The sequence below is a fragment of the Neoarius graeffei genome, chromosome 9 (genome assembly GCF_027579695.1).
Source record: "Neoarius graeffei isolate fNeoGra1 chromosome 9, fNeoGra1.pri, whole genome shotgun sequence".
Taxonomy (NCBI): Eukaryota; Metazoa; Chordata; class Actinopteri; order Siluriformes; family Ariidae; genus Neoarius; species Neoarius graeffei.
This window is the reverse complement of record NC_083577.1, coordinates 51,078,681-51,142,132: the sequence shown is the minus strand read 5'-3', so window position 1 is coordinate 51,142,132 and position 63,452 is coordinate 51,078,681. Positions and strand designations below refer to the sequence as shown.

The 63,452-nt window shown below is 41.8% G+C and overlaps 2 protein-coding genes across 7 annotated transcripts; both read left to right on the top strand.

Moving 5' to 3' along the window:
• The first annotated feature begins 7,688 nt into the window (after window positions 1-7,688).
• si:dkey-3d4.3 (leucine-zipper-like transcriptional regulator 1) lies at window positions 7,689-42,519 on the top strand. 6 transcript variants are annotated; one of them, XR_009655368.1, is made up of 9 exons: window positions 7,798-8,214; window positions 28,322-28,520; window positions 28,623-28,705; window positions 28,862-28,940; window positions 29,176-29,222; window positions 29,758-29,878; window positions 31,731-31,911; window positions 38,497-40,123; window positions 41,868-42,519. XR_009655368.1 is itself a non-coding variant. In XM_060929752.1 (8 exons), the coding sequence occupies exons 2-8, from the start codon at window positions 28,358-28,360 to the stop codon at window positions 39,062-39,064; spliced, it is 1,242 nt and encodes a 413-aa protein (XP_060785735.1). In that variant the 5' UTR covers window positions 7,689-7,771; window positions 28,322-28,357; the 3' UTR covers window positions 39,065-41,096. The 6 variants fall into 6 exon arrangements, 5 of the variants coding, with proteins under 5 accessions (XP_060785735.1, XP_060785734.1, XP_060785736.1 ...); XM_060929752.1 differs by lacking the exons at window positions 7,798-8,214; window positions 41,868-42,519 and adding an exon at window positions 7,689-7,771 and having other exon boundaries at window positions 38,497-41,096; XM_060929751.1 differs by lacking the exon at window positions 41,868-42,519 and having other exon boundaries at window positions 38,497-41,096.
• Window positions 42,520-49,242: 6,723 nt separating this feature from the next.
• On the top strand, window positions 49,243-57,116 carry inhbb (inhibin subunit beta B). The gene is made up of 2 exons (XM_060929756.1): window positions 49,243-50,408; window positions 54,894-57,116. Exons 1-2 carry the CDS (start codon window positions 50,030-50,032, stop codon window positions 55,664-55,666), a joined length of 1,152 nt encoding a protein of 383 aa, XP_060785739.1. The 5' UTR covers window positions 49,243-50,029; the 3' UTR covers window positions 55,667-57,116.
• The last annotated feature ends 6,336 nt before the right edge of the window (window positions 57,117-63,452 follow it).

Below are 63,452 nucleotides of genomic sequence, written 5' to 3'. Positions count from 1 at the left end.
CAATGGCCAAAAGATCATTAAGGTGTCGATAATTGTAACCGCTGCTCAAGTAAATTATTTTCCCTTACATTTAAATGTTATTATTTGACTTGGAGCTCTGCAACTTAAGAATTTCACTCGCCTTTTATACTTTCATACGCCTTTTATTTCTGTGTAAACTGTCAGCTGAAACGTCACAATAAATCTAAACCTAAATTTTATATATATATATATATATATATATATATATATATATATAGTGCCCCCTGCTGGAGACTGTAGCGTATCAGAGAAAATGACACGAGTCCGCCAGTATACCGGTCCTTACTCAAAAATGATAATTCAACTTGAACATTACATGTAGCTTGTAATGTGGTTTAGGTTTCATTCATGACACCCAGTTCTGACGAGCTGCTTGAGTTTTTTTTTTAACTGAGGTTTTCTGAGCACTATTGCTTGTGTATGTTCAAAACAGCTTTATAGAGAGATCTTTTGACCACAGTGACTGTGCAATTTATGTGCATTGCTGTTATAGAAAAGTTGAGATGGTCATCTTTGAAATGTACCTTAGTTTAAAGTAAGAAATAAACAAGAGAACTTGAATTTAATTATACACACTCAAGAGGATGTGGACAATCCATCCATCCATTATTTGTAGCCACTTATCCTGTCCTAGAGGGTCGCAGGCAAGCTGGAGCCTATCCCAGCTGACTATGGGTGAGAGGCGGGGTACACCCTGGACAAGTCGCCAGGACCAATTAGCCTTTGGGGGAAACCGGAGCACCCAGAGGAAACCCACGTGGGCACAGAGAACATGCAAACCCCACACAGAAAGGCCCTCGCCGGCCACTGGGCTTGAACCCAGGACCTTCTTGCTGTGAGGCAACAGTGCTAACCACTACACCACCCTGGATGTGGACAAACATTTGGAAAAATGAAGACAGAAATATCTCTCTACTCCACACCAAAATGAATTTGCCAGGGTTTAGTGCCCTTTTTGTGACAGGGAAGGAGTCGGTTCCCTTTGTGTGACATGCTGAAATGACACCTGTTGCCATAGTAACAATCATAGGAAAATAATAAATGTTGTATCGCCATTCCTGGTCGGTTGTTACTGCTGACAACTTTCTTGTAAGCTAATGTGTATTCCTAACAATTTAATTTATTATGTGCTTTTGGACATTTTGCTTAACTCTGTTTTCATTCTCCCACTATGTCAAAAACTCTTATTATTATTATTATTATTATTATTATTATTACCTCGCCCGGGACGGAGTCCACCAGGGGGCGAGGTATTGTTTTTGGTGGGGTTTCTTTGTTTTTTTTGTTAGCAACATTACGGGAAAATGGCTGGATCAATCTTCATGAACTTTCAGGATAGATGGGTATTGGTCTCAAATAGAACCTCCAACATTTTGAGGGTCATCCGGTCAAGGTCACCAAAAAGGTCAAAATCGTTTTTGTTGTGGTTACTGCCTCATATAGAGGCGCTAGCCACTATGTCTTCGTGCTGTAAGGATGTAAGAGTGTAACAATCGTGCACTGCGCATACACATCTTCTGATTAAAATGGTCGGTGAGTGTATACAATTCTGTTCACCATTTGAAATAAATGGCCTCGAATAAAGACATCATTTTCAGACATGTTTATGCTAATTACAGGGGGAAAGTGTGTTCCACTGAGCTCTATAAGAGATCTTGCATGTGACGTCACAGCCGATCCAGATTGTAACAGACGCCATCTTGTCGGTCAAACGCCATATTTCCACCTTCTACTTCTACTTCTGGTTCTACTTCTGCTTCTACTTCTACCTTTTCTTCTGGAAAACCCTACTATATACAATTCTACTACAACGGCTGTGGCTACAAGCTCTCCCTACCTGTGCACGTTTTTTGTGTGTATTTTTGCGTGTTGTTCATCTGTACCGGACTTCAATATCCACTACAACCGTATGGACTTACTGGACATTGGTTTTCAGCAGAAAATGACGGTTTGTAGCGATTTTCATCGCATGCACAACATTCCGGATGAGATAGCGAGACCAGCGGGGTCTCCATGGATTGTTATCGGGTCTGGCAGGCGAAGGAGGCGGTGTCGGGAGAGGAAGCAAAAGCGAGGCTGCAGGCAGAGCCGGCCTGTTGACTAAGCTCAGAAAACAGCCACTCAAATCTCCACTGCCAAGCCTCTACCTCTCCAACGCCAGATCCATGGTAAACAAGACGGACGATTTGGAATTACAGCTGGAATTACCTTATTCTATTCTATTCTATAATCGGCTGGTCAGTGCTATACTAGATACTACTGATATATCTAGTATCAGTACTAGTAATACTTAAGTGACTTACCCGTCCAATGAAGATTGTTATTTTCTTGTTTACAAGATGCCACATCTGAGGGGGGCTGACAAATCCTGAATTTCTGTAAAGGTAACTGTCCAGAGATTTATAAGCACGCAGTGCTTCACCACTGAACAGCGAGGGAAAGTTAATGAGGTAATTATACACGTCTGGGTATTCCACCTCTGGCAGTTCAATATCCACTGACACGGTCGTGAAAACTACGTCCGGTAAGCGATAAGGGTCACTAATCTGTAGGTCGTTTATTTTAGACATATATCTAATTATCTGTTCATTAGAAAAATGAGCCATGTAGTCCATCGGTTGAAATTGATCCATTTTGTATACGAGTGCAGCAGTATTCAACTGTGTTTTTTACCGACAAGATGGTGGCTGTTTACATTCCAGTCACGTGACTGCAAGATCTCTATATTGTGAGTAGTGAACAAGTGAGTGATTTAGGACACAGAGTTTGTAACCAATCAGCACTTATCCTGCTCAAGTTCGATTACCCATTCTATTTTTTGATAAACTTTGGAACTAATCAGAACTAGAAACGAAATAAGAGAAACCTTGTTATAATGTTGTAATATTGGAAGATAATCAGCAGATAAAAATATAAACAAAATTCACCTCGTGGTTCGCTAAGGTTACTGATTCGATATCAAGTAAGTGGTGTTTATTTTGAAAAAATGTACCTGTTGATTATCATAGCTTTTGTTTGGTTCTTCTGAAAAGTCAAATAAAAAGTTTTGTAAGGTTTTTTTTGGCTATTTGGCAGATATTTAGAGTCTTTACACTACACTTATGAAACAAAATGTTCTCGTTAGTATTAGTGACCTTGAAAGAACAGAGAGCACACTTGTGAGATTGAATCAGTTGTTATAACGCTAAAATAAGTGCTACTGGGCAAGGTTTGTTTTGCCTGGCAACACTTGTTCTTACTGTCATACTTTTAAGTAGTTCTTATAAGAGGCAGCAGATGTTTGTCGATAATAATATTTTGAAGTTGGTCTATTCAATAATATATTGTACATTATTCTGTCCACATTCACTGGATATGAGCAATCGCATGCTCTGATTGGCTACTCTACTACTAGGCTATCAGCTCATATACTGTGAGTAGAGAAAAACAAAATGGCAAAGTGTGTTGCTGAACCAACTGAGGATGAAATAAAAGCTCTACTCAAAAACAAAACCCCAAAAAATACAAAAAAGCAACAAAATATTGAATGAAAGTATTTGATGGTAAGAGCATATCTTTTTTTATTTCTCAAGAATTATTATTATAGCATTTTTCACAAATTGCTACTGTCATTTCGCTGGCTTGTTTACATTCTCAGTGGAAATTATTGTGTCGGATATTTGGTACAAAGGTTTTATTTATTGAATTTGCAAAAAAAAAAAAAAGTTCTGTTTCTCAAAATCCAGTGAATGTGGATAGAATAAAACAGTTATTCCAGGCTATGCGCCTCATCAGCTATCAGCTCATGTACGACTCGATTTCATGGAATAACTGTTAATTATACAACACTTAGCTCCTGCCCACTAATTTGATTGGAGGAGTGGATGAGAGTGCTTATATTAATAAATCAGCACTGGGATGCAGCACTGTTTGTATCACTTTGCTTGTCTGTGTTTGACACATAAAATTCCACTTCTGTCAACAGTCCACTGAAACCATTACTACAGTAGTGTTTGAAACATCATCAGCAGTCATGGCAAAGGATACATTTTTCATGGTTATAACTTCAGACTTAAAATATGGAAGCTTGTCAGATGAAGATGAAAAGGAAGGAGAGAAGCCAATTTCACTGGCATAATGTCCTTTGAATGATGAGTCTTGATCAGCATATAGTTTAAAATCAGCATAGTTTCACAGACTCCCACTCAAGGGTGGAGACTGGGGGAGGTGGGTGACTTGGATCTGATTAGAGGGTGTTATACTGTGTGTGTGTGTGTGTGTGTGTGTGTGTGTGTGTGTATGTACAGTGGTGCTTGAAAGTTTGTGAACCCTTTAGAATTTTCTATATTTCTGCATAAATATGACCTAAAACATCATCAGATTTTCACACAAGTCCTAAAAGTACATCAAGAGAACCCAGTTAAACAAATGAGACAAAATATTATACTTGGTTATTTATGTATTGAGGAAAATGATCCAATATTACATATCTGTGAGTGGCAAAAGTATGTGAACCTCTAGGATTAGCAGTTAATTTGAAGGTGAAATTAGAATCAGGTGTTTTCAATCAATGGGATGACAATCAGGTGTGAGTGGGCACCCTGTTTTATTTAAAGAACAGGGTTCTGTCAAAGTCTGATCTTCACAACACATGTTTGTGGAAGTGTATCATGGCACGAACAAAGGAGATTTCTGAGGACCTCAGAAAAAGCGTTGTTGATGCTCATCAGGCTAGCAAAGGTTACAAAACCATCTCTAAAGAGTTTGGACTCCACCAATCCACAGTCAGACAGATTGTGTACAAATGGAGGAAATTCAAGACCATTGTTACCCTCCCCAGGAGTGGTCCACCAACAAAGATCACTCCAAGAGCAAGGCGTGTAATAGTCGGTGAGGTCACAAAGGACCCCAGGGTAACTTCTAAGCAACTGAAGGCCTCTCTCACATTGGCTAATGTTACTGTTCATGAGCCTACCATCAGGAGAACATTGAACAACAATGGTGTGCATGGCAGGGTTGCAAGGAGAAAGCCACTGCTGTCCAAAAAGAACATTGCTGCTCGTCTGCAGTTTGCTAAAGATCACGTGGACAAGCCAGAAGGCTATTGGAAAAATGTTTTGTGGATGGATGAGACTAAAATAGAATTTTTGGTTTAAATGAGAAGCGTGATGTTTGGAGAAAGGAAAACACTGCATTCCAGCATAAGAACCTTATGCCATCTGTGAAACATGGTGGTGGTAGTATCATGGTTTGGGCCTGTTTTGCTGCATCTGGGCCAGGACGGCTTCCCATCATTGATGGAACAATAAATTCTGAATTATACCAGCAAATTCTAAAGGAAAATGTCAGGACATCTGTCCATGAACTGAATCTCAAGAGAAGGTGGGTCATGCAGCAAGACAGCGACCCTAAGCACACAAGTCGTTCTACCAAAGAATGGTTAAAGAAGAATAAAGTTAATGTTTTGGAATGGCCAAGTCAAAGTCCTGACCTTAATCCAATCGAAATGTTGTGGAAGGACCTGAAGCGAGCAGTTCATGTGAGGAAACCCACCAACATCCCAGAGTTGAAGCTGTTCTGTATGGAGGAATGGACTAAAATTCCTCCAAGCCGGTGTGCAGGACTGATCAACAGTTACTGCAAATGTTTAGTTGCAGTTATTGCTGCACAAGGGGGTCACACCAGATACTGAAAGCAAAGGTTCACATACTTTTGCCACTCACAGATATGTAATATTGGATCATTTTCCACAATAAATAAATGACTAAGTATAATATTTTTGTCTCATTTGTTTAACTGGGTTCTCTTTATCTACTTTTAGGACTTGTGTGAAAATCTGATGATGTTTTAGGTCATATTTATGCAGAAATATAGAAAATTCTAAAGGATTCACAAACTTTCAAGCACCACTGTATATATATATATATATATATATATATATATATATATATATATATATTTTTTTTTTTTTTTTTAAATAAAAAAAATTCATGATGTAGAGAAGTACCAAATGGTCAACTCTGTGTTAGCATCGGCCTTGCAAGGTTCAGGATGATTTTAACCAGTAGATGGTATTTTAAACCATTTTCAAACCATAAAATGCCAATTTTTTTAAATAAAAATGGCAATTTTGTCATTATTAACACCAGCACTGATGTGCTTCATCACAGTACACTCATATCATTTAGTTTACAACTCAAAAAGCACACTGAAGTGTGTAATACCTTTTAAACTGAATTAAATGAAAGATACACCACTGTTCATGAAGTAAAATGTTGGTGTTGTGCAGAAAAAAAGTAAAATATTATTTATTACTGTAGTCATTTTGTAAAACTTTTTATGAAATTATGTACATTTGGGGAGTCATAAATTGCTGTCTTATTGTATCCATGCCATGTACGGTAGGTAGCATAATATCTCTATTAAGCCTGACATCCTGCAACATAGAAGAAGAAGAAACCTTTTTGTCACATGCACACTTCAAGCACAGTGAAATTCATCCTCTGCATTTAACCCATCTGAAGCAGTGAACACACGCATGCACACACTACACTACACTACAGCGCCCAGGGAGCAGTCAGGGGTCAGGTACCTTCCTCAAGGGCACTTCAGCCCAAGGCCACCCCACGTTAACCTAACTGCATGTCTTTGGACTGTGGAGCACCCAGAGGAAACCCACGCAGACACAGGGAGAACATGCAAACTCCACACAGAAAGGCCTTTGCTGGCCGCTGGGTTCGAGCTCGGAACCTTCTTGCTGTGAGGCGACCATGCTAACTACTACACCACCGTGCCACACCTCGATCATCTATGCCAATCTGTCATGCGTTGTTTAGACAGTCCTTTACTGAGCCCTGATTAAAACACTGACGTATTTATTAAATTTAACGGGAAAAATATATTCGATTATAGTAAGTTATCTAGTCACTCCAGAATGAAAATATACACTTTTTACATCATTTTTATCTTTATTATTATTATCCATCCATCCATTATCTGTAGCCACTTATGCTGTCCTACAGGGTCGCAGGCAACCTGGAGCCTATCCCAGCTGACTATGGGTGAGAGGCGAGGTACACCCTGGACAAGTCGCCAGGTTATCGCAGGGCTAACACATAGAGACAAACAACCATTCACACCTACGGTCAATTTAGAGCCACCAATTAACCTAACTTGCATGCCTTTGGACTGTGGGGGAAACCGGAGCACACGTAGGAAACCCACACAGACACGGGGAGAACATGCAAACTCCACACAGAAAGATCCTCATTGGCCACTAGGCTCGAACCCAGGACCTTCTTGCTGTGAAGCAACAGTACTAACCACTACGCCACCCCATAATAAGAAGTGAAATATGCAACGTATGTACCATTATAAACTCGAGACATAGCCCCGCCCCACTAACTCTCATAAATGGAGACGCTCCAGGTAGCTATGGAAATTTTTGTATCTTTTCAGTGAGTCAAATCATTTGACTCAGCTTATCAGCAAGAACCGACTCCCAAACGGCTCATGCCATTTATTTTTTCTTTAAAACGGACAAAGTTTGCGGAACAGTTGAAAAGAGATTTTTTTACTGAATTTGAATTTAAATTCATAACCAGAGTAAAAGAGTCTAGATTTACAGCAGAAGGAAAAGTGAAGACAACAACAACAACAACAACAAACGACTCATATATGCGAGTCGGCTCTGTGTTCAGCTCAAACAGCCGGTTCAGTGAGCCGACTCGCTCGCAAACGACACTTCACAAAACAGGAAAGAGTCAAGACGGTAAGCGAACTGAAGAAAAGTCTGAACTTTGTCCGGGGGGGAAAGAAGTTTAGTTATATATCACTACTTAATAGTACGAACAGCAAGAGAGTACTTCGTTAAAAGGGTTTGCGTTATCATGATAAAACGGAAACTGTGTTTCCCGTGACATACTATTCACCGACAAACACTACATTTGTTTGATGAGTAAATGCTGTGTGCTGGAGTAGCGGTAAAGGGTGGGTGGTTGCCAGCCCTGGGGAATGTCGTTGATGCGACCGATAGCTAACGGTCACACCCGGCTGGCTGGTTAAACTTCACAGGCATGTGTGTTCCGGTTGCTTTCTGTTCACAGTTTGCTGAGCGCAGATCCGATCGGAAGCGGGTCTCGTCCGATTATAGATCAGAGAACGTCCAGCTGCACAGCCAAACCATTTACAGAATTCGTAGGAATTTCAACGGGGGTAACTAGTTTCCTATCATGTGAATGTTGTGCAGTCCCCGCTAACCCCTCCCTTCAAGCTCAGCTCAGAGAAGTTGGTCCGTGAGGATTTGTATGTATTTTTAATCCTGTTTGCCAGTCGTTCTTAACTGTAATCCCTAATTATCAAAGCTATTATGATTTATCAGTGAGATCCAGTATTCATTAGTCTATTTGACTGGTGCTTTCAATTTAGTTGTTGAAGTGAAACCTCAAAAACAAGCAGGTCTTTAAATAACTTCAACCTAATGTGTAATGTCAGTGTAAAGTTTATGACTAGAACACAAATATTGTATTCATCTAAATAATGTTCATGGAATGTAAATCTACAAACAGGTCCTTGGCTGGGCGGCACGGTGGTGTAGTGGTTAGTGCTGTCGCCTCACGGTAAGAAGGTCCGGGTTCGAGCCCTGTGGCTGGCGAGGGCCTTTCTGTGTGGAGTTTGCATGTTCTCCCCGTGTCCGCGTGGGTTTCCTCCGGGTGCTCCGGTTTCCCCCACAGTCCAAAGACATGCAGGTTAGGTTAACTGGTGACTCTAAATTGACCGTAGATGTGAGTGTGAATGGTTGTCTGTGTCAGCCCTGTGGTGACCTGGCGACTTGTCCAGGGTGTACCCCGCCTTTCGCCCGTAGTCAGCTGGGATGGGCTCCAGCTTGTCTGCAACCCTGTAGAACAGGATAAAGCGGCTGGAGATAATGAGATGAGATGTGGTCCTTGGCTGCAAAAGAATCTGAGAACACCTGTGGTATGGGTTGTTTTACAATCAGGGTACACAAGCTAAAAATCACATTTAACACTTCTCTTCAATATCAAAAGGCTTGACTAAATAAACTTGGTTGTTTATTGTAGCCCTGTGATAGCTCTATTTACCATGCAAAAAAAAAAAATTGGTGATAACGTTATTTTTGGTGAATGTATGGCAATATATGTCATATTTAGCAAAATTACTCGTGCCATTTAGAAAAAGTGCTTTTTTGACCACAGGTTACTCCAAAAGGGATGCACTTAAATCATTCTTTATACCATAAAACAAATATTTGGTTCCATATCATTGGAAACATACAGTGGTGCTTGAAAGTTTGTGACCCCTTTAGAATTTTCTATATTTCTGCATAAATATGACCTAAAACGTCATCAGATTTTCACACAAGTCCTAAAAGTAGATAAAGAGAACCCAGTTAGACAAATGAGACAAAAATATGATACTTGATTGTTTATTTATTGAGGAAAATGATCCAATATTACATATATGTGAGTGGCAAAAGTATGTGAACCTCTAGGATTAGCAGTTAATTTGAAGGTGAAATTAGAGTCAGGTGTTTTCAATCAATGGGATGACAATCAGGTATGAGTGGGCACCCTGTTTTATTTCAAGAACAGGGATCTATCAAAGTCTGATCTTCACAACACATGTTTGTGGAAGTGTATGATGGCACGAACAAAGGAGATTTCTGAGGACCTCAGGAAAAGCATTGTTGATGCTCATCAGGCTGGAAAAGGTTACAAAACCATCTCTAAAGAGTTTGGACTCTACCAATCCACAGTCAGACAGATTGTGTACAAATGGAGGACATTCGAGACCACTGTTACCCTCTCCAGGAGTGGTCGACCAACAAAGATCACTCCAAGAGCAAGGCGGGTAATAGCAAGGTCACAAAGGACCCCAGGGTAACTTCTAAGCAACTGAAGGCCTCTCTCACATTGCCTAATGTTCATGAGTCCACCATCAGGAGAACACTGAACAACAATGGTGTGCATGGCAGCGTTGCAAGGAGAAAGCCACTGCTCTCCAAAAAGAACATTGCTGCCCATATGCAGTTTGCTAAAGATCACGTGGACAAGCCAGAAGGCTATTGGAAAAATGTTTTGTGGATGGATGAGACCAAAATAGAACTTTTTGGTTTAAATGACAAGCATTATGTTTGGAGAAAGGAAAACACTGCATTCCAGCATAAGAACCTTATCCCAACTGTGAAACATGGTGATGGCAGTATCATGGTTTGGGCCTGTTTTGCTGCATCTGGGCCAGGAAGGCTTGCCATCATTGATGGAAAAATGAATTCTGAATTATACCAGCAAATTCTAAAGAAAAACGTCAGGACATCTGTCCATGAACTGTATCTCAAGAGAAGGTGTGTCATGCAGCAAGACAACAACCCTAAGCACACAAGTCGTTTTACCAAAGAATGGTTAAAGAAGAATACAGTTAATGTTTTGGAATGGCCAAGTCAATGTCCTGACCTTAATCCAATCGAAATGTTGTGGAAGGACCTGAAGCGAGCAGTTCATGTGAGGAAACCCACCAACATCCCGGAGTTGAAGCTGTTCTGTATGGAGGAATGGGCTAAAATTCCTCCAAGCCGGTGTGCAGGACTGATCAACAGTTACTGGAAACATTTAGTTGCAGTTATTGCTGCACAAGGGGGTCACACCAGATACTGAAAGCAAAGGTTCACATACTTTTGCCACTCACAGATATGTAATATTGGATCATTTTCCTCGATAAATAAATGACCAAGTATAATATTTTTGTCTCATTTGTTTAACTGGCTTCTCTTTATCTACTTTTAGGACTTATGTGAAAATCTGATGATGTTTTAGGTCATATTTATGCAGAAATATACAAAATTCCAAAGGGTTCACAAACTTTCAAGCACCACTGTAGTTAAGTTTTAATGTTGAATGCCAGTAAGTTTTCAGACTATTTTGATCAAATTAGTATGTAATTATGTCAAAAAAATGTCCTCTCCAAGACAGCAAATTTTTCAATATAAAATAACATATCTAAAATGATTATTTTCATCCTAAAATGTGGTCAAAATATTGGGACATAAATATTAGAGACAACTAACACAAAGCTTACAGCCTTATATTTAAAAGCACTATGGAAGTAGTGGATTCTGAATTGTCAAAAAAAATGTCCTCTCCGAGAATCACTTCATTTGTTTCTCCCAGCCCTGCTTAAAGCTACACTTATTATACAAACTATTACACATGCCTATCTGTTCTTTAACTTGTCCTTCACTTAAAAACTGGTACAAGAACCAGTTTGAATCAATCTGAATTTTGGACCCCTGTGACACAAACTTTGTACCCTGATTGTAAAACAACCCGTATAGTTAGCTGACACCATTATACACTATATTGCCAAAAGTATTCGCTCATCTGCCTTGACTCACATATGAGCTTAAGTGACATCCCATTTCTAATCCATAGGGTTCAATATGACGTCGGTCCACCCTTTGCAGCTAAAACAGCTTCAACTCTTCTGGGAAGGCTGTCCACAAGCAGTACATTTACATGCACATAGAGAATCGAATTTCTGCCGTTGCTCGACTGAAATCGAAGTTCAAAATGCCATGTATACACCTTAATTCGGCTGAAATTGAACCTAACTTGATTTCTCGGAATCGAGCTACACGACCTAGATTATGCGATTTCTGCCGAGCTACTTAGTGCATGTATACCCTATCGAGCTAGTAGTCGAGCTACTTACTGCCCCTTCCGGAAGTGATGAGTGACGAGACCACAAGCGGGAAACACAACAGCCTCGGTCGGCATGACAACAGTAGTAGCGAGCAGCAGAAGAGGTCAGGAGGAACAAACGAAGAAGAGAAAATGGCGATGTAGAGCTCTCTGAAGTGTGGGTGGAGCACAGAGGACGGCAGGACAAAGCTTCTGGTACTAATAGGCTTTTTATTGTCAGACTTTTCAGTTTAACAGCCTACTTTTATTCTTGAGAGGCGCACGCGCGCGCTGTGTTCTAGTCCTGGGATGAGCTCTCCCCTCTGCCTCCTTAAATAAGGCGCGGTTACTGGGAAGACACACAAACACAGGTTAATTACCGTCAGGTGTAGTGATTCTGCCACTCACCTTCCCTGGCTCCGCCCTCCTGTCACAGACCGGCGCTTGACCACGCCCCCACTGCCACAGGCAAGCAGAAACGTGCACTTCTGGAGCAATGAGGAGACAGAGTTCATGCTCATTCAGCTTAAGGAGTTGAATATATTAAAATTCATGGACGGGAGAAAAACGCGCAATGGAGAACACGGAACTGTGATAACTTTGTTTACACTCTTGAATAGCTCTTCTTCATGACGACAACCGGAAGTGTACCAACACGATGGGGCGTGTAGCGCCACCTGTGGCTCGGGTGCACAATGCACCTCACACAATAGCCCAATTTCATTGTGTGCATGTACGATTGGATTTCTCTGGCACCCTGCTGGGACCTTCAGCTCGATTACCGACAGCAGCTCGATTTGGATGTGCATGTAAACATAGTCAGTGTTTAGGAGTGTGTTAGTCTCCGCTCTAATTCATCCCAAAGGTGTTCTATCGGGTTGAGGTCAGGACTCTGTGCAGGCCAGTCAAGTTCATCCACACCAGACTCTGTCATCCATGTCTTTATGGACCTTGCTTTGTGCACTGGTGTACAGTCATGTTGGAAGAGGAAGGAGCCAGCCCCAAACTGTAAAAACATTTTGCATGCCTAGGTGCTTGATTTTATACACCTGTGGCCATGGAAGTGACTGGAACACCTGATTCCGATAATTTGGATGGATGAGCAAATACTTTTGGCAATATAGTGTACATAGTGATAATGCACTGACAGGGCTTCCCTTTAGGGGCCGACCAGTATGATTCTTCTGGGCTGATACTGATACCGTTTGTTAGTCATCAAGGACACCAGTAACCAATATTTGGGGCAGATGTTCATTTACTATAAATTTGATGGGGCGGCATGGTCCTGGGTTCGAACGAGGGCCTTTCTGTGTGGAGTTTGCATGTTGTCTGCGGTGCTCCGGTTTCCCCCACAGTCCAAAGACATGCAGGTTAGGTTAATTGTGTTAGGGTTTTGCTGGGATTCGAACCTGGTTCGTTGGTGTGATAATCCAGCAAACCCCCACTAGGCCACCAGGGGGATGACTCAAATGCAGAGGCGTGAGGCGGAAGTAGAAAAAGAATCAAAAGGTTTATTTAAACTATATACACTATATACAGGGCAAAACAAAAGACAAAAAAAAAACAAAAGAGTATAATCCAAAAGAAAAGCAAAGTGCAAAAATTCAAAAGCTAAGAAGATCAAAAAACACAGTACAAAGGAAACTGGAGATAAACATAACAGCACAAAGACTCCGTGACAAGAGGACTGAACTCAGGGGTATAAATAGACAAACTAATTAAGGACACAGGTGAAGATAATTAGGCAATTAACACAAACACAAAACACAGGAACAGTGGCGGCCTCTAGAGGCCAAAATAAACACGACATGAAAAGGAAATAACAGCGGCCTCTAGAGGCCAAAACAGTCCTAGTCCTAACAGGACCCCCCCCTCTAGGAGCGTCTCCTGACGTTCCCAGGGCGATCCGGATGGGCCGAATGGAAGTCCCGACATAGTTCTTTATCAAGGACATCCCGAGCAGGAACCCAGCAGCGCTCCTCAGGACCATAGCCCTCCCAGTCCACCAGATATTGCAACCCGCCGCGGACCCGGCGGGAGTCAAGCAGGCGATTCACAGTGAACACAGTCTGCCCCTGGAAGATGCGGGGGGGTGGGGGGTTCCTAGGGGCAGGGGCATACGTAGACGTCAGTACGGGCCGTAACAGGGAAACATGGAAAGTGGGGTTGATCCTCAGAGTCCGGGGCAACTGGAGCCGGTAGGAGACAGGGTTCACCCTGCGCACCACCTTGAAGGGGCCAATGTAGCGAGGAGCAAGCTTGCGGTTCTCCACCCGCAGTGGAAGGTCCTTAGTGGACAGCCAAACACGCTGCCCAGGGCGGAAAGCGTGTGCAGGTCTTCTATGGCGGTTGGCCTGAGTCTGGTTGGTTCTGGAGGTCTGTATGAGGGTCTTCCTGACCTTGCTCCAGGTCTTGCGACACCGTCTCACATATTGGTTGACCGAGGGCACCCCCGCGTCCTCCTCCTGGTCCGGGAACAGAGGTGGCTGGAACCCGAATTGGCACTGGAATGGCGACAGCTTGGTGGCCGATGACTGCAGGGTGTTGTGGGCGTACTCCGCCCATGGCAGCCAGGTGCTCCACGATGTCGGGTTATCCATAGCCAGGCCTCGCAGGGTGGTTTCCAGGTCCTGGTTGAGCCTCTCCGTCTGACCATTGGACTGTGGGTGAAACCCAGAGGAGAGGCTGGCAGTGGCTCCGATGACCTTGCAGAACCCGTGCCACACTCGGGAGGAGAACTGGGGCCCTCGGTCTGAGACGATGTCCTGTGGAAGACCAAAGACTCGGAAGACATGATTAAACAAAAGTTTCGCAGTTTCAAGAGCAGAGGGGAGTTTGCACAGTGGTATGAAGCGGCAGGCCTTGGAGAATCTGTCAACTAAGACCAAAATGACCGTGTTACCTTGTGACTCAGGGAGACCCGTGATAAAGTCGACTGCCACGTGGGACCAGGGACGCCGGGGAATGGTCAGAGGATGCAGGAGACCCTGGGGACGCTGTCGTGGGTTCTTGATTCTGGTGCAAACCTCACAGGACAGGACAAATGACCTTACTTCCTTCTCCATGTTAGGCCACCAGAAGCGTCTTTTCAGGAAGTCCAGGGTCCTCCGAGCTCCCGGGTGGGCGGTGAGAGGGGAAGAGTGACCCCACTGGAGAACCTTGGCCCGGGCTTGATGTGGGACGTACAAGAGGCCTGGTGGCCCCGTCCCAGGACCGGGGTCCTGGCGTTGGGCTCGTCGGACAGCCTCCTCAATACCCCAGCGGACAGGGGCCACAATCCGGGACACAGGGATAATAGGCCCGACTTCATTCTCCCTGTTAGTGGCAGAGAACAGTCTGGACAGTGCGTCAGGTTTGGTGTTCTTGGAGCCGGGGCGGTATGAGAGGGTGAAGTCAAACCGACTGAAAAACAGGGCCCACCTAGCCTGTCGAGGGTTCAGTCTCTTGGCTTGCTGGAGGTACTCCAGGTTCTTGTGGTCAGTCCAAACCAGGAATGGATGTTGTGCTCCCTCCAGCCAGTGCCTCCACTCCTCAAGGGCCAGTTTGACCGCTAGCAGTTCTCGATCCCCCACATCGTACCGGGACTCAGCAGGACTCAGGCGGTGGGAGAAGTAAGCGCAGGGGTGCAGCTTTCCTTCCGAACGTTGAGAGAGCACCGCGCCGACACCACTGTCCGAGGCGTCCACCTCCACGATGAATGGTTGGGAGGTGTCCGGGAGAACCAGAATGGGTGCCGTGCAGAAGCGGTCCTTGAGGTCTTTGAACGCCTTTTCTGCCTGAGGAGACCAGCCATAAGATCCACCTGTCCCTTTGGTGAGGTCAGACATGGGTGCTGCCACAGAACTGAAGTTCCTGATGAACTTGCGGTAGAAGTTAGCGAATCCTAAGAACCGCTGAACCTCCTTAACGGACTTGGGAGTAGGCCAATCCCGGACGGCCAGGGTCTTGGCAGGGTCCATTTGGAGTTGGCCTGTCCGTACAATAAATCCCAGAAAGGAGACCTCGGGAACATGAAATTCGCATTTCTGGGCCTTGGCGAACAGATTGTTCTGTAGCAGCCTCTGGAGAACCTGGCGGACATGGTGGCGGTGCTCCTGCACGGTCTTGGAAAAGATAAGGATGTCGTCGAGGTAGACAAAAACGTATAGGTTAATCATGTCCCTTAAGACGTCGTTGATTAGGGCCTGAAAAACAGCTGGTGCGTTGGTGAGTCCGAAGGGCATCACCTGGTATTCGTAGTGCCCAGACGGGGTGTTAAAGGCAGTCTTCCACTCGTCTCCCTGTCGGATACGGATGAGGTGGTATGCGTTCCGTAGGTCCAACTTGGTGAAGACGGTGGCGCCTTGGAGCAGGTCGAAAGCTGTGGACATCAGCGGAAGGGGATATCGGTTGCGCACAGTGATCTTATTCAGGCCCCTGTAATCAATACATGGTCGGAGCCCCCCATCCTTCTTGCCGACAAAGAAGAAGCCGGCTCCAGCAGGTGAAGTGGAGGGTCGAATAAACCCAGAGACCAGGGCATCTTTGAGGTATTCCTCCATGGCCTTGCGTTCTGGCTGAGAGAGTGAAAACAGTCTGCCACGAGGAGGGGTAGTCCCAGGGAGCAAGTCGATGGCACAGTCGTAGGCCCGGTGCGGAGGAAGAACGGCGGCCCTGCTCTTGCTGAATACCTCCTTGAGATCCCAGTACTCTGTGGGAACTTGAGATAACTCGGTGAGATCAGGGGGCTCGGCAGGAGACACAGGAGAGCTAGAGAGCAGACAAGAGGCATGGCATGCAGGGCCCCATTCCACAACCTGGCTTGTTACCCAGTCTATGCGAGGGTTGTGGCGAGTAAGCCAAGGAAGGCCTAGAATAACTGGGAACTCAGGTGAAGGAATCAGGTGCAGGGATATTTCTTCCTTGTGACCTTGAGACTGGAGGAAAACTGGAGAAGTAACTTGGGTGACTCTTCCATCACCTAACGCTTGGCCATCGAGGGCAGACACAGACAGTGGGACTTCAAGAGGTGCAGTCGGAATATTGATGCTTTGGGCGAAGTGAATATCCATAAAGTTCCCAGCCGCCCCTGAGTCTATCAAAGCTTGACAAGAGTGGACAGACTCACCCCAGGAGATGGAGACCGGGATGTAGATTCCTTGGCCAGGGAGTCCGGGAGAGAGGGTAGGCCCCGTCACAACCCTCCCTCGGCTGGACGGGGCGGTCCTTTTCCCAAGAGTTCGGGACATGATGCTCGGAAGTGACCAGGCTTGCCACAGTAGATGCAGCACTTGTCCCTCCTTCTGCGCTCCCTCTCAGATGCGGAGAGGCGAGTACGACCCACTTGCATGGGTTCTGGACAGTCACTGAAGGAGGTAGACGGTCTCCAGGTAGAGGTAGGGAGGCTGGGGGGGCTCAAGGCTTGGTGGCGTTCTCTCATCCTGTTGTCCAGACGAATAGCATGTGAGATGAGGGTTTCGAGGTCACTTGGGCATCCAATAGAGGCCAGACCGTCCTTGATGGGGTCAGACAGACCATGGTGGAAGGCTGACACCAGGGCAGTCTCGTTCCATCCACTTACTGCTGCGAGTGTTCGGAACGAGATGGCGTAATCTGCGACGCTTCCTCCTTGCCGGATGGACATGAGCTTTCGGGCTGCGTCGGTACTGATGTCTGCCTGATCGAAGACCCGAAGCATCTCTTCAGAAAACAGCTGGAAATCAAAGCACTCAGGTCCCTGTCTTTGCCAGATAGCAGTAGCCCAGGCTCGCGCCTTACCAGCTAATAAGGTGATCACAAAGGCAATCTTGCGGCGATCCGTAGTGTAGGTGGTAGGCTGAAGCTCAAAGGTGAGTTGACACTGGGTAAGGAACTCTCGGCACTCACTGTGCTTGCCGTCATACCTCTGTGGTGCAGGAAGGCTGGGTTCGCGAGGTGAAGAAGGCAGCATTGCAGTAGGCACTGGAGCAGGAGTGGGAGCTGGATCAGGAGCAGGAGATGCAGGCAGAGATGTCAGCTGTGCCAGGGTTTTCCCAATTTGCTGAAGCAGTTCCTCGTGGCGAGCGAGGGCCTCACGTTGGCTGGTGAGCGTACGTCCATGAGCGTCCATGGTCGCTCCGAAGCGTGTCAAAGCTGCCATAATTCCCTGAAGGTTGGCCGGGTAGACAGTTGAAGCAGCCTCTGCTGAGTCGGTCATGACGGAGTCTTTCTGTTAGGGTTTTGCTGGGATTCGAACCTGGTTCGTTGGTGTGATAATCCAGCAAACCCCCACTAGGCCACCAGGGGGATGACTCAAATGCAGAGGCGTGAGGCGGAAGTAGAAAAAGAATCAAAAGGTTTATTTAAACTATATACACTATATACAGGGCAAAACAAAAGACAAAAAAAAAACAAAAGAGTATAATCCAAAAGAAAAGCAAAGTGCAAAAATTCAAAAGCTAAGAAGATCAAAAAACACAGTACAAAGGAAACTGGAGATAAACATAACAGCACAAAGACTCCGTGACAAGAGGACTGAACTCAGGGGTATAAATAGACAAACTAATTAAGGACACAGGTGAAGATAATTAGGCAATTAACACAAACACAAAACACAGGAACAGTGGCGGCCTCTAGAGGCCAAAATAAACACGACATGAAAAGGAAATAACAGCGGCCTCTAGAGGCCAAAACAGTCCTAGTCCTAACAAATTGGTGGCTCTAAATTAACCGTAAAAGAAAGAAAGCACAACTTTATTCATCACACACTTGTGAAATTCCTCTCTGCATTTAACCCATCTGAAGCAGTGAACACACACATACTAGTGCATCTAAAAAAATTAGAATATTGTGAAAAAGTTCAATATTTTCCATCAGTTATTTAAGAAAGTGAAAATATGTTATATATTATAGACTCATTACACAAACTAAAATGTTTCAAGCATTTTTCTATTTTAATTTTCATCAGTATGGCATACAGTACAAAAACAAAAAAAACATCTCAAAATATTAGAATATTTCATTTCGAGTTTGAGTAAAACAGTATGAACACAGTGTATCTCTCGGTCTAGTTCAGTACACACAACCACAATCATGAGGAAGACTGCTGACTTGACTGTTGTCCAGAAGATGATCACTGATGCCCTCCACAAGGAGGGTAAGCCACAAAAGGTCATTGCTGAAAAGGGTGGCTGGAAAAGGTGCACAAGCAACAGGGATGGCCACAGTCTTGAGAGGATTGTCAAGAAAAGTTGATTCAAGAACTTGGGAGAGCTTCACAAGGAGTGGACTGAGGCTGGTGTCAGTGTATCAAGACCTATCACGAACAGACATCTTCAAGAAAGGGGATACAACTTTCGCATTCCTAATATCAAGCTACTCCTGAGCCAGAGACAATGTCAGAAGTGTCTTATCTGGGCTAAGGAGAGAAAGAAATGGACTGTTGCTCAGTGGTCCAAAGTCCTCTTTTCAGATGAAAGTACATTTTGCATTTAATTTGAAAATCACGGTTCTAGAGTCCGGAGGAAGAGTGGAGAGGCACAGAATCCAAGGTGTTTGAAGCCCAGTGTGAAGTTTCCACAGTCTGTGATGATTTGGGGTGCCATGTCATCTGCTGGTGTTGGTCCACTGTATTTTATCAAGTCCAAAGTCAACACAGCCATCTACCAGGAGATTTTAGACCACTTCATGCTTCCATCTGCTGACGAGCTTTTTGGAGATGCTGATTTCCTTTTCCAGCAGGACTTAGCACCTACCCACAGTGCCAAAACTACTACCAAATGGTTTGCTGACCATGATATTACTGTGTTTGATTGGCCAGCCAACTTGCCTGACCTGAACCCCATAGAGAATCTATGGGGTATTGTCAAGAGAAAGATGAGAAACACCCGACCCAAAAATACAGATACGCTGAAGGCCACTATCAAAGCAACCTGGGCTTCAATAACACCTCAGCAGTGCCACAGACTGATCACCTCCATGCCACACCTCATTGATACAGTAATTCATGGTAAAGGAGCCCCAACCAAGTATTGAGTGTATAAATGAATATACTTTTCAGAAGTTGGACATTTCTGTATTGTAAATCCTTTTTTTGATTGATCTTAGGGAATATTCTAATAATTTGAGATACTGGATTTCTGATTTTCATGAGCTATAAGCCATAATCATCAAAATTAAAGCAAAAAAGGCTTTAAATATTTCACTTTACATGTAATGAATATAGAATATATGAAAGTTTACTTTTTTGAATTAAATTATGAAAAAAAAGGAACTTTTTCATGGTATTCTAATTTTTTGAGATGCACTAGTATACCCAGAGCAGTGGGCAGCTATGCTAACAGCGCCTGGGGAGCAGTTGGGAGTTAGGGCACCTCAGCCCAAGGCCGTCCCATATTAGCCTAACCACATGTCTTTGAACTGTGGGGGAAACCGTAGGACACCCACACAGAACATGCAAACTCCACACAGAAAGCGCCGGTCACTGGGCTCGAACCCAGAACCTTCTTGTTATGAGGCGACCATGCTAACCACTTACACCACCGTGCCGTGTAGGTGTGAATGGTTGTTTGTCTCTGTGTCAGCCCTGTGATAACTTGTCCAGGGTATACCCCGCCTCCACCCATAGTCAGCTGGGATAGGCTCCAGCTTGCCTGCGCCCCTGTAGAACAGGATAAGTAGCTACAGATGATGGATGGATAAATTTGATGTTTGTAGTTTGAAAATTTACAAGAATTCAATTCTTACTCACAACTTGTATTAAATAGACACACTATTTAATATTAGAACATTATATAAAAAAGTACTTTGAACAAAAAAAAGTGTGAAAAGTATACTGACGACAGTCATCATCTCAAGGGGTGCAAGAGTGAGTAAGTAAAATAGGACAGAGTGCATTGTGCTTTTTGTCAACTGTGTTGTTCATCCTTGGCATGTTCTGACATTTCCTCTTGCTGTGGAAGTGAATGCAGGTCATGCTTAAATCCTGTGTTTTCTCACAAACACCAAAAAGTATGTTTCATTGGATCCAGTAGTGCTGTGGGTGGCACACAGACTGCAAAAGTGTTGACTGATTGTACTCAATACGTCACCCACATTTCAAGCAATCCAGTAATGCTGTAGCCTAGTCAGTGCTTTTCCCTTTATAATAATGGAAAAATGCAATAAATGTTCAAGTGTTTCTGTACTGTACCTCATTTGTGTTATCACAAGATGAAAACACTCCACTGTCCCAGGAGGTTTGGAGATTTGGATAGGTGGATAGACCAGTGGATCTCAGAATGGGTTCTGGGGTGTCCATGAAACATAGCCCAGGGGGTCTGTGATCATTTTTGCTATATTGGTGGAAACTAACTTGTTTTGTGGACGTAACATAATATTAAATTTAACTATAAATGGACAAAAAGTATGATGTGTCATTCTTTAGTAAACAGTTGTAATCGTTGGAAAATTGCTGTGAGGTAAGAGGAATAAAACATTTCAGATACTACTCTGGAGTGGTAACAGGAAATTTGCTTCATCACACCACCCGAGGGTTGATGATTTTCCTATAACTGCACATCCCCATGTGTTTTGTTCTTTACTGTATGTTTAGTCTCCTGGCTTACAGTGGTGCTTGAAAGTTTGTGAACACTTTAGAATTTTTTATATTTCTGCATAAATATGACCTAAAACATCATTAGATTTTCACACAATTCCTAAAAGTAGATAAAGAGAACCCAGTTAAACAAATGAGACAAAATTATTATACTTGGTCATTTATTTATTGAGGAAAATGATCCAATATTACATATCTGTGAGTGGCAAAAGTATGTGAACCTCTAGGATTAGCAGTTAATTTGAAGGTGAAATTAGAGTCAGGTGTTTTCAATCAATGGGATGACAGTCAGGTGTGAGTGGGCACCCTGTTTCATTTAAAGAACAGGGATCTATCAAAGTCTGATCATCACAGCACATGTTTGTGGAAGTGTATCATGGCATGAACAAAGGAGATTTCTGAGGACCTCAGAAAAAGCGTTGTTGATGCTCATCAGGCTGGAAAAGGTTACAAAACCATCTCTAAAGAGTTTGGACTCCACCAATCCACAGTCAGACAGATTGTGTACAAATTGAGGAAATTCAAGACCACAGTTACCCTCCCCAGGAGTGGTCGACCAACAAAGATCACTCCAAGAGCAAGGTGTGTAATAGTCGGTGAGGTCACAAAGGACCCCAGGGTAACTTCTAAGCAACTGAAGGCCTCTCTCAAATTGGTTAATGTTCATGAGTCCACCATCAGGAGAACACTGAACAGCAATGGTGTGCATGGCAGGGTTGCAAGGAGAAAGCCACTGCTCTCCAAAAAGAACATTGGTGCTCATCTGCAGTTTGCTAAAGATCACGTGGACAAGCCAGAAGGCTATTGGAAAAATGTTTTGTGGACGGATGAGACCAAAATAGAACCTTTTGGTTTAAATGAGAAGCATTATGTTTGGAGAAAGGAAAACACTGCATTCCAACATAAGAACCTTATCCCATCTGTGTAACATGTTGGTGGTAGTATCATGGTTTGGGCCTGTTTTGCTGCATCTGGGCCAGGACGGCTTGCCATCATTGATGGAACCATGAATTCTGAATTATACCAGCGAATTCTAAAGGAAAATGTCAGGACATCTGTCCATGAACTGAATCTCAAGAGAAGGTGGGTCATGCAGCAAGACAACGACCCTAAGCACACAAGTCGTTCTACCAAAGAATGGTTAAAGAAGAATAAAGTTAATGTTTTGGAATGGCCAAGTCAATGTCCTGATCTTAATCCAATCAAAATGTTGTGGAAGGACCTGAAGCGAGCAGTTCATGTGAGGAAACCCACCAACATCCCAGAGTTGAAGCTGTTCTGTATGGAGGAATGGGCTAAAATTCCTCCAAGCCAGTGTGCAGGACTGATCAACAGTTACCGTAAACATTTAAGAAGTGACACCAGTCACTTTTGCACCTGGAGGGCACTGGGAGCGCTGTGAGAATCATGTTCTTTGACTTCTGCAGTGCTTTCAACACAATCCAGCCATCACTGTTTAAGGGGAAGCTGGAGGGAGCTGGTGTCGACTGCCACCTGACTGCATGGATCATCGACTACCTCATTAACAGACCACAGTATGTGAGGCTCCGCAACTGTGTGTCTGATGTGGTAGTCTGCAGCACAGGGGCTCCACAGGGTACAGTGTTCTCTCCTTTGCTCTTTACACATCTGACTTCAGCTACAGCATGGACAGCTGCCACCTCCAGAAGTTCTCAGATGATACAGCCATCGTTGGACATGTGTCAGAGAGGGACGATCTGGAGTACAGAGAGGTCATCACCAGCTTTGTCGCCTGGTGCGAACTGAACCACCTGCGCATCAACACCAGCAAGACAAAGGAGGTGGTGATCGATTTCAGAAGGACAGTTCCTCAAATTGCACCAGTGAACATCCAGGGTTTGGACATTGAGATCGTGGAGGAGTAGAAATACCTGGGTGTTTACTTCAACAACAAACTGGACTGGACTAACAACACAGATGTCCTGTACAAGAAGGGCCAAAGTCGTCTCCACCTCTTGAAGACTGAGGTCTTTTGGTGTGTGCAGGACACTGCTTAGGACTTTTTATGACTCTGTGGTAGCATCAGTGATTTTTCTACACTGTGGTCTGCCGGGGCTGTGGAAGTTCAGAGAGGGACAGGAAGAAACTTAAACTGGTCAGAAGGGCTGGCTCAGTCTTGGACTGTCCTCTGGACTCCATTGAGGTGGTGGGTGAGAGGAGGATGTTAGCCAAGCTGACCTCAATCATGGATAACCCCTCTCACCCCCTACATGAAGCTGTGGGGGCTTTAAGCAGCTCTTTTAGTAGTAGACTGCTACACCCACGGTGTAAGAAGGAGAGATACCGTAGGTCATTCATACCTGCTGCTGTCAGACTGTATAACACCCACAACTTGTAACGTAGCACCAATAACCTGTTTGTCATTATAGTTGCACTACTTCACCACTACTACCTCTGCCATCTCTCATCGATGCAATAATATAGGCCTTAAACTATTTTTATGCATACTTGTGTGTATACAGAGTCTACCTGTAATGTGCAATTTTTCTATACTTTTTCACGGTAGATAATGCAAATAGCCCTTTGTATTTAATCCTTCGTTTGTCTAATTTTTATTTCAGTTTTATTTGTTATCTGTTTGACATTTTCTTGCTCCTGTAACACGTGAATTTCCCCGATGTGGGATGAATAAAGTGAATCTAATCTAATCTCAATTGCAGTTATTGCTGCACAAGAGGGTCACACCAGATACTGAAAGCAAAGGTTCACATACTTTTGCCACTCACAGATATGTAATATTGGATCATTTTCCTCAATAAATACAACCCCGATTCCAAAAAAGTTGGGACAAAGTACAAATTGTAAATAAAAACGGAATGCAATGATGTGGAAGTTTCAAAATTCCATATTTTATTCAAAATAGAACATAGATGACATATCAAATGTTTAAACTGAGAAAATGTATCATGTAAAGAGAAAAATTAGGTGATTTTTAAATTTCATGACAACACCACATCTCAAAGTTGGGACAAGGCCATGTTTACCACTGTGAGACATCCCCTTTTCTCTTTACAACGGTCTGTAAACGTCTGGGGACTGAGGAGACAAGTTGCTCAAGTTTAGGGATAGGAATGTTAACCCATTCTTGTCTAATGTAGGATTCTAGTTGCTCAACTGTCTTAGGTCTTTTGTGTCGTATCTTCCATTTTATGATGCGCCAAATGTTTTCTATGGGTGAAAGATCTGGACTGCAGGCTGGCCAGTTCAGTACCCGGACCCTTCTTCTACGCAGCCATGATGCTGTAATTGATGCAGTATGTGGTTTGTCATTGTCATGTTGGAAAATGCAAGGTCTTCCCTGAAAGAGACGTCGTCTGGATGGGAGCATATGTTGCTCTAGAACCTGGATATACCTTTCAGCATTGATGGTGTCTTTCCAGATGTGTAAGCTGCCCATGCCACATGCACTAATGCAACCCCATACCATCAGAGATGCAGGCTTCTGAACTGAGCGCTGATAACAACTTGGGTCGTCCTTCTCCTCTTTAGTCCGAATGACATGGCGTCCCTGATTTCCATAAAGAACTTCAAATTTTGATCCGTCTGACCACAGAACAGTTTTCCACTTTGCCGCAGTCCATTTTAAATGAGCCTTGGCCCAGAGAAGACGTCTGCGCTTCTGGATCATGTTTAGATACGGCTTCTTCTTTGAACTATAGAGTTTTAGCTGGCAACGGCAGATGGCACGGTGAATTGTGTTCACAGATAATGTTCTCTGGAAATATTCCTGAGCCGATTTTGTGATTTCCAATACAGAAGCATGCCTGTATGTGATGCAGTGCCGTCTAAGGGCCCGAAGATCACGGGCACCCAGTATGGTTTTCCGGCCTTGACCCTTACGCACAGAGATTCTTCCAGATCCTCTGAATCTTTTGATGATATTATGCACTGTAGATGATATGTTCAAACTCTTTGCAATTTTACACTGTCGAACTCCTTTCTGATATTGCTCCACTATTTGTCTGCGCAGAATTAGGGGGATTGGTGATCCTCTTCCCATCTTTACTTCTGAGAGCCACTGCCACTCCAAGATGCTCTTTTTATACCCAGTCATGTTAATGACCTATTGCCAATTGACCTAATAAGTTGCAATTTGGTCCTCCAGCTGTTTCTTTTTTGTACCTTTAACTTTTCCAGCCTCTTATTGCCCCTGTCCTAACTTTTTTGAGATGTGTTGCTGTCATGAAATTTCAAATGAGTCAGTATTTGGCATGAAATTTCAAAACGTCTCACTTTTGACATTTTATATGTTGTCTATGTTCTATTGTGAATACGATATCAGTTTTTGAGATTTGTAAATTATTGCATTCCGTTTTTATTTACAATTTGTACTTTGTCCCAACTTTTTTGGAATCGGGGTTGTAAATGACCAAGTATATTATTTTTGTCTCATTTGTTTAACTGGGTTCTCTTTATCTACTTTTAGGACTTGTGTGAAAATCTTATGACATTTTAGATCATATTTATGCAGAAATATAGAAAATTCCAAAGGGTTCACAAACTTTCAAGCACCACTGTATGTATAATATGTCCTGCACAGATTTTTGAACAAATGCGCTTATGTAAGCTGTTGTTCATTAAAAAGTCAAGCTCACATAAACACACCACATCATTATCAAAACTATCATATTTATTACTAGGTTCTTACAGTTATTAGTCTGTTTAACTAGTCAGGTTAAAAAAAGCTAATTTTTGTCTGTGGAAATTTTAGGAATTTAAAAAAAAAAAAACCCTCTCAGAATAATAGCTAAAATATTGTACATGTTTAAATAACGAGCCTCACTATAAGAATTCAATAATTAATATAATACCTTTTGATAATATGTTAATATTGGGTATTTAATTATTTACAGGTGCTTATAATCAAGCTGTTTTTTTTTTGTCATATTTAGAGGCACATTTTGGTTAAATAAAGTGTATAAATATGGATTATAGTGGTCATGTGAGAGCCTCCTACAGGCCTGGTTTAATAACTTGGAGTAAAATTTAATATACAGTGGTGCTTGAAAGTTTGTGAACCCTTTAGAATTTTCTATATTTCTGTATAAATAAGACCTAAAACATCATCAGATTTTCACACAAGTCCTAAAAGTAGATAAAGAGAACCCAGTTAAACAAATGAGACAAAAATATTATATTTGGTCCTTTATTTATTGAGGAAAATGATCCAATATTACATATCTGTGAGTGGCAAAAGTATGTGAACCTTTGCTTTCAGTATCTGGTGTGACCCCCTTGTGCAGCAATAACTGCAACTAAACGTTTGCGGTAACTGTTGATCAGTCCTGCACACTGGCTTGGAGGAATTTTAGCCCATTCCTCCGTACAGAACAGCTTCAACTCTGGGATGTTGGTGGGTTTCCTCACATGAACTGCTCGCTTCAGGTCCTTCCACAACATTCCGATTGGATTAAGGTCAGGACTTTGACTTTGCCATTCCAAAACATTAACTTTATTCTTCTTTAACCATTCTTTGGTAGAACGACTTGTGTGCTTAGGGTCGTTGTCTTGCTGCATGACCCACCTTCTCTTGAGATTCAGTTCATGGACAGATGTCCTGACATTTTCCTTTAGAATTCGCTGGTATAATTCAGAATTCATTGTTCCATCAATGATGGGAAGCCGTCCTGGCCCAGATGCAGCAAAACAGGCCCAAACCATGATACTACCACCACCATATTTCACAGATGGGATAAGGTTCTTATGCTGGAATGCAGCATTTTCCTTTCTCCAAACATAATGCTTCTCATTTAAACCAAAAAGTTTTATTTTGGTCTCATCCGTCCACAAAACATTTTTCCAATAGCCTTCTGGCTTGTCCACGTGATCTTTAGCAGACTGCAGATGAGCAACAATGTTCTTTTTGGAGAGCAGTGGCTTTCTCCTTGCAACCCTGCCATGCACACCATTGTTGTTCAGTGTTCTCCTGATGGTGGACTCATGAACATTAACATTAGCCAATGTGAGAGAGGCCTTCAGTTGCTTAGAAGTTACCCTGGCGTCCTTTGTGACCTCGCTGACTATTACACGCCTTGCTCTTGGAGTGATCTTTGTTGGTCGACCACTCCTGGGGAGGGTAACAATGGTCTTGAATTTCCTCCATTTGTACACGATCTGTCTGACTGTGGATTGGTGGAGTCCAAACTCTTTAGAGATGGTTTTGTAACCTTTCCCAGCCTGATGAGCATCAACAACGCTTTTTCTGAGGTCCTCAGAAATCTCCTTTGTTCGTGCCATGATACACTTCCACAAACATGTGTTGTGAAGATCAGACTTTGATAGATCCCTGTTCTTTAAATAAAACAGGGTGCCCACTCACACCTGATTGTCACCCAATTGATTGAAAACACCTGACTCTAATTTCACCTTCAAATTAACTGCTAATCCTAGAGGTTCACATACTTTTGCCACTCACAGATATGTAATATTGGATCATTTTCCTCAATAAATAAATGACCAAGTATAATAATTTTGTCTCATTTGTTTAACTGGGTTCTCTTTATCTACTTTTAGGACTTGTGTGAAAATCTGATGTTGTTTTAGGTCATATTTATGCAGAAATATAGAAAATTCTAAAGGGTTCACAAACTTTCAAGCACCACTGTAGCATGTATGGTGAACTATGATTCATGTCTATTATGGTATTTTGGCAATATGCACGTTTCCACTTGATCATTTAAATGCATTTAAACATCAGTAAGGACTTAATGCATGATAAAATGGTTAAAGATTTACTTTTAGAGGTGTTACACAGATGTTGAATCCAGTTAAATGTATATGAGGTGGGAGGTATCATATAATCCTGTTTGATAATAGCAACATAGTGGGTGTGTTTGTTTTCTGATCATATGACTGCGTGTCACCTGCCAATGAAACCAATTTTATTACCTGTAATGAAGATTTCTTAGTACTGCCACAGCCTATTTGCTAAAATCATTTTTGGATGTGAACTGTAATTCTGTACTTGTGGGTTTTTCCCCTCATTTCTTGCGAAGTGTCCTTTAGTTTATTCCATATTTGGTGTCTAAAACAAATGTGTTTTTGTTTCCAGGAGTGGTTGTACTTATGAGACCCTCACAGGCCTAGTATGAGCGAGAAGACCAGTTCCTGTCTGTGGACTTCTGTGCCTCAGATTTCTCCTGCACCATGTGACCGCTGTAAGCATGCTATTTGTGCTTACAATGGGAATGTATACCTGCTCGGAGGTAGAGGGAAGCACTCATTAAAAGATTTCTGGAAATACAACGTAGGTAAGTCATCACTATTGTTCTGTGTATAACAATGAGATATTTTATATTAGTTGAATAAAATGCTTGGTGAAATGAATTTTGTTGTTGTTATTGTAATTTTAGTATGTAATAAGTGGATTGAGTTGGACTGTGATGATGACAGTGCGCCTGATGAACTGGAGGAACACAGCATGGTGCCTTATCAGGTGATTTTAAAATATTAATCAGATATTTGTTGTTGTCTTAAGATGTATAGCTTTCATATAATGTAAATGTTTCAGTGTATGGGTAAGTAATATGATAAAACAATGTATTACCCATACCTGTAATATTCCCCATATTATGCTTTTGTTCTGTCTCAGGGTGTCCTCTACGTTTTTGGAGGCTTGAGGGATTCAGCATATTCTGACTCAAAAACACCTCTCTGGTTGTTTGACACAGGTGATGCCAAATTGATACATGAAAATGTCATGCATGATTTATCTAAATAAATTCCAATAAACCATTTAAAACATAATAGTTTATCATGAATCAATAAAACATTCTGTTAAAGTGGTTTTGTAAAACGGACCTACAGAACCATGTTTTCTAGTCATATACTAGATGTTTAATCATTTTTCAGATTCTCATTGTCTTATACATTCTCATTTTTACTCCCAATTCCTATTCTCTGCAGCTAAGGAACACTGGCTCGACATAGAAGAGCAAAGTCTACCTTCTCAGGTAAAAGATAAGCACGAAAGTAGGCATAAAAATTCCATAACAACGTAGTTATGACATAAATGTGTAGTGGCCTGATAAAACCCTTCACAAGGTGAAATTGTGACATTTTTCTACCATAGTGAAGTTATGAACACTACAGGCTTTCCTGAACTGAAATGTTTCCTTTTGCATGAATCTCATTTACAAGTAAAAGACTAGCATTTTAAATTCTGTTTACCCCCAAAAGCAAAAAGAGAGGAAATTGCATTTAAAGAAGTTGGAAAGATTAAAAATTAAATAAATATGTCCATGCCATTTGGGTGAATTATATTTATGGTTCCATAAAGTTGCGGTGTATGATATAGTGTGTTATAGGCAGAAAACTCCAATTTTTTAAAAATAACTTTTTTACCGATTTGCTAAAAACATGTGCAGCAACACCCAGTAGGTTTTCCCAGACCAGAACACATATGTTCAAACACTTTAAGGCTTTGAATGCAATAGCGAACCTCAGATATAAGCTCTGCATCTTTTTCTTTTTTTCTCTTTTTCCTAGAATGTGGCACCAGCCAACAAAAAGGGACACAGTGCTATTGTGTTGGGATCCTCTATGTTCATTTATGGTGGATACATTGACATACGAGGGACCTCACAGGAATTCTGGAGATTTGACATGGGTCAGTAATTTTAGGCGATAAGAAGAAACACGAACATGACAAATCTGAGACACTTGATTTGAGTTGAATGTGACAGTCGATATGCTTGGGCACTGGTGGATGTTGTTTATCAGCCAGATTCTCCCACACTGGAAATGACTAATGATTCTCTTTTCCAGGCTTGCCCAAAACATTTGTGTGTGATAGTGTTGGTGCTAATGTGGAAAGCATGTAAAGGCAGTAAATTAATAAAATACAAATTTTGACTCATCTGATTGCACATTGTACATATAATGCTAAATATAATATCTATAGTCACAATTTCTGCAACTGCAGTTGTAGCCGGTTCCTGCTATGAAAATATCACCTCCTTATCTTAAAATCTGTAGAGGCACAAGCTAGCATAGGCTCATGCCTGCACATGTCAACCAATTATTTTGGATGTTCAAAAAAATTTTAAAAAGTACCCTTCAATCTATCATTCAGTCTCAGAAGGTTGTTTCCAAACCTTTTGCAGTTTTCTTCGTTTCATATCTCAGGGACAATTTAGCACACAGACACTGAGCCAGACATTATTTCTCAAAAGTTTAGTCATTCGTAACTGTGAACTGTGAGTCAGATGTTCTCTGTTGTACTTTCAGCTACTGAGATGGCAATTTCACACCCAACAGATGAGATAAACACCCAGTCAACAAGATGATATTCGAATTATGATCTGAAGTATTGTAACCAGTGGATTTTAAATACTCATACCAGTTTTAATAATAATACAACCCCGATTCCAAAAAAGTTGGGACAAAGTACAAATTGTAAATAAAAAAGGAATGCAATAATTTACAAATCTCAAAAACTGATATTGTATTCACAATAGAACATAGACAACATATCAAATGTTGAAAGTGAGACATTTTGAAATTTCATGCCAAGTATGAAATTGAAATTTCATGACAGCAACACATCTCAAAAAAGTTGGGACAGGGGCAATAAGAGGCTGGAAAAGTTAAAGGTACAAAAAAGGAACAGCTGAAGAACCAAATTGCAACTTATTAGGTCAATTGGCAATAGGTCATTAACATGACTGGGTATGAAAAGAGCATCTTGGAGTGGAAGGGGATCACCAATCCCCCTAATTCTGCGCCGACAAATAATGGAGCAATATCAGAAAGGAGTTCGACAGTGTAAAATTGCAAAGAGTTTGAACATATCATCTACAGTGCATAATATCATCAAAAATTTCAGAGAATCTGGAAGAATCTCTGTGCGTAAGGGTCAAGGCCGGAAAACCATACTGGGTGCCCATGATCTTCGGCCCCTTAGACGGCACTACATCACATACAGGCATGCTTCTGTATTGGAAATCACAAAATGGGCTCAGGAATATTTCCAGAGAACATTATCTGTGAACACAATTCACCGTGCCATCTGCCGTTGCCAGCTAAAACTCTATAGTTCAAAGAAGAAACCGTATCTAAACATGATCCAGAAGCGCAGATGTCTTCTCTGCATACATTTTCTCAGTTTAAACATTTGATATGTCATCTATGTTCTATTCTGAATAAAATATGGAATTTTGAAACTTCCACATCATTGCATTCCGTTTTTATTTACGATTTGTACTTTGTCCCAACTTTTTTGGAATCGGGGTTGTAATAATTTCCCAAAGTAGTCACATCAACCATGAGCAGGTTCTGAAATTCACTAATTTCAGTGTTATTTATAAATATGGTAATGTCCAAATTTTGAAAAGAGAACATAAGCATTTATAATCCAGTAGTCTCAAAATCCTATGTTCTATCACAGCTGCTCTGTTAAATGCCTGCTTTTAGCTTTTGCAAATAATGACACTAACTGTGACCATGTGTCTCTGTGTTAGACTCTAGGTTATGGTCACTCTTGGATATTGCACCTGTAGGTCCTGGACCTCGTCATAGCCACTCTGCCATAACCCACCAGGACTATATGTACCTGTATGGTGGTCTGCAAGGTCTAAAGGAGCAGAAGGACCTGTGGAGATGGAGCTGCCACAGTCATACTTGGACCTGTATCAGAACCTTGTGAGTAAATCATATGATCAAAAAATTTGCACAAGATCTCACTCAGTGTGGATGTCAACAACTGCATTGTTAGCATAGCTTAAGCCAGTGTTTTTCAACCACTGAGCCGCTACCCATTAGTGGGCCACGAAGCGCCATCTAGTGGGCCGTGATTCCCCCCCAAAAGTTGAAGCTAATTTTTACTTGTAGTTGGGTACAGTTGCTGGGTTGCAGCCGATGTTACATCCACCTCATTAAGCTACGGTCACACTACAGCTCGCGATGCTTTGTGATGGTTTATCGATGAAACTGGAGCATTTTGGTGGCAATGCATGGCGATATACACGTGAACTAAAAATTGTGGTCGCACAGCAGGTGAACACTTGACTGTCATGCCTTCGCGCACTTGAGTCTGGCATAGCTCGAGCAGCTGCATATGCTCACGGAGTGTGTTGTGCACTTGCTTAGGACCCACTCGTTATGGGAAGCCCCTAATTCTGATTTGCAGATCAGCAAATACGGATACTGTTTTCACAGAGGCTTTGCGAAGTATTATCATTATCACGGTCACATTTGTTTCTAGTCATATTTATAACACTGTTTAAATACTCTGCTTTATGATTCTGCTTTCTGTTTTGCTTTCATTTTTGTAAATATTATGGCTGCTAATAAACACTCTTACTGCACTTAGATCCATCTACCGCCATCTATCTTATAGTGTCTTGATCCACAGATCTTTAACCCAGCCACATATAAAAAGTTGTACACCTCCGTGCTCGTCCATGTTTTCATCCGTTTGTCCGTGTAGAACAATGTCTGCAGCACCACATAGTTTGAGATGTCGGGGAGCTCAACGGATGGATAATTTGCCAACTCAAAGGAAAAATCCTTCTTTGTTAACATGTAAAGAAGAGAACTCTGTCAACAGAGACGTGATGCAGCTCGACTCATGCCATGTTGCTAATGAGTTAGTCTTAACTTGGGTGTTTCACAACAATGGACTTGCCACTTCATCAATTATACATTCCATCTGCTCTTGCATTGTTGGCACTCTGTAGCATTCTGTTCAATACAGTCTGGTCGGAATACATGATACCTGTTACTTTTCCATTATGGAAGACTGAGTGAGAATGAAAATTGAGGCAAACCTCTATTTTAAGGTACAGTTGACACTGATATCTCTCCCAATATTTTTCCTTATGATAAATGCATTTTATAGGAGTTCTCTGGAATTCCAGTCCAACCTGAAGCTCTTGAGAGTTCTCTAGCAAAGCCAGTTTCTTGTTCTGCTGTAAAATGTTAAAACAGACCCTCACTGGGGAATTCTTTGCAGGTTTTCTGGTATGTTGCTCATTTTGATGTCTGCGCTAGCCTGTTGTGATATTAGAACCAGCAAACCAACATGAGAAAACAAAGTAACGGCACAAACCAAGAAAGCTAGCACTGGCTAAATTTAATAATTTATTGATTTTCACCAACCCTCAGAATATTTTAATAAAGTTAGCTACTCATGCTTTTTCAATGAACTGCACTGACGGAATGAGCAATTAATAAGCAATTATTGGAGGAGTGTAAACAAAATATCGTGATTTGTTCGTGGCAAGCAAGCAATTATTTGTCAATACTGAAGGCAGAGACAAATAATTGCTTGTGAGACACTAACAAATCACAATAATTTGTAAAAACTGATTTCAATAATCATTTTATCATTCAAATTTTTTTAAAATACTGATTATAAAGTTTGAGCAAGGCGGCACGGTGGTGTAGTGGTTAGCGCTGTCGCCTCACAGCAAGAAGGTCCGGGTTCGAGCCCCGTGGCCGGCGAGGGCCTTTCTGTGCGGAGTTTGCATGTTCTCCCCGTGTCCGCGTGGGTTTCCTCCGGGTGCTCCGGTTTCCCCCACAGTCCAAAGACATGCAGGTTAGGTTAACTGGTGACTCTAAATTGACCGTAGGTGTGAATGTGAGTGTGAATGGTTGTCTGTGTCTATGTGTCAGCCCTGTGATGACCTGGCGACTTGTCCAGGGTGTACCCCGCCTTTCGCCCATAGTCAGCTGGGATAGGCTCCAGCTTGCCTGCGACCCTGTAGAACAGGATAAAGCTGCTAGAGATAATGAGATGAGAGATGAGATGAAGTTTGAGCAATGAGTTTTTACTTTTAATTGGAGAAGCCAACTCCTTGTCTGTCAATTTAGGGAAGCGAGCCATGTTGACAAAAGTGCAAAGTAATTACGCATGAGCAAATCATTATTTGTAGACAGTTATTTGCAGTTCGCTCAGCCAATCAAAATGGCATAAAAATAATTGGAATGATAAGAATATTTATCTGTAGGTGTCAGAGCTAGATGAAAATCATGAGAGCAGTGATTTTGGAAAATGTGGAAAATGTCAGCTAGGTAGCAAACAGTAGCTCAGTCAGTCATGGCTCAAAGCTCTAAAATCTATTTCTGACAACAGTAAAGTCAATATACCTGTGAATTATGCAAATACAGTTTAGCATTTTATATATCAATTAATAAAGCTGTGCTTAGAGTTTTGAGTTAGCTGATACACCATCTTAAGTTGCACTTTTAATAAAGAATCGTGGATGGTACGTAGTGTAATTAGTGTGATTAGTTTGTTTCACAGTTCCATGACTGAACCGCAGCTAAACACTGGCACATGCAAAATTCTTGTGCATATTGTTTGTCTCTACTTCTAATACAGATGGGTGATAGGTGGACCCACTGCCTGATTTGGGCATATCTATTGCGCATGCACTGGCTCCAAGGTCTCTATTGTGCAAACTCTGGCTCCAGATTTTAGCAAGATGATGAGTCCCATTTCGACCAAAAAAAAAGCTTCAAAAACTCACAAAGGGAGTGAATGGTGCCATGTTGCCCACTAATATATACAGTACTGTACCCACAATTATGTGCATGTGGGAACGAATTAGTTTGTTTCACAGTTCCATGACTGAACCGCAGCTAAACACTGGCACATGCAAAAACCTTGTGCATATTGTTTGTCCCTACTTTGTGTGACAAAGTTCACAAAATTATTCCTTGGAAATCAATTCTCAAACACACCCACAAGGGCACCCACAGTTTATCTGTTTGCCCTTACTAACCAGAAAACCATGTCCTGAGTTTTATTAGATATATAACTCCATGTGCTATTGCATGTGCCAGTATTACCTTGTAGCTGTGCTCATTGGCCAGTTTATCAGGCTGTCGTAAAATGTATGTGCACTTTGTAGGTCTACTAACATTATTAGCTCATCACTGCTTGCTAGATATTTTTGGTTGGAGAACTGTTTCTAATCCAGGCAGTGATTTAAACAGTGACACAACCATGACAGTCGCTGCTGCTCTGAGAGTGGACTACCACCCAAATAAGATCAGGTCAGCAACTGGTCTTTCCATTTATGAATGGGGTAGAGGTGGGTTGACAACTTGTACAAGCAATTCATTAATTGTAAACTTACAAAGTAAGCTGTGTAGGAACAGTGCATGAGAGTAGGAACAAGGGATGTGTACTGAATAAACAGGATATGCAATTTCCAGAAACTACATATCAATTATATAGTTTCAGTTATACATGTCAATTCGCATACAAGAGACCTTGTGAAGTCACCCAAATTAAAATTAAGAATATTTTTTGGGAAAAAAAAAAACTATACAGAGAGAGAGTGTGCAGTACCTTTGCTACCTTTGTAATGAGTATGAGACCCTGGACACACCCAGTGGAAAATGTAAACTGCCCAAAATCCGGATGTCCTAGTGCTGAGAGCTGGCACATTACCTTTTCTTAAATTGACTCGCTTACCCTTGAATTAATATTTATTATCAGGTGTTTACCACTGCTACTTAATGATTAATGCTAGAGTTTCGTTACTTGTGAGGTAGTCCAAGAGGCAAAAAAAAAAGAAACATGATAAAAGACAGTTCTAACTATGTTGTTCAAGAAAGTGAGCAACACATACAAACATGTAACTAGCATTTACTTAATCTATTTAAGTGGCTAATCATGTTGTTGACGTTAAAAGCAGCAAAAGGCAGAATACTGCTTTTACTTTTGATTACCTATCCAACTTTTTCCTGTCAAAGACTTGGCAAGTTGTTAATTTTTTTTTTATGTAATGATTTTTTACGCCCGCTCCGAAGGTTTACCTCTGTCTGTCCATCCGTATCTCTCTATCTCCATATTTTCGTCCGTCCAAAACATCCTTTTTCTCAGCAACCACAAATCATAGCCACTTGGTACCAAACTTCAGCTTGGGGTTCTATACCATTTTCAGGTCTGTCACACATCAACTTCCTGTTTACCGACTGAATGTATTTATGAAACATATAGGGTGGATTTTGACGCCATTTCAAAATAACAGTTTACCAGGATACTATTTGAAATACCTGGGGAGAACATTGCTCTTTACTTGTTTCAGGGTTAATTATTTGTTGAAGTCAACATTCATAATAAGTGTCCTACTCCTTCGATTGCCTGCATTCTGATATAAGCGAGAGCGGGGGGATACATAAGTGAACAGTAGCTCACAGTTTATCTTGTTAATATTGTATCACACCAGGTTCTGCTAGAATATACACCTTAAAGAGCAATGGATAATCAGTTCAGTTTATTTTATAAGGGACCATATACAATTAAAACAATAAATGTTGCCATTTCATGCATCATACCAGAGTTAGCCTCAGGCTAATTTACATCTGCAGTCCCAGGCAGGACATAAAAACAACAATACATAAAAACATACAACCCCGATTCCAAAAAAGTTGGGACAAAGTACAAATTGTAAATAAAAACAGAATGCAATAATTTACAAATCTCAAAAACTGATATTGTATTCACAATAGAACATAGACAACATATCAAATGTCGAAAGTGAGACATTTTGAAATTTCATGCCAAATATTGGCTCATTTGAAATTTCATGACAGCAACACATCTCAAAGTTGGGACAGGGGCAATAAGAGGCTGGAAAAGTTAAAGGTACAAAAAAGGAACAGCTGGAGGACCAAATTGCAACTCATTAGGTCAATTGGCAATAGGTCATTAACATGACTGGGTATAAAAAGAGCATCTTGGAGTGGCAGCGGCTCTCAGAAGTAAAGATGGGAAGAGGATCACCAATCCCCCTAATTCTGCGCCGACAAATAGTGGAGCAATATCAGAAAGGAGTTCGACAGTGTAAAATTGCAAAGAGTTTGAACATATCATCATCTACAGTGCATAATATCATCAAAAGATTCAGAGAATCTGGAAGAATCTCTGTGCGTAAGGGTCAAGGCCGGAAAACCATACTGGGTGCCCGTGATCTTCGGGCCCTTAGACGGCACTGCATCACATACAGGCATGCTTCTGTATTGGAAATCACAAAATGGGCTCAGGAATATTTCCAGAGAACATTATCTGTGAACACAATTCACCGTGCCATCCGCCGTCGCCAGCTAAAACTCTATAGTTCAAAGAAGAAACCGTATCTAAACATGATTCAGAAGCGCAGACGTCTTCTCTGGGCCAAGGCTCATTTAAAATGGACTGTGGCAAAGTGGAAAACTGTTCTGCGGTCAGACGAATCAAAATTTGAAGTTCTTTATGGAAATCAGGGACGCCGTGTCATTCGGACTAAAGAGGAGAAGGACGACCCAAGTTGTTATCAGCGCTCAGTTCAGAAGCCTGCATCTCTGATGCTATGGGGTTGCATTAGTGCGTGTGGCATGGGCAGCTTACACATCTGGAAAGACACCATCAATGCTGAAAGGTATATCCAGGTTCTAGAGCAACATATGCTCCCATTCAGACGACGTCTCTTTCAGGGAAGACCTTGCATTTTCCAACATGACAATGCCAAACCACATACTGCATCAATTACAGCATCATGGCTGCGTAGAAGAAGGGTCCGGGTACTGAACTGGCCAGCCTGCAGTCCAGATCTTTCACCCATAGAAAACATTTGGCGCATCATAAAACGGAAGATACGACACAAAAGACCTAAGACAGTTGAGCAACTAGAATCCTACATTAGACAAGAATGGGTTAACATTCCTATCCCTAAACTTGAGCAACTTGTCTCCTCAGTCCCCAGACGTTTACAGACTGTTGTAAAGAGAAAAGGGGATGTCTCACAGTGGTAAACATGGCCTTGTCCCAACTTTTTTGAGATGTGTTGTTGTCATGAAATTTAAAATCACCTAATTTTTCTCTTTAAATGATACATTTTCTCAGTTTAAACATTTGATATGTCATCTATGTTCTATTCTGAATAAAATATGGAATTTTGAAACTTCCACATCATTGCATTCCGTTTTTATTTACAATTTGTACTTTGTCCCAACTTTTCTGGAATCGGGGTTGTACAAAATAAATATCCAAACCCCCTACCTCACCCAAATAGCAAACTCCACTCATACAATAAACAAATCACTCGCATGAGTGTCCAAACCCCCTACACGCCAAACTCGCACACAGGCACTCACACACACACACACACACACGCACGCACGCATGCACGCAAACACCCGCATCCAACATAAACACATTCTGTTTATAATTAACCATTTATTACACTATTATATTTAACATTTTATTTTCTACCTCCCTACTTCAATGTGCAGCTCAGGACCTTCTAAACTAATGGGCCATTCAGCTGTAGCGTACAAGGACAGCATGCTGCTCTTTGGTGGAGGAGAGACCCAGACTGCTCCGACTAACTGCCTGTGGAGTCTCAATCTTTCCACACTAATGTGGAAGAGGCTGCCTCCATTAGCTGGATCCACTGCTCCATGCCTGATTCACCACCGCTGTGTGGGTCTTGGCCCTAAATTCCAGCCCAGACCACCAAATAACACCAGCAGTAAAGGACTATCTATATCAGAAAGCAAGGACAACACATTCAGACCATTCAAGAACAAGTGTTTCCCTTCTAGTCCTTTAACGTGTCAGCCTGAGGACATCGAGCTACAGAATCTGCATGTGGGCTTCAACAGTACTAAGATATATGGGAACTGCCTCACCTTTGAAAACCAAGTTGCTCAAGAGAACAGGGATAGTGAGTACTCAGAAAATGAAACAGAGGACACTCTGGAGGTCCCAATGCCTGACTTGCTGCTCATGTTGGGAGGTAAACCTCTAAAACACCAGGCTGCCATTTCAGTGTGGCAAATGACTCTGGGAGATAGCTGAGAGGGAGTGAGAAGTCATATAGAAGCAAATGCTACTTTCTCAGAGAGAGAGGGAAAAAATAGCTTTGATTGTCCTATATGAGGACATACTTACAGTCATGTGAAAAAATAAGTACATCCCATGGAAATTGTAGACGTTTCTCAACATATTTAAACAAGCAAACATTTCACTCTCTCTTTGATACAATGCCTACAGATAAAGCTAATATACTCCAACAAATGACACATAAAATTGACATTTTTTTAGTAATTTTCATAATTTAAATTTAAAAAATCAGTCAAAAAAAGTAAGGACTCCCTGGAAAAAGTAAGTACACCCTTACATTTATCACACTTTCAAGTCCATAAAATTAGAATCAGGTGATCCAGATTAGGTGTTACTGATTTAGAACCTCCTGCAGGTGGAGGTGCAGGTGGAATCCATCTTATTTAAACCCAGCATCTAGGGTGTGGTATTCTCTTTGCTATTGAAGTGTGTGGTATCATCATGCCAAGCTCTAAAGAACTCTCTAAGGACCTCAGAAAATAGGTCATGGATGCCTATGAATCTGGCAAGGGATTTAAAAATATCTCTAAATTATTAGAAATAAACCATTCCACTGTAACTAAAATCATCTACAAGTGACGTAGATTTCAAACAACTGCCAATTTGTCCAGGACTGGCCACCCCAGCAAATTCAGACCAAGAGCAGACCGTTTGATGCTTAAAAAAGTCTCCAAGAAGCCGGAAAAAGCCTTTGCCATCCAAAAGGAATGTTAAAGCAAGACTACAGTTTGCCACTGAACATATGGGCAAAAGCCAGGCCTTTTGGAATAATATGCTCTGGACAGGGCGGCATGGTGGTGTAGTGGTTAGCGCTGTCGCCTCACAGCAAGAAGGTCCAGGTTCGAGCCCCGTGGCCAGCGAGGGCCTTTCTGTGTGGAGTTTGCATGTTCTCCCCGTGTCCGCGTGGGTTTCCTCCGGGTGCTCCGGTTTCCCCCACAGTCCAAAGACATGCAGGTTAGGTTAACTGGCGACTCTAAATTGACCGTAGGTGTGAATGGTTGTCTGTGTCTATGTGTCAGCCCTGTGATGACCTGGCGACTTGTCCAGGGTGTACCCCGCTTTTCGCCCGTAGTCAGCTGGGATAGGCTCCAGCTTGCCTGCGACCCTGTAGAAGGATAAAGCGGCTAGAGATAATGAGATGAGAGGCTTTGGACAGACAACTCAAATGTGTGGCGCAGACCAAAGATGGCTTTTCAGGAGAAGATCCTCTTACCAACTGTGAAGCATGGGAGTAGAAATTTTATGATTTGCGGTTGCTTTGCTGCCTCAGGGACTGGGAAGCGTGCATACATTGATTCAACTATGAATTCTGAATCATATCAAAGAGTGCTTGAAGATAAATTGAGGCCATCTGTTCAAAAGTTGACCAAAGGTGAACCTTTCAACAAGATAATGATCCAAAGCACACAAGCAGATCCACTAAAGAATGGCTCAAAAAGAAGAAATGAAGGGTTATGGAATGGCCTTGTCAAAGCCCAGATTTGAACTCTATTGAAATGTTGTTGTGAGATTTGAAAAGGGCAGAACATGCACGAAAACCTTCAAACATCTTGCAACTGAAGGAATTTTGCATGGAAGAGTGGTCAAAAATTTCAGGAAGCTGATGTCCAGGACTGGTGGACAATTATGCAAAATGTCTACAGGAAGTTATTTCTGTTAAAGGGGGCAATATTAGCTTCTGAAGCCAAGGGGATACTTACTTTCTGTCCAGAAGATGATTACATCTATTGATATTTTTGTTGAATAAATGATTGAATGAAGGAGCTAATTTTCCTTGTTTTATTCAAACGTATCACCTTTATCTGTAGGCACTGTGTCAAAAGAGTGAAATGTTTGCTTATTTAAATATGTTGATATGTCTACAATTTTCATGGGTTGTACTTAATTTTTCACATGACTGTATCATATCCTTGGTGCACAAGTTTTAAATTTTTGACCCTGTATGAATAAATTTGTATAATCATTTCAGAAACCCCCCCCCCCCCCCCCCCCCCAAAAAAAAAAAAAAAAAAATTTAATTAAATAAATAAATAAATAGATAGATAATTTTTTAAATGTATATTAAAAATAAATTATTTATAGACCAATGTTGTACATTTTTTAATTGTAATTAATCCTGGAGGATTAAAGAATAGGGCAATTGTCAGACCCCAGGCTTTCTTCCTCTCATCTAACCTTACAGCTAGAGGGTAAAGCATGAGCCAGAGTCTGTGGTTATCACTTCATTTAAATTAATTTTACAAGGCAGAAAGTCAAGGAGGGGACTAGAGCCACACAGAGTGTATGATTCTTTGATGGTAATGATGATGCCTTGGCTGTGATGACATCTTAAATGTGACCATAATCAAAGGCAGGGCTCATACAATGCTACAAAGAACTATAAATGATTTACCACTGACTGAGTGCAGACAACAAAAGACTGTTATATCAGAGAGCTCATTGTCTGTGTGATTTAAAGTCTTATAAATACTTTAATTGCTGACATTTTCAGGTGCATACTAAACATTCTTGATGGCTGAACCAGGTATCACAGCATAGGAAACAGTTTAAGAAGAGTGAATTGAGGCAGGAATACCCTGAGGATAAGTAATGGACCAAAGCGAAGAGAAACACAAAGTTAATCAGATACTGTGTGTGTGTATGTCTCATCTCATTATCTCTAGCCACTTTATCCTGTTCTACAGGGTCGCAGGCAAGCTAGAGCCTATCCCAGCTGACTACAGGCGAAAGGCAGGGTACACCCTGGACAAGTTGCCAGGTCATCACAGGGTGAGATATATATAAAATATGGATCTGTCTCAGAAACTGGGTACTGTGGGGGTACCCCACTAAATATACTCACAGTCAATAAACTGTACAGTTTTGAATGGTGATGTTGGTTTTAATTTAAAATAAAACGATGAAAGAAATAATACACATAAAACTAAATCTTTGATGTGAATATTCAGAATTTGGCAAAAATTCTGCAGATTTCTGGAAAAATGGCGGCTTGATCTGGGACATGATAAATGGTTGACTACATCGCATTCCCTTAAAAAGGTTGTAGTCCACTGAAAAGTCTACAGTTATCACTAATTGTATTTTAAGTTGTAACTTTATACACCTAAGGATTGGTGCACTTACAGAATAATCATAACCGTAATAAAACATCATGCAAAATATTTGATCACCGTTGTAACTCCATTTTCTGCATACCCAAAACCAATACGATTGTGTTTTGATCTAAACGGAAAGCCTCAGGGTCAAGGTCACTACCTCACCAAAAGAAGTAACTTAAAATCACTACGCCATATAAAAATTTAGTTATAAATCTGTGATTTTGTTTTTTAAAACGAAAGCTGAAAGTTAGGTATAGAATGTGTTTCTTACAGAATATGTTACTATGTTAATATGTAGCTGGTCTTGTATGAATTTCTGAGCTATAAAATGAGTTGTGGTCTATTTTTTTACCATAGCGTGTTATTTGTGTGCGGGGAAGGACACACATTAACAATTTGCATGTGTAGAATGGAATTTTCCACTCCAACAGTTAGAAGTTGATCGTGCTTCCATTTGCGGTCTTTCTGTTACGCGAGTGATCTGTTCGGATGTTATCACTGAAAAGGTGAGTTGACAGTTTTTTGTTTTAGTCTTGCAGTATAAGGCAATAGAATGTTTCTTTTTCATCTTACTTTCATATTTCATAGTGTTTGCGTATTTTTGGCCAATATTTTGCAACCATGGTCAATTTAGATCAAACTTTTGATAGAATCTACGGCCAGTCATTTTGCCCCGCCCCACATGCTGTCCGGTGCGGTAGTGATGTCCCGTTGCTTGTGCGCCGCAGCAGAGCCTCGCGCGACCTTCAGCCGGTACAGTCGCTGTTCTTTTACCACCGCCGTTATTCTCATCTTTCCGGTGTGTTCTTGATTTTTCCATTGTGTCCTATTTCACCATATAAAATACCCAAAATGTATCATATTATTCATATTTAAGTGAATAAATCAATTCAGTCATCATAACTTGGCATTTTTAACCCAAGCAATCAAAAAGAGGAAATTTATTCAATATTTTCACTCCTCTGTGAAGGAGGGGCTTTAATTAGGGCCCGAGCCCTATGGGCGAAGGCCCTATTGTTCTTGTAAGAGTTCACTATTATTATTCTTCCGTCTTCTTCTTCTTCTTCTTTATTTTTCTCCGCTGTTGGGCCATTTTCGGGGCGCTTGCCATGGGCGAAAACGCACGAAATTTGGCACCACTTCCGAGAATTGCCACCGCTACTCAGAACCAAAAGCCCAAACTTGGCCGGGGCTCAGGGCCTCTATAGCACCCCCTAAGTCGTTGTGATTTTGGCCTCCCGCATTAAGGTGCCTGGTTGCCATATAGTTTGTAGTACTGGCATGCCATTTGGTACGCATATGTATCTCACTAAGCCGGACAAAAATGTAATGCCAATGCATTAGCCACGCCCAACAGGAAGTGAGGTAATTTCACTTTTGTGCGAAATGCATGGCCACGAATACGGCGCAACTCCTCCTAGACCGTTCATAGGAATGTCACCAAAATTGATACACATCATCTACAGACATGGCTGACAAAAGTTACTAAATACGTTTCACGTAGCATAAACCGTTCAGAAGTTATACGTCAATCAATTTTCACTTCAAAATTTTACATGCTAAAAATTTCATAACAAATCTTCTAATTGCTCAAAACTGCTCATACTTCACACGCTAATCACTCATTGGGCTTCTGACATGTTACCCAATTTCTGTGATATTTCGCCACTGGGGGCGCTGTTTTTGGGCAAAAAATCCAATCTTTCCTCGAATTTGGTCAAACTTCACGGCCACCCTCTTACTACCTCCCATGTCATGTATACCACATTTTGGGAATTTTCGTCCATGGGGGGCGCTGTTTTTGGCCGACGCAATTTCTCCAAAATGGGTTTTTGGTTAATAATTCCATAATGCTTTTCCTTCACACCACTACCTTGTGAAAGTACGTTGCTGTTGTAGACACTTATTTTTCCAACTCATAATCGCTCATGCACAGCATAGCGCCACCTGCTGACATGGGAAAAACCAAAAAATTTATTCTTCAAAAATCTATATCTCATCTTCTATTTACTCAATTTTCATCACACTTCATACGCAAACTCTTCATAGCTCACCTGACATATACGCCAAATTTTGTGCACTTTCGCCCCTGGGGGTGCTGGTTATGGCAGAAATGATATTGCAGCTTCTGATTTGTCAACCTTGGCAAGCAAACTCTTTACAAGACCCTTATTGGGGCGCTTGCCATGGTCGACAACGCTCGAAATTTGGCTCCTTTTTCTTAGATTGCCACCACTACTGAGAACCAGAAGCCCAGATCCAGGCGGGCCTCAGGGCCTCTATAGCGCCCCCTAACGTGTTGTGATTTTTGCCTCTCGCATTAAGGTGCCTGGTTGCCATGTCGTTTGTAGTAGTGGCATGCCCTTTGGTACGCATATGTATCTCACCAAGCCGGACAAGAATGTAATGCCAATGCATTAGCCACGCCCTACAGGAAGTGAGGTAATTTCACTTTTGTGCGAAATGCATGGCCACGAAGACGGCGCAACTCCTCCTAGACCGTTCATAGGAACGTCACCAAAATTGATACACATCATCTACAGACATGGCTGACAAAAGTTGCTACATACGTTTCACGAAGCGTTAACCGTTCAGAAGTTATATGTCAATCATTTTTCAATGCAGAATTTTACATGCTTAAAAATTCATAACAAATCTTCTAATTGCTCAACACTGCTCAAACTTCACAAGCAAATCACTCATTGGCCTTCTGACATGTGACCCAATTTCTGTGATGTTTCGCCACTGGGGGCGCTATTTCTGGGCAAAAAATCCAATCTTTCCTCAAATTTGGTCAAACTTCACGGCCACCCTCTTACTACCTCCCATGTCATGTATTCCACATTTTGGGAATTTTCGTCCATGGGGGGTGCTGTTTTTGGCCCACGCAATTGCTCCAAAACGGGTTTTTGGTAAATAATTCCATAATGCTTTTCCTTCACACCACTACCTTGTGATTGTACGTTGCTGTTGTAGACACTTATTTTTCCAACTCATAATCGCTCATGTACAGCATGGCGCCACCTACTGACATGGGAAAAACTAAAAAATTTATTCTTCAAAAATCTATATCTCATCTTCTATTTACTCAATTGTCATCAAACTTCATACACAAACTCTTCATAGCTCACCTGACATATACGCCATATTTTGTGCACTTTCGCCCCTGGGGGTGCTGATTATGGCAAAAATGATATTGCAGCTTCTGATTTGTCAAACTTGGCAAGCAAACTCTTTTCAAGACCCTTATTGAGGCGCTTGCCATGGTCGACAACGCACGAAGTGCGAGACCCTATTGTTGCCATGTGTCCAATTCTGTGCTTTGTCGCCATTGTGGGAGTAATGTCTCTTGCCGAAGAAGCTGTGGAAGGTTTTTCGCGGGGACGCATGCCCCCGCCCCCCTTGGCCGCTGGCGCGAGGGCCCGTCGAGGCCGCTTGCGGCTTTAATTCTTCATGATGTAGTTATTTTATATGTAAATCAATTTTACAAAAGCATTTGAATTTTAATCAAAGAAAATTTCCACAGTGGAGGCCAGATAAAGCAAGATACTATCTTTATTCTTATTAAACATGACAAAAGAAACATTGAGTGTTGGGTAAATGCAAAAAAAATAGTAAAATTATAAATTTAATTTTTTTGACCATAATGTCCCAAATGAGAGACCAGTTTCTGAGACGGACTATATATATATATATATATATATATATATATATATATATATATAAAAACCCCGATTCCAAAAAAGTTGGGACAAAGTACAAATTGTAAATAAAAACGGAATGCAATAATTTACACATCTCAAAAACTGATATTGTATTCACAATAGAACATAGACAACATATCACATGTCGAAAGTGAGACATTTTGAAATGTCATGCCAAATATTGGTTCATTTGAAATTTCATGACAGCAACACATCTCAAAAAAGTTGGGACGGGGCAATAAGAGGTTGGAAAAGTTAAAGGTACAAAAAAGGAACGGCTGGAAGACCAAATTGCAACTCATTAGGTCAATTGGCAATAGGTCATTAACATGACTGGGTATAAAAAGAGCATCTTGGAGTGGCAGCAGCTCTCAGAAGTAAAGATGGGAAGAGGATCACAAATCCCCCTAATTCTGCGCAGACAAATAGTGGAGCAATATCTGAAAGGAGTTCGACAGTGTAAAATTGCAAAGAGTTTGAACATATAATCTACAGTGCATAATATCATCAAAAGATTCAGAGAATCTGGAAGAATCTCTGTGCGTAAGAGTCAAGGCCGGAAAACCATACTGGGTGCCCGTGATCTTCGGGTCCTTAGATGGCACTGCATCACATACAGGCATGCTTCTGTATTGGAAATCACAAAATGGGCTCAGGAATATTTCCAGAGAACATTATCTGTGAACACAATTCACCATGCCATCCGCCGTTGCCAGCTAAAACTCTATAGTTCAAAGAAGAAGCGCAGACATCTTCTCTGGGCCAAGGCTCATTTAAAATGGACTGTGGCAAAATGGAAAACTGTTCTATGATCAGACAAATCAAAATTTGAAGTTCTTTATGGAAATCAGGGACACCGTGTCATTCGGACTAAAGAGGAGAAGGACGATCCAAGTTGTTATCAGCACTCAGTTCAGAAGCCTGCATCTCTGATGGTATGGGGTTGCATTTGTGCATGTGGCATGGGCAGCTTACACATCTGGAAAGACACCATCAATGCTGAAAGGTATATCCAGGTTCTAGAGCAACATATGCTCCCATCCAGATGACGTCTCTTTCAGGGAAGACCTTGCATTTTCCAACATGACAATGCCAAACCACATACTGCATCAATTACAGCATCATGGCTGCGTAGAAGAAGGGTCCGGGTACTGAACTGGCCAGCCTGCAGTCCAGATCTTTCACCCATAGAAAACATTTGGCGCATTACAAAATGGAAGATACGACAAAAAAGACCTAAGACAGTTGAGCAACTAGAATCCTACATTAGACAAGAATGGGTTAACATTCCTATCCCTAAACTTGAGCAACTTGTCTCCTCAGTCCCCAGACGTTTACAGACTGTTGTAAAGAGAAAAGGGGATGTCTCACAGTGGTAAACATGGCCTTGTCCCAACTTTTTTGAGATGTGGTGTTGTCATGAAATTTAAAATCACCTAATTTTTCTCTTTACATGATACATTTTCTCAGTTTAAACATTTGATATGTCATCTATGTTCTATTCTGAATAAAATATGGAATTTTGAAACTTCCACATCACTGCATTCCGTTTTTATTTACAATTTGTACTTTGTCCCAACTTTTTTGGAATTGGGGTTGTATACACACACACACACACCCCCTCACTGCCGAAACCAAGCCAGTAGGGTGGCCGGTTCTGTTCTGCGCACTCACATTCACACTTATGGGCAATTTAGAGTAGCCAGTTAGCCTAACTATATGTCTTTGGACTGTGGGGGAAAACAGAGCACCCGGAGGAAACCCACACAGACATGGGGAAAACATGCAAACGCCACACAGAAAGGCCTCCATTGGCCACTGGGCTTGAACACAGAATCTTCTTGCTGTGTGTGTGTGTGTGTGTATATATTACACACACACTATTACAGCCTTTTCCTTCCTTGTTTAACTTGTCGTGTAGTATGGTCACATTCACATTATCATCTTCAGTAACCAGTTTATCCTGGTCAAGGTCACGGTGGAGCTAGAACCCATCGCAGTACCACTGGGGGCATGGTGGGAGAATTTACCCCAGATGGGACATCAGTCCATCACAGGACACCTGGCACACACATTGTCACACTTGTTCTCAATCAGGGACAATTTAGCATAACCAGTCCACCTACTGGCATGTTTTTGAGAGATGGGAAGAAAACCAGAGAAACCAAAGGAAACTCCATATGCTCTACATGTTCACCCTTATGCTCTATGCATCTTTCCAGTCACTGTTATTACGTTTTGCAGATTTTATTCAACATATTCAGATTGACATTATTTGCTCAACATATTCCCACTGGTTCCTGACTTTTTAGACATCCTGTAGATCAAATAATAGTTTTTTACCCTTTAAAATAGTAAAAAAAAAAACATCACCACCCAAGTTCACTATGTTCACTCTATGACCTTTCTTGATTATCAAACATCCGTAGATATATGTGTGTGTGTTGGCATTAGGAAGGAACATTTTCGACAGAAGCTACCTAAAATGAATAGATTTGGTCATTTCACAAATACAAATATGTTTGTATTTATTTTATGATTATGGCAGTGATTTTGACATCATACCACAGGCACTGTGAGGACAGAAGCATTATACAGTGAGAACAAGAGATGGCGCCACAGCACCAAACCAAAACAGAAGTGTTTCTTGATTCACTTATTAAAATGGCTTATATAAATAAAGATAAATGTACATCCATGTAAAAATGCACTAAAGTGAAAAACAAAACACATTTTAGTAAATATTCTAAGATCCTGAATTCATTGAAAGGTTTGGTCTAAACATATATATATATATATATATATATATAATTCTACAGGGTCGCAGGCAAGCTGGAGCCTATCCCAGCTGACTACGGGCGAAAGGCGGGGTACACCCTGGACAAGTCGCCAGGTCATCACAGAGCTGACACATAGACACAGACAACCATTCACACTCACATTCACACCTACGGTCAATTTAGAGTCACCAGTTAACCTAACCTGCATGTCTTTGGACTGTGGGGGAAACCGGAGCACCCGGAGGAAACCCACGCGGACACGGGGAGACATGCAAACTCCACACAGAAAGGCCCTCGCCGGCCACGGGGCTCGAACCCAGGACCTTCTTGCTGTGAGGCGACAGCACTAACCACTACCGTGCCGCCCCTCCCTCCCTCTCTCTCTCTCTATATATATATATTGATAAATGTTTAACAGTAACGTAAGGGGTAGATTGTAAAACTTTCAAGGAAAACAGACTGTAAGATGAGTCTCAAAGAAATGAGTTTAAAATGTGACTCTGACACCCTGATTAAGCATTTAATATAATCATAAATATATTATTGAATTGAATAATTTAGTATATGACCTTGGCTGGCCACCAGAGCTGTTCCTCAGGCTTTCGCCTCCACACACCTCAACCTCTCAGTAATCTGCTCTCAGCCCACGTGGTTTCAACTATAAAACAAAGTTTCCGCGCGAGGCGGCTTTAGTCGCTTGATTGCACGGGGGAAAGCGCGACACCGTTTCCGTCACGCGCGCAGCCTGTGCACGGGCCAGAACGTCGGGACTTTCTGTTCTTTTATAATTCTAAGCCGTGACCTGGATGGAAAGAAGGTGCGATCCAAAAGCGGACAATGTTTCAGCTCTTTGGACTTTTAGTGACTAATTAGTGCGCTCGGATTCTGACTGCACTATTTTGTTTTGTTTTGTTTTGGGATGAACTGCCTCATGCCGTCATTAGGAGGAGGAGGAGGAGGAGATGTCAAACAGAAGGATGAAATGTGGCTTGTACGCTGTATGTGCACTGATCTGATCTAGCCTGAGCCTGAGTTCGGATGCTCGAAGTCAAGCCCATCTCTTCTGACCCGAGTCGCTCTATCCTTGACCAAAACCATGACGCACGAATCTTTCATTAAGATAACTAATGGAAGTCTGGATTGTTCCTAATTCAGCTCATTCTTGAGCTCAAGATATTAACTTTTCAGTTATTTTTATGAACACATTGTTTAAATGTGGCAGCACAGCATCGATTTACCTGGAACGACGGATCTGTGAATGCAAAGTAAAAACTAAATTACGCAAGGCACCCGGTCTGTCCGATTGAAGTTGACGCCAGTTGCCGCGGCGGAGAGAAGATGAAGGTGATCGTGCCGGTGATGTGTAGTTTAATGGCTTGCGTGCTGTCAGTGCGGAGCGCCGGAAGCGATACGCACGCGCTGCCCCGGGACTCTTGCGCGTCATGCGGCCTCAGCCGTCCGGATGTTCCAGACGCGATGGACACGGACTTCCTGGAGGCGGTAAAGAGGCACATCCTGAGCAGGCTGCAGATGAGGCAGAGACCAAACATCACGCACCCGATCCCCAAGGCGGCCATGGTCACGGCACTGAGGAAGCTCCATGCTGGGAAAGTGAGGGAGGACGGGAGGTTCGAGATTCCCAGTTTAGATGGCCAAGCCGCTTACAGTAACGATGCGCAAAAGGAAACATCAGAAATCATCAGCTTTGCCGAGTCAGGTTTGTAGGAAATTTCAAGCTGTATAACAGGGTCTGTGTCATTTTCCCCGGACTTTGGCACCGTAAACACGGGAATGACGTTTGCAGAGATGATGCAGCCTTTATTATTGTCGTCACCAAAACACCCCTGAGCACGTGGACGTGGCGTTTTAGTTTTACTGATCTTATATTTCACGCAAAGGAAAACTACTACAGCATGACTAAATGTCATAGCGAATTGCAACATTTTTCGATTTTGAAATGTGCTATATTGCACAATAATACACTTTATTGAACACACCCACAGAAACAGTAATATGAAATCGCATATAGATTATTGCATCATCATAATAAACGATATACGAATTGTACCACTCTGTCTCACAGCATATAGGAGTAAACATGTAGTAATTGGGAAAAGAACTCATTTACACAGTGCAGCCTTCTGCAAGCATACTACAGCAAAAGCTTATAATGTGATAAAGATTATGGAATATTTTCACCTTCACTAATTACAGACAGAAACTGGATGATTGCACTGACAGCGAGCAGCATTTCTTTACCAACGTCATTTCATATATCCATACCTGTAGCAAATTAGATATATTCCGTTGTTACTAATTAGATAATACATTTCCATCAACTGTACAATAGATCTTTAAATAATTTTGGTTACAATAACTTTTTTCCCTTTAGAATGAACCTCTTACACAAAAGTAAGAGTAAAACGTTGCCGTGGCAATACTACTTTTTAAAATAAATGAAATTATTGATTGAAACATTGACCTGTTTATCCAGATCTAGGACAAGAAAAAAATAATGTATTTAAAAACAAATAATTAATTCTTATCGTTGTTGATATGATGGGGACCTGACATGAATCTAAAAGGGACCTGAATTTTCACTCTTGATGGTTGTAGTATGAAAGATGACGCATGATGCTTCCTAGCCTGACTCCCTTGTCTCCCATTCTAAATACCTGCACAGCACAGAAAGCTTGGACAACTTCTTTTCTCCACCAAGAATGAATGAAACACACTTATGACAAGTGAACAAAGGAGTAGCAATTATTGGTAGGGCACTGTGTGTTCCTGTTAAACCCAATATGTCAACATTAGGAACAAAAAAAGAAATCACTCAGAATAATGCATGAGACATTTGAGTTGTGGTGGGGGACACAAGCTGTAGTGGGGGATGGTCTACTCATATCGCAGTTCTGCAAAGAATGAAAGAATGCTTTTAAAATATCAAAGCAAGACTAGGCCTCTTTGCATTTTCACCCATTATTCAGGACACCTTTGAACCTTTGAGCTGCATTGTGTCACGAAACTGGCTTTGGTCCCTGCTCTCTGGACCCCTTCTGCCTCAGGGCCAGCTGGCGCTAACCCCCAGAGAGGAGATTGCCAGCCAGGGTATGGCTTTGGGACAAGCTCCCAAGGTATTCTGAGTGGCACACTCCTCCACTGAGCTTTCAGATGCGCTCATCCTGTGTAGTTCCCTACATCTATATGACATCTAGGAGATAAGTCAGCAAGTCACTACAGTTGCAGGCTGAGTCTCTTAATAGAGAACACTTTCCTTTCTGCCCTTAACATGTGGCAGTAGTTTTTGTGGTTTGTCCAGAATGTTTGGTTGAATCTCACACCCTACACCAGGAGGGCAGAATGAAGAATGCTGCCAACATGCAGGTGAGAACAGCTGCCAGCTTCACGTCTGTTAACTCTGTTCTGTGGTCCGTTTCAGAAGGATTTGGTGTCCCGTAGTCACGGGAGCGAAGCGAGAGATGTGTGCTTCTCATTTGTCCATAGCTATTCGGACTCGCTGAACTCTTAACATCCAGTCCAGCATGGGAAATTAGGCTTTATTATTTGACATTATCCAGGGTAGCAGTATTCAGATGGTTTGCAACAGGACCTGCAATTTCATCGTGTCAGTCATACCCCATTTGAATTGATCCCCTTGGCAAATCTTTGTTTTATTGACATTGGATACTGTTTTGGAAATTAGATTCTACAGTGTCAGGAGATTGGCAGGATGTTAGAAACTAATCAGACAGCAGCCCATATTCTTGCACTAAGCAGTTCATATGAAGCAATTCAGGCATGAGAGCAATCTTGAGTGATGCATTAGAATAAGCCTGCTGTTTATGTATCCACTTATCCATTTGCTGTTTGACATTCCTTTTTAGGATGCTTGGGGGATAGCTTGGGTACACTGGCAGCAATGGCACTCCACTGTTCTGCTCCTGTGTTTTCAGTGATGGGGCAGCATGTGGTCTGAAAGTTGTAATAAATGAAGCAGACGTTTAGCTCTTTTTTTTTTTTTGAACTGAGTTGATCTGTTTATGTACAAACAGGTAGGAACAGGCTGAAATAGCTAAGAGTGTAATAAAGTCAATCGTCCACCCAGACATCTGCTGATACCCTGCACATGCTTGGGAGTCCTCAAGATTAGAAAGTGATGTAAACTCATCGAGTCAGTTTGACAGGACACCAGAGTAATCCATCCATCCATCCATTATCCATAACCGCTTATCCTGTGCAGGGTCGCGGGCAAGCTGGAGCCTATCCCAGCTGACTATGGGTGAGAGGCAGGGTGCACCCTGGACAAGTTGCCAGATCATTGCAGGGCTGACACATAGAGACAAACAACCATTCACACTCACATTCACACCTATGGTCAATTTAGAGCCACCAATTAACCTAACCTGCATGTCTTTGGACTGTGGGGGAAACCGGAGCACCTGGAGGAAACCCACGCAGACATGGGGAGAACATGCAAACTCCACACAGAAAGGCCCCTGTTGGCCGCTGGGCTCGAACCCAGGACCTTCTTGCTGTGAGGCAACAGTGCTAACCACTACGTACACCACCATGCTGCCCCCTCCAGAGTAATGGCTGTCAAATTACTTTTACCTGAAAAAAAGTTTACTATTTAGAATAATGTTGGACTTTTTGCTCTGTTTCCTTTATCGCTGAATTTAGGATAGTCGCCTTCAACAAATCATGTGTTACTCAAATATTTGGCCTATTTCACTTGTACACCACCTCCCAAGATCACTGGAAAGGAACCGGAAAGGAATGTAACAGGGAGCTCCAGAAGAGAGTAAAGTCTTCATGAGAGCTGGTAATCAACCCTTCTTTCCTCTGCCTCCTGTAAAGTTGCCCAGACAGTGCTGATTGCCCATCTGTGGTTCAGCTCAGATGAAAGTAGGCACGCCCAGTCAGCGTGTGGGCAATGGATCATGTGGCTACTTTCCAGACCTCACCTCCTTTCCTGCTTTCCTGTGCAGAGGAACTCTGTAAACTAGTGGACATTGTAGTTCCATCATTCAGATCAGCATGCACTGTGCATGTCATTCATTTTGAGAAGGAGCTGTTGAGGCAGGCAGCACAGCACTGCACTTTATTGCACAGGTAATGCAAGAATATTTATAACCTGAGGGCATGCCAGCAATTAATGAGGTAGAAAAACTCAAGGGAATTGTTTGCTAATCTGTTTTACTCATATTTTGCTACACAGCTTTTAACAGCTGACACCATGTCCCGAGGGCTTTTTTTTCTGTCCCTCCTGAGCTTTAACTGTGTGCCACTTTGGGATTGCTGAGAGACTGGGTTCCTGCCAGAGAGCAGAAGCAGGCAAACGAGTCTGGACAGGGCTGAGTGCACATAAACCCACTGCTACATGGGGCCAGACAGGCTGTCAGAGAAACAAGCCATCTTCCGAAGCAAGCTGTTGACACTGACCTCAGCTAATCAGGTTGCAAACAAGGTAATTCAACCAATTCAAAACATGCCAGCTGTAAGCAGCTCCGCAACTTGAAGTAAAAGATCAAATGAAATATGATTAATTATACCATCTATCACTTTGGTGCTATCAGCAATCAAGTGTTCGCTGGCTGAATGGAACTTTTCAAAAATGGAAAAGAAAAGGCCAGCAACATGAACTGTTCCAAACACTGGCTACATGCTGAATACAACAGTATTTAGAATACTGTGCTATGTCATGCAAATGGTTCTTATTTTTCCTGATCATCCTTTTTATTCAGAGGCCACATGCTCAATACTAGGCTGCGTCATGGCTGTCCTATAATACCTCACAGAGTGCATTGTGCTGTCAGTCTCCAAGGCTCCAGGAGCTGTGAGTTTTTCACTATGCTCACTGTGAACTCAATGAACCCCCCCAGGGCAGAACTCACGATCCACCCCTACTTTCTTGCATCAGCAGCCTACAATACTAGGCCAACTGGGTCCAAGCCCAGTGTTGGGCTGCTGCAGCCTCTCCATCAATCTGAATGATGGGTGAAAGGGAGAACAAAAGATCATTTGATGAATTTGAACCTGTTGGTACTGTCATGTGATAAGATGAAGCAATCCACCTCAGGCATAAATAGCTGTGTAAATTGTTTTTGGCATTTTTAATGCAGCTTTTAACTAAATTAAATGTATTTTAAAATAAAACAAATACTTGTGCTTGGAATAAATTTTTTCCCTCTATTTCCTATAGATGACCTGACTTCAGTGAAGTCCAGCCTCTATTTTGTGATCTCCAATGAGGGTAATCAGAACCTGTATGTGCTGCAAGCCAATCTATGGCTATACTTCAAACTTCTGCCTGGAGGCTTGGAGAAAGGTGTGCGTCGGAAGGTAACAGCGAGGGTGCACTACCAGGACTCTGGTGGTCAGGAAAAATGGGTTGAGAAGCGATTGGAGCTGAAGCGCAGTGGGTGGCACACATTCCCACTGTCAGAAGCAGTCAGAACGGCGTTAGAGAAAGGTAGCCGACGGCAGGACTTGGATGTGCACTGTGAAGGCTGTGAGGTCGCCAGTGTGGCACCTGTGCTGGTGGACATAGGTGATCCCTCTCACCGACCTTTCCTGGTGGTGCGGGCACGCCAGGGAGAGGGAAAACATCGTATCCACAAGCGTGGCCTGGAGTGCGATGGAAATCATGGTGGTCTGTGCTGCAGGCAGCAGTTCTACATTGACTTTAGGCTCATAGGCTGGAATGACTGGATCATCGCACCTGCTGGCTACTTTGGCAACTATTGCGAGGGCAGCTGCCCTGCGTATATGGCAGGCGTGCCAGGCTCAGCCTCCTCGTTCCATACAGCTGTGGTCAATCAGTACCGTATGCGAGGCATAAGCCCAGGCTCAGTGAACTCCTGTTGCATCCCTACAAAGCTCAGCACCATGTCCATGCTCTACTTTGATGATGAGTACAATATTGTCAAACGGGATGTTCCTAACATGATTGTGGAGGAATGTGGTTGTGCCTGAGGCTGATCAGGGAATTGTAGTCTTTGAATGTAGTCAAAGGACATTACAACAGCAGTGGCATATTTATGGGCCTGTACCACAGGGATCTACGTTATTATATGTACACTCAAAATGCAGCATCACACACTAGTGTATGTGCATGGAGCAGTGGTTCATCAGATATAAAACAGGAGTAATTCTGTTACAATCTACAAACATAAAGGCATTGAAATGAGAAGGGAATGGTAATCACCAAATGTTTTGGCTTTTTTTTTTTTCGAATTAAAAATATGATGTTGCAACTTTTTCTCCAACAGAACAGAAAGGGACATTTACCTGTGACCAGCTGGTATTGCCCACTGCTTTGAGTAATTACCAACAACCCTTCCAAGACTAGTGAAAGCACTGACGTTACAACTCCTTTACACTTCAGAACATCAGCACTTCAAAGACAGTGACAAATCATTCCATAGAAGTGGAGTTTTCAATAACTATATATGACACCTTGTATGGTCCTCAAAGCATTCCCATTACCATGGCTGAAATTTTCTGTGGCATTCTATATCAAATGGAAGGCTAAATGAAACTGCTCGTGGCCTCTTGGACAACACTGTAACAAAGCGGCTTTCCCTCACCCTGCGCATGCATAGTCCATGTGGTAGACCGCTAAACCAAGACATGAGGTCCAACAGGTGAAGTGTGATGTTATAGCTCTTTGGCTGTGAACTTCAATGGCTCATAAATGCTGTCAGCACCATGTGCTCTGTGGAGGCATTATTACTGACCAGCTGGCAGTACAGCACTTGCAAAAATGCTCTAAATGCACAATCTAAAGCACTTGCCTATTGAAATGCCTTCAAAAGGATTGTCAAGAGGTACACCTACACCAATCCTCACTCAGTCCTACTCATATAAAGTGCCGCATAACCTATGCAATGTATAGTAATCCTGGTCCAGACCAAGATTTCTCTTCTGCTATTCTTTAACTCGTTATCAAATACTTGAAATGTGATATTTCGCTTTCTTTCAAAAGCGGATGATTGTTCATATATTTGCACTGAAAAGTTGCAGAAATAACTTAAAGACAAAACAACAATAACACAATGCTTTGGAAAAAATATTTTTATAATAGTCAACTGAATTTTTTTGAAAATTTGTTTGTACCGTATAATGGAACCAAAGAGGCCAATCTTTTAGTTATTATAATATGGTGGCAAGGCTATTAAAATATTTGTACAATATTTGTTTTTACTTTTTGAGAAGCCTAATCACTATATCAGGGTACATCACCACAGATTCCATTTCAGATCACGATGCATTTTTTTTTATTTTGTACAGCAAACATTTCATATTTAATTCTCTCATTTTCTATGTAGTGAAACTTATTTTTAGTTGTTGGTATAAAGTCAACCAGTAAACACAATTTCTGTACAGTTTATGTAAAAAATAAAATAAGCTTTCATAAATATTTTGTAACGTTAAAATAAATTCTTATTCTGCATTATGGTGCTTTGTGTGGAGTTTTGAAAAGGTTATTTGCAAAAAATATTGACATATTTAATACAATTCGATTTCTTCTTGCACTGTAAGCTATTGTAATATGAGAAAAAAATATTTAATTCATGATGTCAAAATGAGGAAAAATTAAATCCATGATTTTTTTTCTTCTCTTGGTTCTCTCATAATACTGTTCCAAATATCCATTTTCTAGTGAAGAGATTTGGCCTTTGACTTAACTGGCTGCTACTGATATGACATAAATACATTGTGTACATGTCTGAATAAAAAGTGCTGATAGCATTTGTCATTCTCAGTATCCTCTCAAATGTGAGACAAAAGGAGTTCTACCTGTCAACATGTAGCCATGTAGAATGATTACATCAGAGTCGGTTCCAAACTCTATTGGTTACCTTCTTTTAGACCCTTAAGGCAGAGCAATGAAAACAAGTTGGTATAAAGGAACACATTACGCCAACAGAGCAGGCCTTCACACATACCAGTGACTGGAGTGTTTCTGAAGAATGTGACTGCTGCACTGCAAAACAAGTCTTCTAAAACATGTCCAAAACCCAAGGACGTAGTGGTATAATTGCCTGAAATTTAGCTAACCTACATCAGAGAACTGAACAAATGTGTGAAATAACATGTTTAACATGTTTGAAGGAGATATCTTAATCATGACAACAAAAAAGAGAATTAGTTAGTATTGGTACAACTACTAGTTGGTGATAATGTGTGTGTGTGTGTGTGTGTGTGTGTGTGTGTGTGTGTGTGTGTGTGTGTGCACATGTATAGGGGAGTGTGCATCAATATGAGAGACAGAGAAACGATTGTCATATAGAAACTGAGACTGAGCTGTCTCATCATGTCACGTAGAGTTAGTGGTGTCAACATGGCTGTTGAAATGTTAATGACACTATGGTTATGCCCCCTGGCTATCTTGTGAACACACCCACACACACACACACACACACACACAGAGCTTCACTCTTACAAGGGAATTATGGATTGAAGTGAAGAGGTTGAGGTGAAGGGCATGCATTTTGCGCATATATTTTTGAGAACTGTAATGAGCAGAAAGTTCCTTAATCCAGTAATTCTCAGCAGCAACATCCTCCTACGCACCTGCTCACACAATAATAGTGTGAAATTTAAATCTATAATTTTCTTTTCTCAATTGTTCACACATATTTCAGGACCATTGCTCTCAAATAATGTTGAAATATTTCATTAAATGAAATATTATCCAATAGACAAAAACAGAATAAAATGGCCTGTTAGTGAAGAAAATATTTTTGCAGGATACTCTCATTTCTATTTGGCCATGGAACATTGTGTACGTCATTAGTGCATGCAATGTTCTCAAACAATGATGGAAAAATAAGCTCTACCTCTACTTTCCCCCTCCTCTTGCATTTTCTTCCAGCCTTCTCTCTACTGTCTCTACTGTACAGCAGTCAGTAACTTTAATTACTGACCTTATTTGTGTGTGTTGAACTCCACTATACATGTTGTAAGCTTATAGGATTATAGGAACCTTGACAGGCATGGAATAAGTTATTATCTGCATTTTTGTCATAATAAATAATAATCCATTATTTAATGATAATTTTCCAGGCCTCTTTGCATTTTGTTGTCTATGATTAGCAAATTGTTTGCATGTTATAATTTAGGATTTCCAAAATACAGCAGTACAATAACTTAGGCCAATCATATTTCAGTTATTAAAAGTGTGTGCCAGTGTGCACACAGTTTTCAATAACTGAAATGAACTCAAAGTGCAGACTTTCAGCTTTAATTTGACACTGGGTTTCTTCCCTGGTGATTCTCTGCCAGGCCTTTACTGCAGCTGTTTTATGTTCCTACTTATTCATGGGGCAGTTTACCTTCATTTTTGTCTTCAGCAAGTGAAATACATGCCCAATTGAATTCAGGCCAGGTGACTGGCTGAACATTCCATTATCTTTGCCTTTAAAATAGCCTTTGGTTGCTTTTGAATTAGATTTCTGATCATTGTGCATCTGCGGGCAGCACGGTGGTGTAGTGGTTAGTGCTGTCGCCTCACAGCAAGAAGGTCCGGGTTTGAGCCCCGTGGCCGGAGAGGGCCTTTCTGTGCGGAGTTTGCATGTTCTCCCCATGTCCGCGTGGGTTTCCTCCGGGTGCTCCGGTTTCCCCCACAGTCCAAAGACATGCAGGTTAGGTTAACTGGTGACTCTAAGGCTACGTTTACGTGTACCCCGCCTTTCGCCCATAGTCAGCTGGGATAGGCTCCAGCTTGCCTGCAACCCTGTAGAACAGGATAAAGCGGCTAGAGATAATGAGATGAGATAATTCATTATTTAATTTCAACTTCAATATATGTTGGTTGGCATACAATTACTTTATCAATGTCCAAATAATTATTGACCTGGCTATATTTTTGGCTAGAGGTCACACTGAAACCTTACTGTTCGGCAAACATGAAAATCTTGGACTTGCCACTACCTACTGGATAATCACAATCTAGCAAAGGTAGGGTTGGTGCTTCTGAAAATTTTTTTTTTAAAGGTAAGAGTACAGCTGTGTCAGGATCATAAAAGGACTAAATGTCATGGCAAATACCACCAGTGGCTTCAACAAATTGATGATACAAGAGGCTCACATGTTGCCACAAAAGTGTATTTCTAGATATAAAATCCAATTCTTGGATATTTTCTACTGCAATTCCAGTGAACATGCAGCAGTACTCCCTTTATACAGATTTGTTTGACTTAACTTGACCAGCCTTACCATTTGGTTTCTGTTAGGAACCTTTGCTGAAAGGTCAAAAGGATTCAAATCACCAAGGCCAAAAGAAAATGACCCTTGAATTATTAACAGCCCTACTAGTTCTATAATATCCAAATCATCTTTTACCATCATAAATCTATGAAAATTCTAATAGCCTGAATGATATGTCTAAAGAAAGTGTAGAGACCTATAAGTTTTGCTTGACCAATGAGAAAACAACCACAAATTTGTGGCTCTTACTCCTCTGCTCCCTAAACCTTTGTCCCACATTGCACCCCATCACACACCCTCCCTTTGTGGTGACCTCTTGACTCCTAGACCACTAGAGTATACTGAGGGCCACAAAGACTCCATTTGTGTCCCATTTTACCTAGTGTAGTCTAGGGCCCAGGGATCAACAGAGGCCACCTCCATAGGGAGTCAATGAGGGAGTTGCTGTTCTGAAAGAACTGATAGTGTGCCATGAAAGGACAACTGATTTGTTATATCTGAAAGCCTACAGTTAGCCCCCCACCTTCTTAGGTCTGTCTGTCATCCCAGTTATAGTCAATGTCCTCTCAAGTGTCCTGTCAATGTATGCAACTGACTGTTGTGGTTGGACTTAGCCTGGCAAATGGCTTGGTGAAGCAAGACAGCTTCACAGCAGCAGTCTAAATGATAAGGATAGTTTAACCTTTAAACTGAAACTCTAGTGAGTAATGTGTAGTGTGTTCACTGGAGGTAAATGTAGAAGAGGGTAAACAGCTGGCCTTTTGTTTGCCAGGCAGAGTTTCTACTCACATTCATGTGACGTGGTGCATGCAGACGCTGAAACCGCTGATGGAGGCAGTGACAATGACAAGAGTGAATGAAGCAGCCCTTCTGCTCTGGACTCAAGTTCACCGACAAAGCCAGTTGTCTCTCTGATCTTCCAGAACCAAGAAAGAGTTGAGGAAATAGGAGCTTATGAGTTAGCAGTTTATCCGCATGTGTGTAGGTGGGGAAATTCCATTCAGGGGATTTCAGGTGTGGTTGCAGATTCACCTTAGAGTACATTAAAGAATGCCATCAACATACGTGCTTCATCAGGGCTGACTGGAGTCTCATTATTTTGCAGGTGTCTTATTGTTCTTATTGTTCTGTCACTGAGGGGCTTTTTGATTTGATAAAAACAGAGATACTGATGGGAGGGGGAGGGAGTGTCTCAAGATGCTGCTGACAGCATCAAAGAGGACAGAAATTACTTCTTTGTTGTTAGAAAAGACAGGTAATAGTACAGGGCAAAGGAAAGACTAACAGAACTTTGCTTGTGGATGACACACACCCCTGATTAAAAGAAACCCTTAAACAATGGCACATAGAAAAAGTCAACCTGATCACATGGTCAGAAAAGGTTGTTATGTTCTTCAACACTGAGAGAAAGGCTGCATCAGTTAGGCAATGACACCAAATAAGTAGACTTGCGCGTGCACACACACACACACACACACACACACACACAGATCTTTAAATTGTTATGTGAATCATTGCTGATTTTATTATCAAACACATCTTAGGATAATGTCAGCTTATAGTGCAATGGATGGTCACATGGGAGAGTTCCAACTATTCTACTATCCCTCTCTTATAAAGGCCTGAGCTGTGAAATAACTGAGTTGCGAAATAAATGGCATGTATACCTTGAAATAAATTCCCATAATACTCTGCGCTTACCAAACGACTAAGTTCCCAAATTACTTTTTCCTGCTCACTGGGGTTGAGACATCAATGTGCATGTCTTGTACTTTTAGCATGTACTTAGGAAAGTGTATTTGGTGTATCTTAGCTTTTAGAGTACTGGTCCTTATGTATCAGTTTTTTGCCTTACATTATTTTAATGGGGGCAGCACGGTGGTGTAGTGGTTAGCATTGTTGCCTCACAGCAAGAAGGTTCTGGGTTCGAGCCTAGTGGCCGACGGGGGCCTTTCTGTGTGGAATTTGTATGTTCTCCCCGTGTCTTTGTGGGTTTCATCCGGGTGCTCTGGTTTCCCCCACATTCCAAAGGCATGCAGGTTAGGTTAACTGGTGGCTCTAAATTGACCGTAGGCGTGAATGTGAGTGTGGATGGTTGTTTGTCTCTATGTGTCAGCCCTGCTATGATCTGGCAACTTGTCCAGGGTGTACCCTGCCTCTTGCCCATAGTCAGCTGGGATAGGCTCCAGCTTGCCCGTGACCCTGCACAGGATAAGCAGTTACAGATAATGGATGGATAGATTATTTTAATGGTTTGCAGATAAACTATACATACAAAATGTATGTATGTCCTCTTGACAATAATTATTGAACATGTACCAAGCATTAGGTTAGTCGTAATACCAAACATGTGATCAAACATACAAAAAATTAATGGCCAGGCCTACGAAATCCAAGAGATATTTTAGCAGTACCTTACACTTGGGAGGAACCTATATAAAGCTACATAAACTGAACTTAAATTGAGGAAACCTCAGTCTTTATTATGATAGTGGCATAATATCTTGAGCAATCTGAAAGGTTTCAGACAACATTGCTGAGTGTCTGGGAGAATGGGTTTGGGCCAGGAGAGATTTGGCTTGTGTCTAATAGAAGGTTTAGGGGAAAAAATTATATGAGTGCTGATCTAACAGACAATGTTATACATACAGTACATGCAGTACCAACCCTAATTCAGGAGGATTAAAGAATAGGGCAATTGTAAGACTCCAGGCTTTCCTCCCCTCATCTAACCTTACAGCCAGAGGATAAAGCATGAGTCAATGTCTGCGGTTATCACTTCATTTAAATGAATTTTACAGGGCAGAAAGTCAAGGAGAGGACTAGAGCCACACAGAGTGTATGATTCTCTGATGAGTGATGATGATGGTGAGGATCAGAATCAGAGTCATGTTTACTGGCCAAGTATGTTGACACACACACAAGGAATTTGTTTCTGGCTATTGGTGTCTCTCTAGCAGTACAGAAAAGGGAAAAAAAGGTATATGCAATGTACATATATGATGATGATGATGATGATGATTGATGATGATGCCCTGGCTGTGATAGCAGTTTGAATGTTTCTGTAGTCAAAGGCAGGGCTCATACAGTGCTACAAAAAAAAAAAACCTGGAAATGATCTCCCACTGACTGAGGGTAGACAACAAAAGACTTTTATATCAGAGAGTCCATTGTGTGTGTAATTTAAAGTCCTATAAATACTTTGCTGACATTTTCAGGTGCATAGTGAACATTCCTGAAGGCTGAACAAGGTATCACAGCATAGGGAACCATTTAAGAGGAGTGAATTGAGGCAGGCATACCCTGAGGATTAATCAAGGATCACTTGTCTGCTGGAGGTTTGCTTGATCATAAACTTTAATCTGCGAAATTAAAGTCATGTCTGTGTTTACCACTCGCATTCTTCTTGTTTTTAAAAAGACACTCACAGAATATCCCAAAATCCAGAAACTCCTTATGAACTACTTATGGTGGGGAAGAATCACTGGCCTGCTTCATTAATTAATGAAGAGGCGGTGTTCCTGTGAAAACAACATGTTTATCTCTA

Excerpts from the sequence above, each read along its gene's own strand:
- si:dkey-3d4.3 (XM_060929752.1), top strand. The coding sequence starts at position 28,358 with ATGAGCGAGAAGACCAGTTCCTGTCTGTGGACTTCTGTGCCTCAGATT. Across the intron at positions 28,941-29,175 it reads TCTCTGGTTGTTTGACACAG|CTAAGGAACACTGGCTCGAC; the intron begins GTGATGCCAAAT and ends TATTCTCTGCAG. Across the intron at positions 31,912-38,496 it reads TGGACCTGTATCAGAACCTT|CTCAGGACCTTCTAAACTAA; the intron begins GTGAGTAAATCA and ends TTCAATGTGCAG.
- inhbb (XM_060929756.1), top strand. The coding sequence starts at position 50,030 with ATGAAGGTGATCGTGCCGGTGATGTGTAGTTTAATGGCTTGCGTGCTG. Across the intron at positions 50,409-54,893 it reads CATCAGCTTTGCCGAGTCAG|ATGACCTGACTTCAGTGAAG; the intron begins GTTTGTAGGAAA and ends TATTTCCTATAG.